Raw genomic sequence first — 72089 nt, forward strand, 5'->3', positions numbered from 1 at the left:
ATGAACAGTGAAACACAATCATTGAATGGTTACAGCACACACCATTCGACCAGTCGTATCTCTCCGAATGAGCATTTCACCAAGTTCCACTCCCCCTGCTTTCTCCTTGTGGCCTTGCACATTCTTATTTTTCAGATAATGATCCAATTCCCTCTTGAATGCTTCGATTGAACCTGCCTCCAGCACTCTCAGTGCATTTCAGGTCCTAACCGCTCATTGTGTGAACCTGCCTCCAGCATTCTCTCGGGCAGTGCAGGTCCTAACAACTCGCTGTGTGAAAAAGGTTTCCTCACTTTGCCTGAGACATAAGACGTCAAAGCCCTGAAGGCAGTAGAGAAGAAAGTTGTAAACATTGTGTTTATTAGCCTTGAAGTGGTGAGGCTGAATAGACGTTTGGTAAGTATATAACTGCAAATTGTATAAATAAGTCAGCAATACTATTTCAAATTCAACCATGCCAGAATAGGTTTAAACCTATTTATATTTAAAATGTATATCAGCAAGTGCTTCACAAGGAATGATCAATAAATGGAATTAACTTATAGGGAAGCTTTAGAAGCAAAACCCTTGAACTAACAGTTGGATAATGAGGTGGACAGACTGAAGGTGAGGATTGGTGTGCGATGGTAAACTAGTCTTTTTAGATGCGAGAGCTGTAATTAATCAAACGGCCATCCTCATTTGTATCTACCTTGCAATGGTGTGTGTAATAATTCCAGGAGATGTGAAGTGAAATGGCAAAGTGGTTTATTTTAAACTGAAATAAAGCCGCAGCCACGACACACAAAACAAACGCCCAGCCCAGGATTAATCGGGAATGCCGGGTCTGGGAGCTGAGTTTAAAGGTCCCGGCAATGAGCCCCAATTGGGCAGGTCTCCACCCATCACCAAGGGAAGTCTTATTCTACAAAGCCCATGGGGAAATAGATCAGCGATCCCCTGTGGTCCTCATGAGGGTTATTCTGAATTCTGAATAATCTTTATTGTCACAAGTAGGCTTACATTAACACTACAATGAAGTTACTGTGAAAAGCCCCTAGTCATCACAGTCCGGCGCCTGGTCGGGTAAACAGAGGGAGAATTCAGAATTCTCAGCTGGTACGGGAATTGAACCCGCGCTGCTGGCCTTGTTCTGCATCACAAACCAGCTGTCGAGCCCACTGAGTGAAACCAGTCCCTATCACATTGTGCAAATCTAAAGTGACATTTATGGAAGGAATTGGAAATCACATCTTATCGCATTGTCTGTTCCACGACTCAATACACATGCTGTACCTTCTTCAGTCTACCCTTCCTCTGTAGTTTCAGAAACCCAAGCTGAATCTAGTTATCACCTCTCTTCTTGATCCAAATTTCTGCCCCTATCCTCTTCCAACGTTCTGCTGTCTGCATCTATATTTTTGTAAACCTCCTACAGGACAACAGTTGTCTATTGACAAATCTGTTTTATGTTTTCCAGAAGAGTCTTATTTTTTTTTAATTCATGGGATGTAAGCGTCACAGTCAAGGCCAGCATTTGTTGCCTATCCCTAATTGCTCTTGAACTGACTTTAGTAGTTAGGTGTGTACAACAATCTGTCCTGGTCCACCCTCGGTGACGCGACAACCAAGAAAGCACAACAGCGCCTATACTTCCTCAGGAAACTAATGAAATTCAGCATGTTCACATTGACTCTTGCCAATGTTTATAGATGCACCATAGAAAGCGTCCTATCTGGCTGCATCGCAGCTTGGTATAGTAACTGCTCAGCCCAAGACTGTAAGAAACTACAGAGAGTCATGAACACAGCCCAGTCCATCAAACAAACCCGCCTCCCACCCATTGACTCCATCTACACCTCCCGCTGCCTTGGGAAAACAGGCAGCATAATCAAAGACTCGTTCCACCCAGGTTATTCTCTCTTCCAACCTCTTCCATCGGGAAGGAGATACAAAAGTCTGAGAACACACACAAACAGATTCAAAAACAGCTACTTCCCCGCTGTTACCAGACTCCTGAATGACCTTCTTATGAACTGAACTGGTCTCTTCATACATCTGCTCAACTGAGTGGTACTGCATTCCATATACTTCACCTGAAGCCTGTGTCTATGTATTTATATTGTGCATTTATGTGTGTTTTTTGTTTTTTCATGTATGGAACGATCTGCCTGAACTGTACGCAAAACAATACTTTTCACTGTACCTCGGTACATGTGACAATAAATTCAATCCAATATTGTTTGGCCATTTCAGAGGGCAGTTAAGAGTCAACCTCATTGCTGTGGGGCTGGAATCACATATGGGCCAGACCCGATTTAAAGGACATTAGTGGACCAGATGGGTTTTTACAACAATCAATGATAGTTTTGTGGTCACTTTATTGAGACTAGCTTTTCAATTCCAGATTTTATTAATTGAATTCAAATTCCACCAGCTGCTGTGGTGTTGGGATTTGAACCTACGTCCTCAGAGCATTAACCTCTGGATCACTAGTCCAGTGACATTATCACAACGCCACCATCTTTCCCCAACATTCAGGCATCAAGTCCTTTAAAGGGCAGATCCTCATTTTGAAGAACAAGATGTCAAGAAAATTCCCGCATACAGCAGCAATATTATATCAATTTACTAAACAGTTCCATTTAAACCAGTGAATCAGAGAGCCACAGGAAGCAGGCACCAAATATTAAAGCAGATGGCTAAATTTCTAATCTTTTGTAATAAGGGTTTTAAAAGTGCCCACAATATACAACTCCTTTAGTTTACAACTTGAATTACTCCTTGTAACAAAATATTGAGGAAAATGGATTTCAGCCAAAGGCCCATTTACTGAGACCTGTACACTTGTTCAGACTAGTTTGAAGGGGAAGAATGGGTTTTGAAATAGAAGTTTTGCAGGCACAAGCTAGGGTACACCAAGCCAATACTACAATGTGTCAATTCCCCACATGGGCTATCTTCTAAGTTCTGAAGCTGCAAACTCCAGTATTCATCAGTTCCAAAAAGATTTGAGCCTTTTTTTATTGTTTGAAGATATTCGGTGGCATTTAAATTGCCGAGGCACATTCAGGACATGCAGTAAAATGATTCTGGTGTGGGTAAAAGGTTTGGTGGTCAGGAACATTTAGTGGAGAAACAAGTGCATTTTCTTTACTGATGATGCACTCCAATCCACAGTGTAGTGCTATTGCACGGCAACTCTTGTCCTCGCTTTTAGGGTGAACTGATCAGTGGGTGACCGACTCCAGATTCTGCCAACATTACTCTGAAAAGAGGTGGGCAAGAGCAATTCAGGGACACCCCTGCCTCCCAGTTTTCCCGTTCTTCATTTAGGGAAATTCCTCAGGGGAAAAAAAAAACAAGCTTGTTGCTTGAACTCTGTGGTGTAGTTCTGTACTGTGGTTCTGATGTATTGGCCAACATTTTGTCTGAACATCTGCTGCTGGAGGTCAGCTGTCGTATGGTGACATAACAAGCTAATGGCTTGTGTCAAGTGCACAGCCAAGGGCTGTGACTGTACTTTATTGGCGTAAGCACCTCAGACACACATTTATCGCTGCATCTGCCTTTTGATCAATTAACCAGGCAAACGGCATCTCCTTACTCCCTCCTACAAGGTACTCTGAACAAGCAATTACAAAAGATCTTCTTTACAAGGCATTGGCAACAGGATATGCACCAATATATTTTCCCTCCCAAACAGCACTGGGCTCTACAACACAAAACACCTTATTTCTTTTGCTCCCGAGTTTCTTGTAATCCATTTTATTTTGCCAAATATACAATTCAGGACCCCATGGCTGTGATACTTCTTTGCCATTCACTGTTCGTTCTGTTGGCCCTCTGTGATGCTTGTCACTGACCCCTGGCCTTTGTTCACATCACTGATGCAAACCCACTGGCCTTCCACCGACTCCTTCCACAAGCTGACCTGTAAAAATAAATTAGATAAGAGGGTGATGGTGAAGTTATGTTAGAACGTACACAGGCTCTAGCAGATGTGAGCGTCATTTGTAAAATTAAAAATACACAGTTCAAAGTATCTTCATAGAATCATAGAATTTACAATGCAGAAGGAGGCCATTCGGCCCATTGAATCTGCACCGGCCCTTGGAAAGAGCACCCAACCCAAGCCCAATCCTCCACCCTAACCCCACACCTCCACCCTATCCCGTAACCCCAACTAATCTTTTTTGGACACTAAGGGCAATTTAGCATAGCCAATCCACCTAACCTGCACATCTTTGGACTGTGGGAGGAAACCAGAGCACCCGGAGGGAACCCACGCAGACACAGGGAGAATGTGCAGACTCCGCACAGACAGTGACCCAAGCCGGGAATTGAACCTCGGACCCTGGAGCTGTGAAGCAACTGTGCTAACCACCGTGCTACCGTGCTGCCCATTCTTTGTTAAAACAGTTGCAAGATTATCTTTCTCATAAGAACCATTTAGAACCACAATAAGCAGAATTACAGACGATCGAGGTGTGTGTGGGGGGGGGGGGGGAAAGAATGATAAGGGAGGAAACTCATTTTTAAAAATTAATTCTCAGGCAAGATCGACATTTACTCCCCATCTCTGATGCTCTCATTATGTTGCTTCTCAAGGGCAACCAATGTGGGACTGAAATCACGTATCTACCAACTGACAGGCTTCCTTCCCTAAATTACATTAATATGCCAATCCAACAGCTCGTGGTCATTCTGAACTGTACAAGCTTTCTACTTCCCTATTTAGTTGGGGTTTTGGGAATATAGGATGAAGAGTGGGTTAGTTAGCTCCTCAAGCCTGTTCGGTCATTCAATGAGATCATGGCTGATCTGTGATCTAACTCCACATGCACACCATCTCCTTAATACCTTAGGCTAACAAACATCTATTAATCTCAGATTTAAAATTAACAACAATCAATTGTTATTAATGAAATGAAAATTGCTTATTGTCACAAGTAGGCTTCAAATGAAGTGACTGTGAAAAGCCCCTAGTCGCCACATTCCGGCGCCTGTTCAGGAGGCTGTTACGGGAATCAAACCATGCTGCTGGCCTGCCTTGGTCTGCTTTCAAAGCCAGCGATTTAGCCCTGTGCTAAACAGCCCAGAAGACAATTCCATACTTCTACAACCCTTTGTTTTAAATTTTCCTAATTGCACTCCTGAAGCATCTGGCTCTAGTTTGTAGATTAAACTCCCCAACTAGCAGAAAGGGGTTTTCTCTATTTTTTCCAGTTCAATTCTAATTCTAAAGTGCCCCCCCCCCCCCCCCCCCCACCAATCTATTGTCCCTCCTTGAAGTGGTGCTCTCGCTTTAGTCTGCTTCAGACGTTGTAAGGCATGTTAGTCGCAAGTAACATGTAGGCCGTAGGCCAGAGCGGATGGGGGTTTCTTACGCTGAAAAACATATCAACGCAGTTGGTTTTTAGTGACAAGCCTACTTCTGTGGCCAGTCCACTAATTGCCAGATTTATTGGATTCAATTTCTCAATCTACCTTGGGATTTGAACTCTCAACCTCTGGGTTGCTTGCTTAGCACTATAATCATCGTATTACCAACGCCATGATTTGTGGGCATCATCTGAATGTCCAGATTAAATTGTGGATACATAACTCTGTACAACTTTTTTTATAAATTTAGAGTATCCCAATTGTTTTTTTTTCAAATTAAGGGCAATTTAGCGTGGCCAATCCACCTAGTCTGCACATCCTTTGGGTCGTGGGGGTGAGACCCACGCAGACACGGGGAGAATGTGCAAACTCCACACGGACTGTGACCCGGGAACGGGATCGAACTTGGGACCTCGGAGCTGTGAGTCAGCAGTGTTAACCACTGTGCCACCGTGCCGCCCAGATCTTTGGACAACTGATGTTAGTGACATAAAGAAGCAGTGACGCCCGGTGGCGGCCATGGAGTGACTGGTCGCACATTTGGAGGCTCCCGCTCAAGGTGGATTTTTTAAGTAATTTCCCACCCAAACGGTGTGGTGTTTGAGGGCAAAAGGTGTATGAATGCGCAGGGAAGGTAATACTTCTCTGGTGAGGTCGGTGTATGGATCAGTGGATGAGGCGTGCCACAAGGAAGAGGGAGCAGTTGGAGCAGGAAGGTTTTCATGGTGCGACACAGGTGAAGATGGCAGAGAGTAAGGGGGCAGCGCTGCCCGTCCAGTGGTTGACGGAGCTGCTGGTGAAGAGATGGCAAAGTCCAGCAACAGAGAAAAGAGGCATGAGAAGATTTGGCCACGGTGGTGGGGCGGCTTAGGACGGCGATCAAGTGGGTGGAACAGAAACAGGAGGCTCAGGGCCTGGCAATCCAGAAGATGGAGGAATTAGTGGTGGAGCATGAAGATCGTCTGACCTCGCTGGAGGCGGAGATGGGAATGGTGACGAGCAGCCAGAAGAGGCTGAGAGAGAAATTGGAGGGCCTCGAGAACCGCTCCGAGGCAGAATCTGAGGATTGTTGGGATGCCTGACGGCACTGAAGGTGCGGAGGCTGCCAAGTTTGTGGCGAGCATGTTGGAGTAGCTGATGCGGGAGGGAGCCTTTGACCGGCCCCTCGAGGTGGATTGGGCGAATAGGGCGCTGAGGAGGAGGCTGCAGGAGGAGCCGCCGAGGGCGAGGGTGGTCAGGCTGCATCGGTTCCTGGATAAAGAGAAGATCTTGAGGTGGGGGAGGCAGACCAAGAAATGCACTGGGAGGGGAGTGAGCTGTGGATTTACCTGGACCTGGATGCGGAGTTGGCCAAGCCGAGGACCAGGTATAATTGGATAAAGGCTGCCCTCTACAAGAAGTGGGTGAAGTTTGGGGTTTTTACACTGCCCGCTTGTGGGTGATGTATCAAAAGCAGGAATTTTATTTTGACTCACTGGAGGAGGCAATGGACTTTATGAGAGACCAGAGACTGGGAGGAGTGTGGGGATGTTGAACTTTGGAGAGGAGTTCTGTGTAAATTGTGGGACACATTGGGTGTATGGATTGGGGTAGGGTACGACAGGGGAGCAGTGATGATGAGTGTGCCCTTTGTTTCTCTTTGTTTGTTGGTGGATGGGAGGGTTGGGGTGGAGGGGTGGACTGTGAGGGTGAACGAAAGTTAGAGGCCTTGGGCGGAAGCCACTGTACTAGCTGGGCGGGCTAATTAACGGGAGTGAAGTGCATGGTTGTCAGGAGGAAGGTGTGGAGGAGGGGGGATTTGTTTTTTCTTTGTTTGTTTGGTTCTCTGTGAGTGGGGGGGGGAGGGAGGGTTGCTGACATGGGCATGGTGGGTATGGTGCAGTTGGGAAGGGAGAGATGGCAGCGGACATCTGGGGGCAGGTCTGAGGGGCGCATGACATGGGCCAGGGGCTGGCTTAGAAAGGGGCATGGCTGATTGGCATGGGAGGCCCGCCGACCAGACTGGTCATGTGGAACATGCAAGGGTTGAATGGGCCAGTTGACGGTGGACTTGTGCGTTTGGATGATGTGACGAGGCTGAGGAAAGGATGGGTGGGGCAGGTGTTCCACTCGGGGTTAGACATGAAGATGAGGGGAAGCTGGAGGGGTTGCCAATGGTCTTGGCTTTTATTTTTTTTTATTCGTTCATGGGATGTGGGCATCACTGGCTGGGTCAGCATTTGTTGCCCATCCTTGAGGGCATTTAAGAGTCAATCACGACTTCCGGTTGCGGCTATGCAGAGCTAAGTCGCACGTTCGGCAGCTCCCGCTTGGAACGGACTTTTGGGCTCTTTTCAGGGCCCCCAACAGCACTTTTTCAACATTTCCCAGTGTGGGAAGAGGACTGCAACATTCCCCCAACAGTGTATGGCTTGGACCAGGAGCGGGGCGACTAAAAAAGTGGTGGTGAAGGCAAAGAAAGTGCGAGGGAAGAAGAGCAAGATGGCGGCGGGCAGGGACCAAGCAGCATGGATGCAATGGGCGCAGGAGCAGCAGGAGGTTATCCAGCACTGCTTCAGGGAGCTCAAAGCGGACCTGCTGGAGCTGATGAAGGCTTCTATAGATAAGCTGATGGAGACCCAGACGGCGACGATCCGCGAGGTCCGACAAAAGATCTCAGATAACGAGGACGAGATCTTGGGCCTAGCGGTAAAGGTGGAGGCGCGCGAGGCTCTCCACAAGAAATGGCAGGAACGGTTCGAGATGGAGAATCGGTCGAGGCGGAAGAGTCTGCGGATCCTGGGCCTCCCGGATGGGCTGGAGGGGTCGGACGTGGGGGCCTATTTGGTCACCATGTTAAACTCGCTGATGGGAGCGGGGTCCTTCCAGGGGCCCCTGGAGCTGGAAGGGGCCATAGAGTGCTGGCGAGGAGGCCCAAAGCTAACGAGCCACCGCGGGCGGTGTGGTGCGGTTTCATCGGTTCACTGATCGGGGGTGCGTACTCAGGTGGGCCAAGAAAGAGAGGAGCAGCAGGTGGGAGAACGCGGAGGTTCGAATATATCAGGACTGGAACGCGGAAGTGGCGAAGAAGAGGCCAGAGTACAACCGGGCGAAGGCGGTGCTGCACAGGAAGGGGGTGAAGTTTGGCATGCTGCAGCCGGCACGTCTGTGGGTCACCTACAAGGACAGGCACCATTATTTTGAGTCTCCGGAGGAGGCATGGGCCTTTGTTCAGGCCGAGAAGCTGGACACAAACTGAGGGTCGGGATGGGGGGGTTGGGCGTGGGGATGGTCGGGGATTGTTGTTGTTGTGTTACATTTTGAGGGGGGGTTCTTTGTTCCTGTTTATTTTTGGTTCGGTGTGGGTGGTTAGGGTGGGTTGGGCACTGTTTTGGTTGGGTCTGTTGGGTGGGCTCTTGGAGTGGGGCAAGTAAACGGAGTAGAGGGTGGATGGCCTGTAGGGGGGATGGGGCCCCGCGGGGGAGGGGGGAGGCCCGAGTCGGGGGTGAGGGGACTGGGCCTGTAAAAGGAGCTGCACCAGAGGAGGTGGGGCCGGGCAGGTGGAAAGCACGGGCTTTTTCCCGCGCTGAAGGCTGGAGGGGGCGGGCCCGGGGCGGGGAAGCGCAGGTTTTTTCCCGTGCTTGGGATGGAAGGGTGAGGCGGAGAGCCTGCTGGTGGGTAATGGAGGGGGAGCGGAAGTCCAACAATGGGAGGAGTTGAAGGAGAGGCGGGAGCAGCTGGGGTCAGCAGGAGTCAGCTGACTTGCGTGAGTGCAATGGGGGGAGCAATGCAGCTAGGAGGGATCCTATTTGGGGCGCAGGCGCATGGCTGGCCGAGGAGGGGTTATGGCTAGTCGGCGGGGGAGGGTAGCCCCCCGATCCGGCTGATAACCTGGAATGTAAGGAGACTGAACGGGCCGGTCAAGCGGGCCCGGGTGTCCGTGCACCTGAAGGGGCTGAAGGCGGATGTGGTCATGCTCCAGGAGACACACCTGAAGGTGGCAGACGAGGTAAGATTGAGGAAGGGGTGGGTAGGTCAGGTGTTTCATTCGGGGCTGGATGCTAAAAATCAGGGCGTGGCGATCTTGGTGGGAAAGAGGGTGTCGTTCGAGGCTTTGAGCATTGTGACAGACAATGGCGGCAGGTACGTAATGGTAAGTGGTAAGCTGCAAGGGGAGAGGGTGGTGCTGGTCAACGTGTACGCCCCGAACTGGGACGATGTGGGTTTTATGCGGCGCATATTGGGTCGGATACCGGACTTGGACGTGGGGAGCCTGATAATGGTGGGGCGGACTTGAACACGGTGTTGGATCCGGCACTGGATCGCTCCAGGTCCAGGACGGGTAGGAAGCCGGCGGCGGCTTAAGTGCTGAGGGAGTTTATGGACCAGATGGGAGGGGTGGACCCTTGGAGATTTGCAAGGCCGGGGGCTGGGGAATTTTCATTCTTCTTGCATGTTCATAAGGCCTGTTCTCGGATCTACTTTATTGTTATGAGTAGGGCGCTGATAGCGAGAGTAGAGGAAACCGAGTACTTGGCGATAGCCATTTCGGATCACGCCCCGCATTGGGTAGACCTAGAGCTGGGGGAGGAGAGGGACCAACGCCCGTTGTGGCGCTTGGAGGTGGGGCTGTTGGCAGACGAGGAGGTGAGCAAGCGGGTCCGAGGAAGCATAGAGAGATACCTGGAGGCCAACGATAAGGGGGAGGTCCGAGTGGGGATGGTCTGGAAGGCGCTGAAGGCGGTGGTTAGGGGAGAGCTGATCTCCATTAGGGCCCACAAAGAGAGGAGAGAGCAGAGAGAGAGGATGAGGCTGGTGGGGGAGATGGTGAGGGTAGACAGGAGGTACGCAGAGGTGCCGGAGGAGGAACTGTTGAGGGAGAGGCATAGCCTCCAGGCCGAATTCGACCTGTTGACCACCAGGAAGGTGGAGGCGCAGTGGAGGAAGGCCCAGGGGCGATTTCTGAATATGGGGAAAAGGCAAGTTGGATGCTGCCGCATCAGCTTCGGAAGCGGGACGCAGCTAGGGAGATCGGGGGAGTCAAGGATAGGGGAGGGAGTGTGGTGCGGAGTGGGTTGGCATCAATGGGGTCTTCAGGGACTTTTATGAAGAACTGTATCGGTCCGAGCCCCGACTGGAGGAGGGAGGGATGGGCCACTTTCTGGACCAACTGAGGTTCCCCAAGGTGGAGGAGGGACTGGTGGTGGGATTAGGGGCCCCGATTGGGCTGGAGGAGCTGGCCAAAGGGATAGGGAGCATGCAGGCAGGGAAGGCACCGGGGCCGGACGGTTTCCCGGTCGAATTTTACAAAACATATGTGGACCTGTTGGGCCGGGTGCTGGTTAGGACCTTCAATGAGGCAAGGGAGGGGGGGCTTTGCACCCGACGATGTCCCCGGCACTGATCTCCTTGATCCTGAAGCGGGACAAGGATCCCCTGCAGTGTGGGTCTTACAGGGCGATTTTGTTGTTAAATGTAGATGCCAAGGTGCTGGCGAAGGTCTTAGCCACGAGAATTGAGGATCGGGTGCCGCAGGTCATCCACGAAGACCAGACGGGGTTTGTGAAGGGGAGGCAGTTGAACGCGAATGTGCGGAGGCTCCTGAACGTTATTATGATGCCGGCGAGGGAGGGGGAGGCGGGGATAGTGGCGGTGATGGCCGCTGAGAAGGCCTTCGATAGGGTAGAGTGGGGGTACTTGTGGGAGGTGCTGAAGAGGTTCGGGTTTGGGGAGGGGTTCGTCAGGTGGGTTAGGCTGTTGTACGAGGTCCCGATGGAGAGTGTGGCCACGAACAAGAGGAGGTCTGAGTACTTTTGGTTGCATCGAGGGACGAGGCAGGGGTGTCGCCTGTCCCCCCTGCTCTTCGCACTGGCGATTGAACCCCTGGCTATGGCACAGAGGGAGTCGAGGAACTGGAGGGGGCTGGTGCGGGGTGGGGAGGAGCATAGGGTGTCGCTCTATGCGGACGACTTGCTGCTGTATGTGGCTGACCCGGTGGGGGGAATGCCGGAGGTAATGAGGATCCTCAGGGAGTTTGGGGATTTCTCAGGATACAAGCTCAACATGGGCAGGAGCGAGATGTTCATGGTTCACCCAGGGGACCAGGAGAGGGGAATTGGTGAGCTCCCACTAAAAGGGCGGAGAGGAGCTTCAGGTATTTGGGGGGGGCCCTGCATATACTTAATTTCACGAGGCTGGTGGAGCAAATGGAGGAGGAGTTCAAGAGGTGGGACACGTTGCCGCTGTCCCTGGCGGGTAGGGTGCAGTCAGTCAAGATGACGGTGCTCCCAAGGTTTTTCTTCCTGTTCCAGTGCTTCCCCATTCTTATCCCGAAGGCCTTCTTTAGACAGGTCAACAGGAGCATAACGGGGTTTGTGGGGGCGCGAGGGACTCCGAGGGTGAGAAGGGTTTCCTGGAGCGGAGTAAGGATGGGGGCGTGGCTGGCGCTGCCCAACCTCTGTGGGTACTACTGGGCTGCCAATGCGGCGATGGTGCGCAAGTGAGTGATGGAGGGGGAGGCATTGAAGAGGCTGGAGACGGCGTCTTGTGAGGGTACGAGTCTGGAGACGCTGGCAACGGCGCCACTGCCACTCCCTCCAATGAGGTATGCCACGAGCCCGGTGGTGGCAGCTACCCTCAAAATTTGGGGGCAATGGAGGCAACACAGGGGGGAAGTGGGGGCCTCGGCGGGGACCCCACTATGGGGGAACCACCAGTTTGTCCCAGGGAGAATAGATGGAGGGTTTTCGGGGTGGCACAGGGCAGGGATAAGAAGGTTGGGGGACCTGTTTGTGGATGGGAAGTTCGCGAGCCTGGGTGAGCTGGAGAAGTACGGGCTCCCCCCGGGAAACACCTTTAGGTATCTACAGGTAAGGGCGTTTGCTAGGTGGCAAGTGTGGAATTCCCGCTGCTGCCGCCACGCGCGGTGCAGGACAGGGGGTGCTCTCGGGGGTGTGGGTTGGAGAGGGGAAGATTTCGGCAACATACCAGGTGATGCAGGAGGAGGAGGAGGCCTCGGTGGAGTAGCTGAAAGATAAGTGGGAGGAGGAGTTGGAAGAGGAGATCGAGGAGGGGATGTGGGCAGATGCCCTAGGGAGGGTGAACTCTTCCTCTTCGGGGCAGCACGGTAGCCTTGTGGATAGCACAATTGCTTCACAGCTCCAGGGTCCCAGGTTCGATTCCGGCTTGGGTCACTGTCTGTGCGGAGTCTGCACATCCTCCCCGTGTGTGCGTGGGTTTCCTCCGGGTGCTCCGGTTTCCTCCCACAGTCCAAAGATGTGCAGGTTAGGTGGATTGGCCATAATAAATTGCCCTTAGTGTCCAAAATTGCCCTTAGTGTTGGGTGGGGTTACTGGGTTATGGGGATAGGGTGGCGGTGTTGACCTTGGGTAGGGTGCTCTTTCCAAGAGCCGGTGCAGACTCGATGGGCCGAATGGCCTCCTTCTGCACTGTAAATTCTATGATCTATGATCTATGATCTTCGTGCGCGAGGCTCAGCCTCATACAGTTTAAGGTGCTGCACAGGGCACACATGACCGGGACAAGGATGAGCCGGTTTTTTGGGGGCGAGGACAGGTGTGTTAGGTGCTCAGGGAGCCCAGCAAACCACACCGATATGTTCTGGGCATACCCAGCGCTGGAGGAATTTTGAAAGGGCGTAGCGAGGACTGTGTCGAGGGTGGTAGATCCAGGGTCAAACTGCTGCGGGCTCGCAATATTTGGGGTTGCAGAGGAGCCGGGAGTGCAGGAGGCGAAAGAGGCCGCTATTCTGGCCTTTGCGTCCCTGGTAGCCTGGCGAAGGATTCTTCTTCAGTGAAAGGATGCGAGGCCCCCAAGCGTGGAATCCTGGACCAACGATATGGCGGGGTTTATTAAATTGGAGTGGGTGAAATTTGCCTTAAGGGGATCGGTGGAAGGGTTTATCAGGCGGTGGCAACTGTTCCTACACTTCCTGGCAGAACGGTAGATAATGGTCAGCAGCAGTATTTTATTTTTGTTTGTCTATACTAGGGGATCTGAGGGGGTGTATATATTTGCTCTGTTTGCTATGTGTTTCGGCGGGTGTTAATATGTTATTTATGTATAGGGGGGAGGGCGGCACTGGGTTGTTTTGTTTTGTATTTAATTCTATTGGGTTCCTTATACATTTTGTTGTTGATATTTTGCGAAAACTTTGATAAAAAATTTTTTAAATTTTTTTAAAAAGAGTCAATCACATTGCTGTGGGTCTGGAGTCACGTGTAGACAAGGAAGACAGATTTCTGCCCGTAAAGGACATTAGTGAACCAGATGGGTTTTTACAATAATCAACACGGTTAGACTTCTAATTCCAGATTTGTTTAAATTCAATTCAAATTCCACCACCTGCCCTGGTGGGACTTGAACCTATGTCCCCAGAGCATCACTCTGGGTCTCTGGGGGGGGGGGGGAGGTTGTACCAGTGGAGGGTTTGGAGGCCTGGGGGCGAAGGAGTTTTCGTGCTTCTCACATGTGTGATGGATAAGGCGCTGCTGGCAGGGGTGGCTGACTCAGAGTACTCAGCGATTGTGGTCTCTGACCACGCGCCGCACTGGGTGGATTTGTGGGTGGTTTAGGGGGAGGCCTAACGGCCAGAGAGTGGAGGTTGGATGTGGGGCTGTTGGCGGATGAGAAGGTGTGTGAGCGGGTGAGGGCTGCCATTCGGGATTTTGTGGAGTTGAATGGCACGGGGAGGTCACGGCCATCATGCACTTAAAGCAGTAGTTAGGGGTGAACTTACTTTGATCCGGGCGCGTAGGGGAAGGGTGGAACGAGAGGAGAGAGCGAGGCTGATAGATGAGATTCTGAGGGGGGATTGGAGGTACTTGGCACCAGAGGCGGGGTTGTTGAAGGAAAGGCAGAGGCTCCAGATGGATTTTGGGTTAGTGTCCACGGAGAAGGCGTTAGGGCAGTTGCGGAGGGGCAGTATACGAGTATGGGGAAAAGACGAGTTGGGTGCTGGCCCATTATCTGAGGAAGCAGGCAGCGGCGAGGGCGATTGATAGGGTGAGGGACAAGAGGGATAAGGTGGTGATGGACACAGAGGGGGCAAATAGGGTATTTGAGGCCTTCTACAGGAGGCTGTACGAGTCAGAGCCACCGCTGGGGGGGGCCACATTGTCGCAGGCTTCCATCTCCTTGATTTTGAAGAAAGATAAGGACCGGAGCAAGGTGGGTGGTACTGCCCGATATTGCTGCTTAATGTCGATGCAAAGTTGTTGGCCAAGGTCCTGGTGTCGCGAATAGAGGACTGTGTGCCGGAGATGATAGGGCAGGACCTGACGGGGTTTGTGAAGGGAAGGCAGTTGTCGACGAATGTGCGTAAGTTGTTTACTGTTATTATGATGCCCTTGGTGGGACAGGAGGTAGAGGTAGTAGTGGCAATGGATGCGGAAAAGGCCTTTGATCAGGTGGAGTAGGCATATTTGTTGGGGGTTTGGGTCGGTTCAGGTTTGGCCAGGGGTTTGTGGATTGATTCGGCTGCTGTACAAGGTGCAGATAACGAGCATTCGGATGAACAGGACAAGTTTGGGGTACTTCGGATTACATCGGGGGAAGAGGCAGGGGTGCCCGTACTCCCCGTTGCTTTTCGCCTTGGCAGGGGTGGTGCCAAGCATAGAGTTTCGCTATATGCGGACGATTTGTTGTTATACATTTCGGACCTGGTGGGCAGCATTAAAGGATCATGGAGACCCCAAGGGAAATTGGCCGGTTTTCAGGGTACAAATTGAACATGGGGAGCAGTGAAGTGTGGGGTTTGAACCCAAAACAGAGCTGAGCTCTTTCAGTGGTCAACTATGCAATGTAGAGCAAGCTGAGCCTCAAAGGCCTGAACGCCACCAACAACTTGTGCAGAGTAAATTAATCTTGAGTTTTACAACTCCCAATTCCCAGGGATCCACTGCCCAAAGCTGTGGAACTGGGCTGGAACATGGATAAACTTGGCTGTATGCCCTTAACAGATGAACGGCCCAACACTGTTGTTCGGATAAAAAGAAAAATATTGGAGACCTATAATCTTATAGAATATCCAAAAGGGAACTATCACTCGAAAGAGCAGGACATTATATCAAAATGAAATACTTCAAATCGACTGACAGTGTACATGATGTGAGGAGGAAGTGCAGTAAGTAGTCAGAAGTCTACCATCATCTATCAAAATGTGATTTTAATCACACCACCGCCTTTATTTTTAGTATATATCCATCTGATTTTGTATTTGTGGTCGGCAAAAGGAGTTTCTATCAATCACAAACTTCACAAAGGTTTTATTACTCTGTTGTGTGAAAGGACTTTTGTGCAATATCTAGGAAATTAAATAACGTATTAAATAAAACACAGAACCGTTTTACTGATGAAAATATTCCCGACACCACTGAGGGATTAAATGTGTGATGTTGGCACAGTAAGGTCATAGCAGCCTAATCATCAGTGGAGTACTCAAAGTAACCCAGCTCAGTGAATTGTAGACAGTGTTACAGACCCTCCGGAGTAAATTACAGGCTTGAGTTTCAATCGAGGCATTAAGATGGTTTATATGACATATAAAATAACAGACCCCTGGGAGAGTGCTATGGGATGGAATTTAAATCAAGGTGATTCGGATTAGATCATGAACCACAGCTTTAAGATTAGACTACCACAGCCAGATCCATCCAGAGTGCATTTAAATATATATGCATGTATTTCATTATTTCTGTGGGATTCAGCAGTGAGCCTGATGGAAAAAATATAGAAGGAAAGAAAGGGGCAAATGCAGGAAACACAGGAAGCAAAGATTCCTCAGAAAATACTTAGAAATTGAAGCAAAGATATGACAGTGATTAAAATGAGGGTTTCTCAGTGTACAGGGACAGCTATTTTATACACATTTTAAGTGCCACCCAGTTATTAAGATCAGGATGGTGCCTCTTCTGAAATTCAGATTTTGCACATGCTATTCATTAGGATAGCAGATACGCCCAGAGCAGGCAATTGTTACCTTGTTGTCACCTCCAGAGACGGCCAAGATGTTCCCAGTGATGGACCAGCTGACGTGCCACACTACATCATTGAACTTGTGCAACAGTTTGTGCGTCCATGCGTTCCCAGCGGGGTCATCACAAATCCAGATGAAAACTCTGCCATCCTGTAGGACCCAAAGGTTAATCATTGAATCATATAACAACCTGTATCGATAGAGCACCTTTAATGTTATAAAACAGCTCCGCAGCATTAGAAGTTAAAACCTGACGCCACACCAGAGAAGGAGCTATTAGGGTAGATGATCAAAAACGTGATCAAAGAGGCAGGTTTCAAGGCATTTCTGAAAGGAGCGGGGTGGACAAGTTAAGGGAGAGAATTCAAGAGCTAAAGGCACAGCCAACAAGGTGGAGCAATTAAAATCGGGGATGTTCGAGAGATTGGAAACAGAAGAGCATATTTAATAGGGTTGTACAACAAGAGGGGATGACAGAGATAAGGTAGGGCGAGGTCATTGAGAATTTTAGCCAGGAGCCAATGGAGGTCACTGAGCATCGTGGCGATGGAGAACAAGACTTGCTGCGATTTGGCTAGCAGCATTTTGGATGGCCTCAAATTTACAGAGGGTAGAATATAGGTGGTCAGTGAGGAATGCAGAGAATAATCAAGGCTAGAGGGAGGAAAGACATGGATTAAGATTGAAATAGCCAATTCAATCCATCATCTCTCGACCGGCTCTCTGAAAAAGCAATCAATTTCTTCCACTTCCCCACACATTCCCCATGGCCACACAAATTCCTCTTTTTCAAGTATTCATCCAATTCCCCTTTAAAAGCTGTACTGAATCTGCTTTCACCACCCTTTCAGGCAGTACATTCCAAACCATAACTCACGGAGTTAAAAAAAAATCAAGGGCTGGATTCTCTGCTGGCGGGATGCTCCGTTTTGCCGGCAGCCCGGGGGTTTCCCGACGGCATGGGGCTGCCCCACAATGGGAAACCCCATTGACCAGCTGCCGTAACGGAGCATCCCGCCGGCATCCTGAATTAGAAATGTGGCGCAGTGGAGAATCCAGCCCCACATTTTCCATCACTTTTTCCCAATTATCTCAAATCTATGGGATTGCTCCCTTCCCCCTGTGTTAAATCACACAGACAACAAAGGATTGCTTTTACAGTTAAAGATCAGAACATGCAATTCTAAATCAGCAAGGTGATCGGAGTTTTATACCCCTAGTGGAAAGTTAAAGTATCACCGGGTGCAAAACTGAAACCAATGTCTGAAAAAGTAACACCAACATTTCAATAACTACTCTCTTAGATTTCCAGTGCAGCCCCTTTGTTAGTATCTGAGGCTAAAGCCTGAACACACACAGCCTTCAATCCTGGTTCAGGACTTCCATTTTCAAATCATGGTTTCATCTACTCCTCTCTCTAACCCAACATTGCCCAGTGTGTTAGGGGCTAGCCATATGTGGCTAATTGGGACTCTAGACATTATGGATTCAGAAATGTAAGGTTAGCAATGGATACGTCAAAGTATAGAAAATAGGAGCAGGGGTAGCACGATGGCACAGTGATTAGCACAGCTGCCACACAGCGCCAGGAACCCAGGTTTATTTCCGACATTGGGTGACTGTGTGGAGTTTGTACGTTCTCCCCATGTCTATGTGGGTTTCCTCGGGTTGCTGTGGTTTCCTCCACAGTCCAGAACATGTGCAGATTAGGTGGATCGGCCATGCTAAATTGCCCCTTCATGCGCTAAGCTTAGGTGAGGTTACGGGAATAGGGCAAGGGTGTGTGGGCCAGGGTACACTGCTCTTTCAGAGGGTCGGTGCAAACCACATGGCCGAATGGCCTCCTTCCACATTGCAGGAATTCTATAATTCCATGATTTGGTCCTTTGAGCCTGCTCTGCCATTCATTATGATCATGGTTGATCATCCAACTCAGTAACCCCCCCCCCACATGTCATAGAACTTACAGTGCAGAAGGAGGCCATTCAGCCAATCGAGTCTGCACTGGCCCTTTGAAAGAGCGCCCTACTTAAGCCCACACCTCCACCCTATCCCGGTAACCCAGTAATGTAGTTTGCACATTCTCCCCGTGTCTGCGTGGGTTTCACCCCCACATCCCAAAGATGTGCAGGATAGGTGGATTGGCCATGCTAAATTGCCCCTTAATTGGAAACAAATAATTGGGTACTCTAAATTTATTTTTAAAAATATACAATGTTTTGGCCTCAACTAATTTCTGTGGTAGAGAATTCCACAAGCTTACCACTCTCTAGGTGAAGATATTTCTCCTCATCTCAGTCCTAAATGGTCTACCCTGTTATCCTCATAATGTGACCCCGGGTCACTGTCATGTGGAGTTTGCACATTCTCCCCGTGTTTGCGTGGGTCTTACCCCCACAACCCAAAGATGTGCAGGGTAGGTGATTGGCCACGCTAAATTGCCCCATAATTAGTGGGTTTCCATCAGGTGCTGCAGTTTCCTCCCACAAGTCCCGAAAGACGTGCTATTAGGGAATTTGCGCATTCTGAGTTCTCCTTCTCTGTACCCGAACAGGCGCCAGAGTGTGGCGACTAGGGGCTTTTCACAGTAACTTCACTGCAGTGTTATATAATCCCACTGTAACAATAAAGATTATTACTATAAAAAATAATTGGGTACTCTAATTTTTTTTTTTAAATGAACACAATATTCCAGGTGTGGTCTCACCAAGGCCCTGTACAATTGCAGCAAGACATCCCTTTCTCCTGTACTTGAACATTCTCACTGTGAAGGCCTGCTGTACCTACATGCTTACTTTCAGCGACTGGTGTACGAGGTCACCCAGGTCCCGTTGCTCATTCCCCTCTCTCAATCTATAGCCGTTCAGATAAGAATTTACCTCCTTTTTTTGCGACCAAAGCGGATAGCCTCACATTTATCCACATTATATTACATCTGTCATGTATTAGCCCACTCACTCAAGAACAAAGAACAAAGAAATGTACAGCACAGGAACAGGCCCTTCGGACCTCCAAGCCCGTGCCGACCATGCTGCCCGACTAAACTACAATCTTGTCCAAATCACATTAAAGCATCTCTGTATCCTCCTCGCAGCTCACTGGCGCACCCAACTTTGTGTTACCTGCAAATTTGGATATATTACATTTATTTCCCTCATCTAAATCATTAACATACATTGTGAATAGATGGGGTTTTAGTACTGATCCCTGTGGTACCCCACTAGCCACGGTCTGCTATTTGGAGAAAGATCCACTTATTTCTACTTTTTGTTTCCTGTCTGCCAACCAGTTTTCTATCATCTCAATACATGACCCACAATCCCATGCGCTTCAATTTTACATGCTAACCTCTTATGTGAACCTTGTCAAAAGCCTTCTGAAAGTCCAAATAAATTGCCATTGTGCATGTGATCTCCACACTCATCCACATGGTGTATGTATGTGAGCCCTTTTGGGCATTTGTTGATCAAATAATATGAAAAGCAAATGTGAGTTTTTTTGATCATTGATTGCATTACTGGTTGATGTTTGTTCAGTAAATATACACACATAATCTTTATTATTGTCACAAGTAGGCATACATTACACTGCAATGAAGTTACTGTGAAAGTCGCCACACTCCGGCGCCTGTTCTGGTACAGTAAGGGAGAATTCAGAATGTCCAATTCACCTAACAGCATGTCTTTTGGGACTTGTGGGAGGAAACCGGAGCACTCGGAGGAAACCCACGCAGACTCGGGGAGAACGTGCTGACTCCACACAGACAGTGACCCAAGCTGGGAATCGAACCCGGGTTCCTGGCGCTTGAAGCAAGTGCTAACCACTGTGCAACCGTGCTGCCCATGGAGTATATTTACCTGCATTGAGCAAATTTGCACATGGTGTTTTACACTAAGATTACCGAATGTGGCTAATCAGCATTTCTTATTGGATAACACGGCACCAACCTCCCCTGCCACTCCACAAACGTGGATAGCACATACATGGTTCCAGAACTTTGTTTTATTTCAGAGTTCCAGCATCCATCAAAACCGAAGAATTTGTTAACTAAAATAATTCTCAAAAGCATGGTTGCCTGGACGAATGAAGCACTTGCAAACCAAATTACCTTCCTCCACCTCATTGACGTGGACTGGAGAGTGGATCTTGAAACTTCCTCTGATAGCGTCAATAGAATGGCATGTTATAGCCGGACAGGATCTCCCAAAGCACCACATGCTCTGCTAGAGCTCCTTCACCTTTAATTTATTTCCAGGGTGTTGAAGCATCCAGCCTCTGCTGGGAAACATTCCAGGAGTATGACCCCCCGTAGCCCCAACACCACATGCTGGGGTTTTGGAGGGCTAGCACAAGGAACACTCAATGCTCTTTGCCCAGTTTCCGCTCAAACAAAAGATAACAGCTTAAACCCGCTGTTTTCATTGAACCTTGCTGCATGCTTTGTGATGTGGCTGGGATGTATACTGCCGGCAAAAAGTGCCACAGAACTGCAAGTATCTCCATATCTCCAGCATGTGTAAGATGATCAGTTTGGTTATTCCACGACCCACCCCAAACAGCAGCAGATCCCAAATCACTGCCATCATTATTAGTCTCCTATCAGACTGTCCAGATGGTACTGATTCACCATGCTTTGCTCGTAAATCCCTAATGCACAGTGCTTACCTGGGAGCAGCTGGCAATGGTGCTCGTGGGAAGTCCAATAGATGGAGCCCAGGCAACATCTCGAACCCAGTCGCTATGGGCTTCAAGCTTTTGATCCTCCTTCCACTGACCTTCCTCTTCCCTGCAGCAAACACAAAATCAAGTAGGATGAAACATTTTAAATTACTATGGGAATAAGTTCAAATCAAATGTACAAAATACACTGATTGGAACTTTCTGTCATATCGGTACCAGTTATGCTGGAGGGAAGACTGCACTCGCTTCAGGCCAGCTTGCTTTGATAAAGTACAATTTACTGTTGGTAGGGTGCTCTTCGTTCATCACCTCACATTACTCTCACCACTAACCTCACTCATAGGAGATTTGTGACCATCAGCATTGCATCCTAGTGTTATTAAGTTCAAAATGTTTTTTCCAGACACAATCCAGGTCTGGAAGAACAAAGTTGGCAGCTGTGCCGCTGGATTTGTAAACACATCACGTGCCCACCATGGTTGACGCCCGACTCGCAAATCTGTTCACTGAAATTTCTACAAGTGGTAGGCATTCAACAGTGATGTGAACCAAAGGAAATTAACCTTCCACTCCAAAGTGTAACAATGAAATTTATTAACCACTGGCAGCAATCAGGATAACAACAGTTTGAGAACCATCTAGTTCACTAAATCCTTTGGGGAAGGGAATCTACCATATTTTCCTGGCCTGGCCTACTCCAGAGCCACAGCAATGTAGTTGACTCTTAGCTGCCCCTCAGTTCAAGGCAATTAGGGATGGGCAACAAATGCTGGCCTTGGCTGCAACACTTTAAATATTTATTTTATAAAAGTAGGATGGGGCAAATTAGAGACAGGAAGAAATACTGCAACACCACATGAAAAGAATGGAAGCAAACCTCCTCCATCTCTCGTGTGAATCCCACATGGAATGATGTGAATCTGCTGATACTGGACCAACACTTGCCTTTGTATCCCCTGCACTTGTATGTTTTACGCTAATGCAACACCCCAGTTAGCAGCACAGAACCAAACTAGTAAATATCTTGCATACAGAGACTGGCCAAAACTTACTTCCAAATTTTGACTAGATTGTCACATCCTCCCGACACAAATCGCTTGACGTAGTTCGGCTTCTGCCCCGAAGGCTGATCTACAAGGCTCCCGGGTATAACTGCAGGAGCCCAACTAACGGCATTGCAACCGATCTGCAGGGAGAGACAAACAAAAGAGATCCTAGTGTGAACTTGAGCCTCCCCATAAAACTTAAGACAGGGTCCAATGGGGTGACATGTGGCGCATTGGTTAGCACTGGGACTGCGCCGCTGAGGACCCGGGTTCAAATTCCGGCCCTGAGTCACTGTCCGTGTGGAGTTTGCACATTCTCCCTGTGTCTGCGTGGGTTTCACCCACAACCCAAAGATGTGCTGATTAGGTGGATTGGCCATGCTAAATTGGAAAAGAAAAATAATTGGCTACTCTGAATTTATATTAAAAAAGACAGGGTTCAACACTGACAATCTGCACAAAACAAAGGCTTCACATGGTCACCCTATAAGTCCTGGCCAAAATGGAAATGAGTGGATAATTCCCTTGTCAGTCACACCTGGAGAGCATTGCTGTTAAGTCAGAATCTCTAGTGCAGAAGGAGGTCATTTGGCCCATCGAGTCTGCACCAACCCTCCAAAAGAGCATCTTTACATAGGCCCACTCCCCACCCTATCCCCACAACCTCGCCTAAACTTTGGACATTAAGGGGAAATTTAGTGTGGCCAATCCACCTAAGCTGCACATTTTTGGATTATGGGAGGAAACCGGAGCACCTGGAGGAAACCTACGCAGACATGGGGAGCATGCGCAAACTCCACACAGTCGCCCATGGTCGGAATTGAACCTGGGTCCCTGGTGCTGTGAGACAGCAGTGCTTACCACTATTCCACCATTGACTGATATTTACTTTTCCCACATATGTATTAAGTAACTATCTTTCACTCATCGCATTTTGCTGGATAATTAATTGTGTTTTCATTGGGAGATTTTGCTGTGGTTTCGGTCACAGATTCTGTTTTATATAGTTTGTAGAGACTGAGTAAATATACTGCTTGCTGTAAAATAGATTGTTTGCTTTAACTCCTGTCTCCACTCATTGACACACGTGTGTAAACAGTCATTCTAAATAAATAGTTTTCGTACCGTATGTGCATTGCTGATTTTCTTCATTTCCCACTGACCATCGCCTGGGTACGAAAGCACTGAGATTGCACCGTCCGAGCTACCACAAGCGAGGATCAAGCCAAACTCATGGGGCGCCCAACATAAAGAGTTGACTGTAACAAAAAAAAACATAATCTCTCAGTTCTAGATCATGCTCCTTTAATCTTATAACATTGGAGCGGCTGCATGGACAAAAGTATAAAATATTTAGACAATAGCCTGTTCAGGCAGTAACCTAGATGAAACAGCTACTTATGTCAGGGATTAATGAAAGAAAGCAGAAGGTATTAATATCAAGTTAGCTCCATGACCTGATTCCGATCCCAAGCCACATCATTTTCCGCCATGTTGCATCTCAGAGGCTTGTGCAATTTTGGAACTCTCTGCCTCAGAATGTGGTTGAAGTGGGGTCACTAAATACTTTCAAGGTGGAGGTGGATAGATTCTTGTTAGGTAAGGGAATCAAAGGTTATTGGGGGTTGATGGGAATGTAGAATTTGAAACAGATCAGCCAATGTCTTATCGAATGGCCTACTTCTGGTCCTATTCCATATGTTCGTATCAGGAATCAATCTAATTCAGAGCATCTTAGGAACAGATATTCAGTATCTCGAGCCTGCTGAGCTGCTCAATGAGATCATGGCTGATCGAATTGTAACCTCAAATCCACATTCCCACCACCTACCCAATAACCTTTCACCATCTTGCTTATTAAGAATCTATCTACCTCTGCTTCCACTGCCTTTTGAGGAAGAAAGTTCCAAAGACTCATCACCCTCTGAGAAAAATATTCTCCATATATCTCTGCCCTAAATGGACGACCCCTTATTTTTAAACAGCACTAGATTCTCCAGCAAGAGAAAACATCTTCTCAGCATTCATCCGGTCAAGGTCTCTCAGGATCTTATAGGTTTCAATCAATATTCTATATATTAACATAATCATTTTGCCTGCCTTTGAAACGGCTTTGGTCAAGGATGCACCCATAAATAATAGATAGAAAGGAACTAACAAAATGATCCAGATCGATTTCTCACCATGTTCAGTGATCAAATTCCAGGAGGCATAGGTTAAAAATTAGAGAGTCAGGAATAAGAAGGGGCATTGGAAGAAGTCGGTAATCAAGCTGATAGGTGATTTACGTGCACAGTAAAAATGGGTTAGAAACAACTTGCTGGCCTTTTGGATGGAGAAATGGTTCTGGAATGTTTGAAGAGTCATTCTCCAAAGAAACAGGTGTGTTAATTCCAATGGATTTCCTCTGTTCTTAAAAACTCTTATGTTGTGTTTCAATATGCTTTTCCTAAATCAAATTGTTCAATAATCAATGATCATCTTTAGTACAAAAAGCTGAACATTGCAGATGCTGGAAATCTGAAAAGAAACCCAGAAAGTAATGGAAATACTCAGCAGGCCTGACAGCATCTGTGGAGACAGAGAAATAGAGTTAATGTTTCGCGTCAATGGAATCAGAACCTTCCACAGCCACACCATGCTGTGTCACAACCTACATAAGCAGGCTCTTCGGAGCTCATTTCTACTCTCACAGTCTGGCTGGAAGTTATTTTAAGATGCACAGGTCACAGTAACTTCCCTCCTGGCACAGAATAAATGGTTGGAAAAGTCTCCTGTTTCAGCATATCTATGTTCGTGTTTGCTCATCTGTGCTTTAGTTTTAAGAACAAAATTTTTTTGGAATAGCCTCTTCACATTCATAGAATTCCTACAGTGCAGAAGGAAGCCATTTGGCCCATCGAGTCTGCACCGACCCTCTGAAAGAGCACCCCACCTAGGTCCACTTCCCCATCCTATCCCGTAACCCCATGTAACCCACATATCTTTATAACACTAAGCCAATCCACCTAACCTGCACATCTTTGAGCAGTGATAGCAGCAGGCATTCAGGTCAGCTCAATATTGTTAAAGAATAAAGCTTCTTGTGTTTAGATTATCTATTGCTAATTGCTTTTAGTTTCAAAGTTCCCTCTACTCAGCCCCTTACTTGGAAAAGCATCTATTACTATACAAGTGTGATCATTTTCCAATTCCCATGCAGGAAAACCTGTAATCGAACTTTCAGTTAACCGATAATATTGTGTCGCTGTGCTTCAATTCAACTGTTTCGTAAAACTATAGCAGACCTGGGACGTCATTCTCTGACCCCCCGCCGGGTTGGAGAATCGCCGGGGGCTGCCGTGAATCCCGCCCCCGCCGGTTGCCGAAGTCTCCGGTACCGGATATTCGGCGGGGGCGGGATTCGGGCCGCGCCGGTTGGCGGGCCCCCCCCCCCGCTGGATTCTCCGGCCCGGATGGGCCGAAGTCCCGCCGATAAATTGCCTGTCCCGCCGGCGTGGATTAAACCACCTTTTGAACGGCGGGACAAGGCGGCGTGGGCGGGCTCCGGGGTCCTGGGGGGGGGCGCGGGGCGATCTGGCCCCGGGGGGGTGCCCCTACGGTGGCCTGGCCCGCGATCGGGGCCCACCGATCCGCAGGCGAGCCTGTGCCGCGGGGGCACTCTTTCCCTTCCGCCTCCGCCACGGTCTCCACCATGGCGGAGGCGGAAGAGACTCTCTCCACTGCGCATGCGCGGGAAACTGTCAGCGGCCGCTGACGCTCCCGCGCATGCGTCGCCCCGATATGTCATTTCCGCGCCAGCTGGCGGGGCAACAAACGCCGTTTCCGCCAGCTGGCGGGGCGGAAATCCCTCCGGCGTCGGCCTAGCCCCTCAATGTTGGGGCTCGGCCCCCAAAGATGCGGAGCATTCTGCACCTTTGGGGCGGCGCGATGCCCGTCTGATTGGCGCCGTTTTGGGCGCCAGTCGGCGGACATCGCGCCGATTGGGGAGAATTTCGCCCCATATCTTTCAACCTTTCTACACACTACAGCATCATTATATTTATAATGGATTACTATATAAATATGATACTAAATATGATGCTATAATGCAGGACATTCTGCTTGGAAAGGGGAACAGCCAGAAATAATAAAAAAGGATGGCTGCAAAAGTGGGGCAGAGGGGAGGCATTCAGGTTACTTGTGCTCTGGGGCTGTTCCGGGGCGGGGAGATCTATGTGCAAGCCACCAGCCTGCATCTGATCAAAGCTAGGTCTAATGTCCTTACAGGGAAGTTAACGAGTGGTGTGGTGGCAGGGGGAGGAGCATCGGAACATAGCCACAGAAAGCAACAGGTGCATTGAAACGGAGGACAAACAAAGATCAGTGTAAGGGGTGGCACAGTGGTTAGCACTGCTGCATCACACCTCCATGGACCCCAGTTTAATTCTGGCCTTTAATAACTGTCTGTGTTCAGTTTGCACTTTCTTGCCGAGTCTGCATGGGTTTCCTCCGGGTGCTCCGCTTTTCTCTCACAGTCCAAAGATGTGCAGGTTAGGTGGATTGGACATGCTAGATTGCCCCTTAGTGTCCAAAAGGTTAGGTAGGGTTACTAGGTTATGGGGATAGGATGGAGGCATGGGCTTAATTAGGGTGCTCTTTCCCAGGGCCAGTGCAGACCTGATGGGCCGTATGGTCTTTTTCTGCACTATAAATTCTATGATTCTATGAAAAGGAGCAGGAATTACATGCAGGAAAGGGCAAAGCTGAATAGCAAGTATCAATGAGAGTTGTGTCACAAATAAGATGGACAAATACAGGCATAAATTGACACGTGTGGTCATGAAATAGTGGCAAAAAAGAGAGATCTGGCTTTAACTGGTAGGAGTGGGAACTAAACATTCCTGGTTATAATATATTCAAGAGGGACAGAGGAGGGAAAAAGATAGAGACGGGGGAGGTAGCAGGGTTGATGAAGGATAATATTAAATTGTACAGAGCAATGATATACTGGAGGGTTAGAGTTAAGGAACAGAAAAGGAGCTGGGTGTTGAATTTCCAGTCAAGATTGATGACTCGTGACGGGGACGAAGGTAGCAGACAGGTTAATTTTCTCCTCCCTGACCTAGAGGTGCTATAATTGGCCTCACTGGCCCTCGCAGCATCCAGCTGAGATCAGCTGGGATCTAACACGGGACAGACCTGGGGCGGGATTCTCCACTCCCGTGCCGAAGTGACCACGCCGTCGAGGTTCACGACGGCACGAAACGGCCCCGACCGATTCAGGCCCCGAAAATGGGCTTGGATCGGGGCCGCGTAATCTACACGCGCCAGGCCTTGTCTAAAGGCGGCGCCACATAGATGACGCGGCCGGTGCCGCATAACTGGCGTCACCCGCGCATGCGTGGTTGCCGTCCTCTCTAAGTCCGCCCCGCAAGAAGATGGCGGACGGATCTTGCAGGGCCGAGGAAGGAAGGAGGTCCTCCTTCAGAGAGGACGGCCCGACGATCGGTGGGCACCGATTGCGGGTCATCCCACATTTGAGGTACCCCCCCGGTGCAGGATCCCCCCTCGCCCCCCCCGCAGGCCGCCCCACCAGCGTTCGCGCGCTGTTCCCGACGGCAGCGACCAGGTGTGGACGGCGCCGGGGGGGAACCCGCCGTTTTGGCCTGGCCGCTCGGCCCAGCCGGGCCTCAGAATAGCGGGGGTGCCGGAGAATCGCCATTTTGGGTGTCTCCGGCGATTCTCCAGCCTGCGAAACTCGACCGGGCCGTTCCCGCCGTTTGGGAGAATTTTGGCGTCACGGGAAATTTTGGCGGCCCAGGCGATTCTCCCAACCGGCGCGGGAGTGGAGAATCCCGCCCCTGGTCTTTAGGCCTCAGATACCAGTGCAGTTAATGGACCATTAGGAGAGCTCTGGTGACATATCCCAAAATACAGTTATTGACTTCTTCTTTATCCCCCATCTTAAATGTTACCTCAATTTATCGGAAGACTTAAACCCCAGTGCAGGTAAACAACAGCTTATGGGCTGAAAGGAGCGATTTTTGTCAGTTTAAACATTAAACAACCACAACAAGCTAACTGACCAACTTAGCAAAAAACTGGCACCACCTCAGCAGTCTCACACAAAACAGAGCAGGGAATGCACCCGGCGGAATGATGCATTTGCCAAGACTATTTTTACTCTATATTCAGCAACAATTCAGCAAAGCTTACCGGAAGAGTCGTGGCCTGTGTATTCATACATCTTGTCCCAAGTTCCATTCTCCTCCTTCCAAATGATAATCTTCCGGTCGTAGGAACAAGAGGCCAAGATATTGCCGTACATTGGATGAGCCCATGCCACCTGCCACACGGGACCTTCATGGCTGAACAAGGATTTATTTATTTAAATATGCAATCGATCCAAGTTTTCAATTTACGCCGGTTTATAAATTAACTGCTTTATGTTGAATGGGTGCTTCAGCCCACTACAGCTCCCCAGGTACAGGTCTATAAGTAGCACTTCTACATTGGGGTGGGGTGGGGGGGGGGGGGGGTGGCTGCAGAATTTCCCCAAAGGAGCGAGGATCTGCATGCAACAGGCACCGTGGGTAGGTAGAAGCAAAATACTGCGGATGCTGGAAATCTGAAATAAAAACAAAAAATGCTGAATAAATTCAGCAGTTCTGGCAGCATCTGTGGAGAGAGAAACACTGTCAACGTTTCAGATCTAAATGATCCTTCTACAGAACTGTTAAGAGTTAACTCTGCTTCTCTCCACAGATGCTGCCAGACCTGCTGAGTATCACCAGCATTTTCTGTTTCTAAGTCAGTATGGGCAGGATTTTTCTCAATCAGGTCAAGCCATCGGCCTATGAAAAGAATTCAGCGCAGGTTTTTAGAGCTCTGTGATATAAATCAGGACTAAGCTGTTGTACCTAAAACGGGACCATTGGTTCTGTTAACTTGTGGAGTGCGGAGAGGAAAGGTCATGAGGAAGGGAAGATGCCAAGAAGTCTCCCACTTGCTTAAAACAAATGTACCTACTTTTAAATAAAGACTTTGTCTGTTCTGAGCCTCTGAGACAAAGGGGCATGACACAGACCTATGTCCAGGAAAAGCTAGGTGACAAAGGTTCTGACTTCAACCAAACAAATAATAATAATCTTTATTGTCACAAGTAGGCTTACATTAACACTGCAATGAAGTTACTGTGAAAATCCCCCAGTCGCCACACTCCGGCGCCTGTTCGGGTACACTGAGGGAGAATTCAGAATGTCCAAATTACCTAATAGCACGTCTTTCGGGACTTGTGGGAGGAAACCGGAGTGCCCGAAGGAAACCCACGCAAACACGGGAAGAACGTGCAGACTCTGCACAGACAGTGATCCAAGCCGGAAATCGAACCCGGGTCTCTGGCGCTGTAAAGCAACAGTGCTAACCACTGTGCTACCGTGCTGCCCATTAAAACCAAAACCGGACACTAGTCATTTGATCAGCCATTTCCACATAGCTTGGGCGAAACTTCTCCTGTGGCCGCCAAATGTGCAGTCACTTAACTGGAAACAGGTAATTTGGCCCAAGCAATGAGTGGTGGATGGAGATACTAAACAACAATTCATTCTCATAACCAGATTGCACATTGCAAAAGTGCCTGTCATGGTCTGAAGATTTGGGGATTCTCAAGTGGATGGCACCCACTCCACTCGCCTTATTGTTGGGCCCATCAGCAATGATGTTTATATCAGAACGATGAGAATCAAATAATACCAGCATCAGATAACAAATTGTTCACCTGATACTCAAGCAGAATCAAGCCAATACAGATACCGCTGCTAGTCTGCTCAATTTGACTCCTTTTGCAGGACTGTTTCTCGCTGCCCAAGGTTTCATTGTAGATTGCTAGGCAAAGCTGTAGCAGTTTATATTTTGAAAAAGAGGTGATTATGCCCCTCAGCAGAGGGCAAGCAGCTGGAAGAGGAACAAGGAGGGTTTACAGGAATGCACTACACTCAGAACCAAACTAGACAATGTGAACCAAACAATGCTCATCATTCATGCCTTACTAATGGTAAAGCCATAAATCAGACAGTTTCTTGTACACATTTCGCACTAACCAAATAGTTTGAAATGACAGATTCCATTCACCACAGTATCCCTAGAGGGATGGGAAGGATCTTAGGGTGTGGACAACACTGGCAAGACCACACTGATTGCCCACCCTTGTTGCCCTAGGAAGGCAATAGTGGGCTTTCTTGAAAGCAATTAATTTTACAATTGAGTGACTTTTTGAGACTCTTCAGAGGCCATTAAGGGTCAACCACAGGCTGCACACTGATGCTGTCTAGTTCCAACTCGGTAACATCACCTGGCTCAACTCACTGCTTTCTGGAGCCCTCGTCCATACCCTTGTTACCTCTATTCCAACGCACTTCTGGCCGTCTCCCAGATTCTGCCTGCTCTTAACTTGAGATCATCCAAGCCTCCGCTGCCTGTACCCTTTCCCAAACCAAGTCTTGCTTACTCATTACCCCTTTGCTCGCTGACCTACAAAGGTTCCCTGTTAAGCATTACCTCAATATTAAAATTCTCATCCTTGTTTTCAAATTTTACACGGTCTTGTCCTCACCTACCCCTGTAATCTCCTCCAGCTGCACAATCCTCAGATGTATCCTCTAAGTCTTGTCTCTCGTGCATCCCTAATTTATTTGCTCTACCACAGGGGGCCTTGCCCTTAAGTGCCAAAGCCCTAAGTTCAGAAACTTTCTTCCTAAACCTCTCAGCCTTTCTTTCCTCCTTTAAGATGCTCCTCAAAACCTAGCCCTTTGACCTGGTGTTTGGCCATCAGCCCTATTATATCCTTAGGTGGCTTGGTGTTACATTTTGCTTTTAATACTCCTGTTAAGTGTTTTAGGATGTTTTATCATGTTCAAACGCTACACAAACACAAGTTACTATTGTCGTATGAAGTAAGTTTGAGTTGTGGGATAGTTAAATCCATCCAGAATAAAGGGAAATGAATGGTAAGTGCGTTACTGAATGCTCTCAATAAAGTTGAACACATGTTAATACCTCGAGGTGATGAAGACCTCGTGATAATCAAAGCTTTCTACTTACCCCCTCAGGTCAGCAACAAGGATCTGGCCGCCATTTTTAACATCAAATATCTTCACGGATCGGTCTGAGGAGCAGGTTGCAAGACGGGTGCCGTAATAATCCATCTGTGCATCATGCTGCATGCAAATAGGTGGGGAAAGCGTTTAGTAAATTACTCTGCATGCTGCAACTGCTCGAATTCTACCAGTAACTATTGTCAAAGCAAACACTGCCATTAGGAATTTTAATAAATCAATAATCCCTTGCAGTGATATTTGCAGTTATTGAGATGGAGGCATAGCCAACAAAAATATGAAGCAATTATTTTCAAGCCCTTAGGTACAAAGGTTACAGCAGGTAGGTCAGCACATCTGCATTTCCTTTGCTACATTTTCAAAGCATATCAACGTTTAAGAGACTGGTTATTGACTGGAACTTTAAATAGATGATGAGCGAGCATTTGTTGTCCATTTCCTCACCAGCTCAGGTTGGGATACAGATCATCTTCTGACTAGTCTCCAGTTCCTCAGCAAAATGGCCACTATTAATGCAACGTCAGCAGACTATTCAACTGTATAAGGCGTCGCGGCCAAGCCATATCAGCCATTCAAACCACACAAACAGAATTTTCTAGCAATGGGTATTCAGTGAATACTGTTTCTCTTTCGCCATCCCTTTCTATATCCAAGAGTGGTTGAGGCCAACTGAGATGCCTCAAATGGTACCCCGGGGATTGCTTAGTCAGCATGGACCAAGATCCATGCTATCAGGGCCCTTGTGATACGTCTGACTTTAGCGCAAAACCAATGATGCTGTTACCAACCAGGCAATGGTGCAGAGAGGGAAGTATGAAAGTATATAAATGCAATATTCCACATAGCAAGTTACTTGCATAGATTAGAAGGTGCAACTTGAACAGGGAACCACTTAATGAAACCTTTGAAGCTTGATGATTGGAAGGAAAAGGAAGTGATTGGTGGAAAAAAAAGAGCAAGCTGTCAGTGCAACCTGATAAATGTAATCAGCTAATTCTGCACATCGACAGTCATGCTGCTGATGATTAGCTAATCCTGAACATTGCTGACGATTGATGGATCCGACTCCTCTTTGCATTTTAATCAACACACCCTTGATTCCATTTCACAATGCTCTTTGATTTGTAGATAACCTGAATGAATCAATTTTATTTGAAGTGTAAATAACGTTTCCTAATCAACAATGATAAAGCATAAGTTAATTTGTACTCTTATCCAATTTTGATACATGGTCAACAAATAGCAGAGAAACCTACAGTATATGATACAGATAGCACTCAGCCACCCTATCCTGATGCTCACTATCCTGAACAACACTGCCATCCTCTGGACTTGATAGCACACGACCAAAGGGGCTCCAAGTTACTCCTACATTTACATCAAGATTTCAACTATAATTGGTCTCCAGCTCAACAATGGGAAGAGCAAAACCATCATCTCTAGCCCCCGTTACAAACTTGCACCACCATGATGTACTCCCATTACCCTCCCCGATCACTGTCCCAAGCCAAACCAGATTGTTCACAACCTCAGCCTTGTTTAACCCAAATTGATTCCGATCTCATATCCTCTCCAGCACAAAGACCAGCTCTGTCTACCTCATAAAAATGATCTGTGTGCTGCTAACATGCCTTTGTTTCAATGCTCACCAATCTTCTATTTCATGTTCTGTAATTTTGGTTCAGCCAAACCTCTGCTGCCCTTGTCCTATTCTGTATCAAGTGCCACTCGACAATCACTGTCTTCACCTACTGCAATGGAGATTGGATCTTAGCATCTAAAATGTAAATTCTCATCCTTTGTATGAGGTCCTCTGTGGCCTTGCTCCTCCTTCGCCAATAATTCCTCCAGCCATACAGCTCCCCTCAAAATCTATTCCTTTGCCTGCATTTGCTTGGGTGTCCAATCATCGCCCTCTTCACTGCGTTGGAGCTATACCTTCAGTCTCATAGGTCTTATGGAACTGTAAGTTCCTTCCCCATCTCCCTTAAGATCCTCCTAAAGACATAGTGCTTTGACTTAACCTTAGGTCATCCCCCTAATATAACCATCACAGGCTCAGCATTTAGTTTTCCAGATTGCTCCCTGAACTCTGCTCTCTCAGATGGGTGTGAAAGGTCCCATGACACGTTTCAAGCAAGTGCAGGGAGTTCATCTCAGTGTCCTGGTCAATATTTATCCATCAGCCAATTTCTCTAAAACAGATTATCTGGCCACTTTTCTCATTGCTGTTTGTGGGAGCTTGCCATGATCACATTGACATTTCCTGCATTATAAAGGTGAATACACTTCAAATGTATTTCTCTCGCTGTGAAGAGCTTTAGTCATGAAAGTCACGATATCAAGGCAAGTTTTTTTAAAACAAGAAGTATCTTCCAGCGAAATGCAATCGGGAAGGGACAAAGGATTTCAAAGGGAATGGCAATTAATGGAAAAAAAAATATCCTGCTGTGTTGGCATTTTAAAAAAATTCAGGATTACATTCACTGCAGATGAAAACAGTTTTGAGTAGGAATGTGGTGCTCGCCCTGAGATGCCAGCTCTGCAATCTGTCGAATGCATTAAACTAACTTTTAAAAAAACTTTTCCCGCAAAAGGTTAGTACTTTTAAATATATATATTTTTATTGAAAATTTTCATTGATATCAAACATGACATTAACACCCCAGAAAACAAGTATCATATAGCAGTGTTTTTCCAAACTTTTCTTGCCCAAACCCATTTTTACCAACCAGGCATTCTTCAGGATTCACGCCGGCCGACCTTCGTAACCCACGCCAGCCAACCTTCGCACCTCACGCCGGCCGACCTTTGCGACCACGCCGGCTGACCTTTGCAACCCACGCCGCCTGACCCACCATTTTCATTTACCTTTAATGTGACAAGTGAGCCTGCTTGGTCCTCATGGTCTCACTTGCTTTGTCATTCAATGTTACATTTTTGCTAAGGATTTCAGCTAGGATTTAAGTTCTCCCTGCTTCCGTTGAGAAAAATAATCATGCTGTTTGTCCTCAAACTCGCCAATGTTTTTGAAGCTTTGAGGGTTTTAAACCTTCATTTGCCAGTATTTCCCTGCATATAACACACATGGGCGTGGCATGCTGATTTGCATTGGCACAATTAATAAAGCCATACCTTAAAAAAAAAATCATCTTCATACTGCTTTGTTCCTGATTTCAGCTTCTTCTAAATGGGCTGTTCACCAGAGGCCCTGGAGCTCACCCCAGCACTGCTTTGTCCTGTTGTAGATCCTCCTGAACAGCTCACACCAGCACTGCTTTGTCCTGTTGTGGACCCTCTTGAACAGCTCACACCAGCACTGCTTTGTCCTGTTGTGGACCCTCCTGAACAGCTCACACCAGCACTGCTTTGTCCTCTTGTGGACTCTTCCGAACAGCTCACACCACCACTGCTTTGTCCTGTTATGGACCCTCCTGAACAGCTCACACCCCCACTGCTTTGTCCTGTTGTGGATTCTCCTGACCAGCTCACACCCCCACTGATTTGTCCTGCTGCTGATTCGCCTGAACCACTGTCTCCAGCAGGTTTAGTTGTGATATCCTGGCCTGTTTGTTTCTGGCCCTCTCTTCCTTATTACGAAATTATCCATTTTAAATTATTAAATCCTGTTGCTTGCTTTCTGCTAACAAAACGGAGGAGTCTCTCTTCAGCCCAAGGCATGTGAAGTCAGTGTATGGGACACTTGTATGGGACACTTGATCGGCTCTCTGCTGCCGCTCCAGACAGGAAGTCTCCATCAATTTTTTTTTTTTATAATCTGCTCCTGGGTCAGCGTGCTGATGTCAGGAGGAGGCAGTCTGCCCCGCTGGGCTCTGGGCACTGCTGAGGGGGCACGCATGGACGGGACGGCTGTCATCCGGAAAGCCATTCACAGCCGGCATTTTTAAAAGCCGGTTGGGGCTATTGGGCACTATTTCCCACAATCAGAATTGCTGCGACGCATGGCCCCGCAACCCTCCCGACACCCGCCCGTGACCCACCTGTAGGTCGTAACCCTGGGTTTGAAATTGACTGTCATATAGGTACAACATCGTACAAACAAAAACCACACATAACTGAACATATGATAACCCATCCAAAGAAATACAAGACATAAATAACCAACCCCAATAATAATAACCACCCCCTCCATCACCCCCATTAATAATTGATGGTGACTAATTCTTTAAAGTAAGAAATGAATAGCCGCCACCTCAGGTAGAATCGCTCTACCAATCCTAACAGTGTACTAGACCTTTTCCATATATAAAAATTCCATGAGGACTCCCAACCAGACCGAGGTGCTGGGCGGAGTAGAGGACCTCATCTCAGCAGAACTCGCCTCCGAGCTATCAATGAGCCAAAGGCAAGAACATCCCCTTTCACCCGGGTCTGCTGCCCTGGCGAGACCGACAGTCCGAAATGGCCACCAACGAACATGATTCCAGATCAATGTTAGGAATCACTGACGTGGTGTGGTGTTAAAGAAGGAAACCCAAATGCTTACCATCCTTGGACACGACTAGAAAGTGTGGGTGTGGTTAGCGGGCCCACCCTATACCTGTCCTCCGTGAAGAACCCAATCATCCTAGCCTTATTTAAGTGAGCCCTATGCACCACTTGAAGGTGAATCAGGCTGAGCTGCGCACAGGAGGAAGTAGTGCTCACCCTACGAAGGGCCTCACAGCATATGCCAGCATATGCCAGGGCAGCACGGTAGCACACGTGGATAGCACTGTGGCTTCACAGCTCCAGGGTCCCAGGTTCAATTCCCCGCTGGGTCACTGTCTGTGCGGAGTCTGCACGTTCTCCCCGTGTCTGCGTGGGTTTCCTCCGGGTGCTCCGGTTTCCTCCCACAGTCAAAAGACGTGCAGATTAGGTGGATTGGCCATGATAAATTGCCCTTAGTGACCAAAAGGGGTTAGGAGGGGTTATTGGGATGGGGTGGAAGTGAGGGTTTAGGTGGGTCGGTGCAGACTCGATGGGCCGAATGGCGTCCTTCTGCACTGTATGTTCTATGTTCTAAAAAAGGTCCCAGCTTCCTCTCCCTCTTCGCCATCACCTGTTCCAGCGAGACAGCTTTCATTGACATAATCTACCCGTAAATATTTTAAATGCTCCCCACTCCTCCCAGACCCCGCCAGCAATAGGATTCTCCCAGCAGGGAGGATTACGGTGCGAAGGGAAATGTAGGACAGGCCTTCTGGAAAAAAATCAAGTAACCGGAAGTAGCCGAACAGATACCTCTGATAATTGAAATTTTGCCGAAAACTCCTCCAAACTAGCAAACTGTCCCTCCGTGAACAGATCCCCAAAATACTCAAGGCCCTTTCCTTCCCATGACTTCAACGTCACATCCAGACCTGACGGCTCAAACAAATGATTTCTGCAGATAAGGGCCAACAAAGACATCCGCTCAGCTTGTAATGCTGCCTAAACTGCTTCCATATCCTTTTTTTTTTTTAAATCAAATTTTTAAAAATTATATTTTTTATTCTCCTCCTTTTTCACATTTTCTTCAAAATTTACAACCACCAACAATCAACGGTAACAAATACATTGTCAATCCCCTTAGCACTAACAACAATCCCATACCGTGGGGCAGCACGGTAGCATTGTGGATAGCACAATTGCTTCACAGCTCCAGGGTCCCAGGTTCAATTCCGGCTTGGGTCACTGTCGGTGCGGAGTCTGCACATCCTCCCTGTGTGCGCGTGGGTTTCCTCCGGGTGCTCCGGTTTCCTCCCACAGTCCAAAGATTTGCAGGTTAGGTGGATTGGCCATGATAAATTGCCCTTAGTGTCCAAAATTGCCCTTAGTGTTGGGTGGGGTTACTGGGTTATGGGGATAGGGTGGAGGTGTGGATCTTGTGTACGGTGCTCCTTCCAAGAGCCGGTGCAGACCCGATGGGCCGAATAGCCTCCTTCTGCACTGTAAATTCTATGATAATCTATGATCCTCCCACCAACCCCCAAACACAAACATCGAATAAAAAAGGAATCAGGAATCACCCATAGTCACCATCAACATGCACAGTCCCCTCCAACCCCATCCCTCCCCCGCTAATGTTCGATGTCACCCAATTCTTGAAAGTGCATAATGAATAACGCCCATGAATTCTAAAACCCCTCCATCCTTCCCGTCAGTTCAAACTTCACCTTCTCAAGAGTTAAGAATTCCAGCAGGTCCCCCCGCCACGCCAGGGCACAGGGTGGAGAGGTTGACCTCCATGCCAACAAGATCCGCCTTCGGCCGATCAATGAGATGAAAGCTACATCTGCCTCCGCACCCGTTTCCAACCCCGGCTGGTCCGACACCTCGAATATGGCATCCAGGGGGCCCGGGTCCAGTTTCACGTGCTTCAGTTTAGAGATTACCCTAAAAACCTCCCTCCAGTAATCCTCCAGCTTTGGACAGGACCAAAACATATGAACGTGGTTTGCGGGGCCGCCCCCGCAATGTTCATAGACATCTTCTACCCCCTCAAAGAGCTGACTCATCCTTGCCTTTGTGAGATGTGCTCTATATGCCACCTTCAGCTGTATCAGTCCCAACCTCGCGCACGAGGTGGAGGCGTTCACATTCCGGAGCACCTCCCACCAGAACCCCTCCTCCATACCCTTTCCCAACTCTTCCTCCCACTTTGCTTTGATCTCCTTTTCCAAAATAACCCCGTAAACCGCCGACACTACCCCCTTCTCCAGTCCCCCTGTCGTCAGCACCTCCTCCAGCAGGAATGTGGAGGCCGGCTCCACCGGGAAGCTCTGTATCTCCTTTCTGGCAAAGTCTCGAACCTGCATGTATCTAAACATTTCCCCCTGCTCCAGCCCATACTTCACTCCCAGCTCCTTCAATCCTGCAAACCGACCCCCTAGAAACAATTCCTTTAGTGCCCTAATTCCCTTCTCCTCCCATCTCCGAAGATTCCCATGCCACTTCCCTGGCTCAAATCTGTGATTCTCCCTGAATCGGCATGTCCCATGACCCTGCCGCCAACCTGAAGTGCTGGCGAAACTGCCTCCAAATTCTCAACGATGCTATTACTACCGGACTCCCTGAGTATTCCCCGGGGTCATCGGGAACGGCGCTGTTGCTAGCGCCTTCCATCCCGACCCCCTACACAAACTCTCCTCCATCCTGACCCACTGGGAATCCACCCCTCTGACCCAGCTCCGCACCTTCTCCATGTTACTGCTTCCATATCCTTAAAGTAGATATCACCACCAGGTTCGAGGAATACCTCGCTAGGGAGAAAGGGAGCAAAGCCGTTACCAAAGCTCGTAAACTCAAGCCCCTGCACAAATCCGTCTCCAAACATCCCCACAAAAAATTTGGCACTTTGTAAATATCATTTGAATATATCATTGCATTGTGGTGAGGCATAGGGGAACCTAACCAGAACTACGTATTCAACAAATGGTGAGGTGATAGAATTCCACCTTTGTCTACATTATTAATATAGATTGTAAATGGTGAGCCTTCAGCATTGATCCCTGCAGCACCCCATTCATAACGAACTTACCTGCCAACCTGAAAATGACCTGCATATTCCTACTCTTTGATTTCTGTCATAAATCAATCCTCTATCCGTTCTAATATATGAGCCCTAAACCAATGAACCCTTATCTTGTGGAACAACGTTTTGCGTAGCCTCTTATCGAATGCCACTGAAATTCCACATTAAATTTCTTTAACCATCCTGCTAGTAACATCCTCGTAAAACTCCAATAGATTTGTCAATAGAATTTCCCTTTCATGGACCCATTCTGCTTCATCAGGTGATGATTTTTGAAGAGCAGAAACATGATTTCAGTAGTTTTATCTTTCTAAAAAAATTTGCATATCTTTAGTTCGAAGAGCTTTGCTTCTAAAACAGTCTGTCTAGTTCGTGCTGCTATCCTATATCCATAGAATCCCTACAGTGCAGAAAGAGGCCATTCGGCCCACCATGTCTGCACCGACCCTCTGAAATAGCACCCTGCATAGGTCCACTCCCTCACCCCATCCTTGCAATCCTATCTAACTTGCACATCATTGAACTGTGGGAGGAATCTGGAGTCCCTGGAGAAAACCCACGCAGACATGGGGAGAATGTGCAACTTTATCAAAAAAAGTGGTGGAGGGCTGAGGAGTTAAACAGTCAGGGTACCAGCATCCGGTAGTCATCCAGTGACATTTCCTCAAAGTGCTTTGGTGTGGATGCTGGGTGAGATTGTGATCTGTTGGGTTTGCAGCTGGAAAATGAGCATTCAGGTAAGGTACCAAATGGAGGCCAGTGTCTCTGGAACCATATCCCAGGGCACACTGCAATTCTGTAGGAAAGGAGTTGTGGGGCACAAAATTGGTTTTAAAAATGCCTAATTTTCTACAGCACAGATCATTTAAATATATCAGGGCAACAAAAGATGGGTGAAAATGTGATTTTGCCAGCATTGCCCAGCACCAGACTTGCGGCGGCAGCCAAGGAGTGAGTGGTCGCACAAAGGGCAGCTCCGGCTCAAAGGTGTTGGTTTGAGTTATTTCTAACCGAAAGTTGGGTAATTTCGATAGGAAGTTGTAGCTGAAGGTCTGGAGGAGAGGTTCCCCCCATGAGTGGCATGTCTGTTGGTTACCAGACCCAGCAGAAGGAGGTGAAAGACCTGGCCGAGGAACTGGAGGAGACCTGTGGCGCAGTAGCATTTGGGAAGATGGTGATGGGGAAGGGGTTGTCGCAAGTTGGGAAACCCCCAGATGGAGCAGTTGATGGCATTTATTAGAGATTATTTCGGCCAGCAGCAAAAGTAGATGCATGAGGGGCGAACATGTCCCCAAGGCAGAAGCTGAGAGCAGGGGAGCCACCGCAGACTGTGATTGTGAGGTTCCATAGGTTTGTGGAGAGGGATAAGATCCTGCGATGGGCGAGGGGAAAATGGAACTGTGACTGGGAGAGGAACAGGGTCCGGATCTATCAAGATATCGAAGCAGAGCTGGCGAAGAGGTGCGCCGGGTTTAACAATCCCACCCCCCATTTGTGGTGTGGTTTTTCTTTTTGAAAGGGGTAACCTGTGGTTTTCGAACTGTCTTTCTTTGTGTGCGGGAGGGTGGGATCCACGTGGAGCCTCTTGCACAGACTAAGAAGAGAAGGGTGGGGGAGGGGTAAGTAGGCGGGCTTCTGCAGGAGCTGCCATGCTGGCCGGTAAACGGAAGTGGGGTGGGGGAGGTGGCAGCGGGCATGGCCAAGTGGGGGTGGGGGAGGCGTCGGGGGGATGCGATGTGGCAGTGTTGGAGGATGAGCATGGTTATGGGCAGAGAAGGGAGCCAGATGGGCCCGGTTCAGGGCGAAATCAAAGGAGGTAGAATTGGAAGGGAATGATGGCGGACAATAGAGTGGAATGGAGGCATAATCCTCCAGTAAGGTTCGTAACATGGAATATATGGGGACAGAATGGGCCGGTGAAGATGTCTCGGGTCTTCATGCACTTGAGAAGCTTGAAGGCGGGGGTGGTCTTTCTGCAAGAGAAGCATCTCCAGGTGAAGGATCAGGTTAGGGATGGGTGGGGCAGGTATTTCACTATTGGTTTGATTCAAAGATGGGTGTCCACCTTGCTGAGCAAAAGGACGGGGTTTGTAGGCGCCATGGAAGTGCGGGACCTGGGTGGGAGGTATGTGATAGTGAGCGGGGTGTTGGAGAGGACGCCAGTGGTGCTAGTGAGCGTTTATGTGCCAGATTGGACAACGTGGGGTTTGTGAAAGGGTTGCTGGGAACGATTCCAGGCCTAAACATGCATCAGTTGATTATGGGCCGTGATTTTAACTGTGCTCTGGAACCGAGGGTGGCTAGGTCGAGCCCTAAGTCAATGGGAAGGTTGAGGATGGTGATGGAGCTGGGAGGGTTTATGGAAAGGATGGGAATGGTGAATCCGAGGAGGTTTTGGAACATGGGGGAGTGGGAGTGCTCCTTCTTCTCGCACGTGTACAAGGTATACTCTAGAATTTACTTTTTCGTAGTGAGCCGAGCGATGTTGGTGGGGGTGGGAATTGTGATCCCCGACCATGTGCCGCAGTGGCTGGAGGTTAGACTCAGCTCGAGGCAGGAGCAGAGGCTAGGATGGAGGTTGGATTCGGGGCTTTTGGCAGACAAGGGGTTCTGTGAGAAGGTGCGGTTGGTGATCAAAGACTATGTGGTGTTATGGGCCAGGGTTTAGAAAACTCCAAAGTATATCATGGAGTTCACCTGACCTACAACTGTTTATTAATTTTGGTTATGAGGAGCACAAGGGCCTACCTTTCAGGTGATATTCAACAGAGGCCTTAAGCACTTTTAATCAAAAACAAAGGGTTGCTGGGAACGATTCCAGGCCTAGACATCATGCATCAGTTGATTATGGGCCGCGATTTTAACTGTGCTCTACGAATTTAATTAACATTTTTATAAACACACAGTAAACATTTTTATCACCTACAAACATACAGATATTTATATGCACGCCCATTTATAAACACCCATTTCTTAAAGGTACTCTCACATGACACCCTTAATAAATTTCCCCCTTTAAGCTGTTCCAATTTAGTAACAAGATCCCATAAAACAGAAACCCCTTTTCAAAGGTGTGGTCCAGTACACAGCACTCAAGACTTGGTATCTTTAAGAGTGTGGTGTGGATATTTCTTAGAGAAAATGCTGGAAAATCTTAGTAGGTCTGACAGCATCTGTAGGGAGAGAAAAGAGCTAATGTTTCGAGTCCAGGTGACCCTTTGTCAAAGCTATAATACAGAGAAATGGAAAACAGTGAAGGTGGATAGTGGGGGAGGGACATACGGAAATCCTGTCGGACAGAAGAGCAATACTTCTTCAGGGTAGGCATTCCTGGAAGAGAAATGGCAGTGAGTTACACACTGGATAAAAGCAAATTACAGCGGATGCTGGAATCTCTTTGGTTTTAGATTCCAGCATCCGCAGTAATTTGCTTTTATATGGATACTTCATGTTCATTGCGGGTTCGGGCAGGGAAGGGGGAGGCAGTGTCGGAGCCAGGGAAGATTAACGAGGCGTTTAGGGAGTATTATGAGAAGTTATATAGGGCTGAGCCAGGTGATGAGGAAGGGGAGATGGGGCGTTTTTGGATGAGCTGGAATTCCCACGGCTGGATGAGGAGAGAGGCAGATGCTGGAGGAACCGCTAGGGCCGAGAGAGATGATGGATAGTATAAAAGGGATGAAGTTGGGGAAGGCACCGGAGCCAGATGGCTACCCAGCGGAGTTCTATAAAGAGTTTGCAACGGAGTTGGCACCACATTTGCTGGGGATGTTTAGCGAGATATTGGAGAAGGGGGAGCTACAGGAGACACTGACCCAGGCGTTGATCACACTAATCCCGAAGATGGGCAATTACCTGTTGGTGTTTGGGTCATATAGGCCAATTTCTTTTCTTTAAATTTAGAGTACCCATTTATTATTTTTCCAATTAAGGGGCAATTATAGCGTGGCCAATCTATCTACCCTGCACATCGTTTTGGGTTGTGGGGATGAGACCCACGCAAACACGGGGAGAATGTGCAAACTCCACACAGACAGTGACAAGAAATCGGGATCGAACCCGTGTCCTCAGCACCGTGAGGCAGTCCAAGTGGTTAAAATGAATGTTCTGCCAAGATTCCTGTTTGTATTTCAGACCATCCCGATCTTCATCCCAAAGGCCTTTTTCTGGAAACTGGATGCAGCAATTTCAGAGTTTATATGGGTGAGGAAGGGGGTAAAGAGGGCCCTGTTGCAGCGGCAGAAAGAGGAGCTGGCACTGCCAAACCTGCTGCATTACTACTGGGCGGCAAATGCAGAGACAATGAGGTAGTGGTGGGAGGGAAAGGGTTAGAGTGGGTTAGGATGGAAGAGGAGTCCTGTAGAGGGTCCAGCCTCAGGGCCATGGTGAGGGCGTCACTTCTGCTGGCACTGAGGAGATTCACGGTGATTCCGGTCGTACAGTCCATGATTAGGGTGTGAAACCAGTTGAGGAAACACTTTAGGATGGAGGGGATGTCGGTGTTGTCACCGTTGTGTGGGAACCATGGGTTTAAGCCGGGGGAGATGGATAGCATCTATAGGAAGTGAAGGGAGGTGGGACTGGTGAGGACGAGGGATCTATATCTAGAGGAGCGGTTTGTAGGTCTGGAAGAGCTGCGGGAGAAGGTGGGGCTGCTGAAGGGAAGCGAGTTCAGGTATATGCAAGTGAGGGACTTTACGCAGGAGGAATGCAGAGGGTTTCCCAAGCTACCGGAGTATACCCTGTTGGAGCGTTTGCTGCTCTCAGGTGTGGAAGGGGAGGGTAGGATTGGAAATATACATATGAGTGGCTGGGGGAGGAGGGGTTGGGGGGGGGGGGGGGGGGGGGGGAGAGATAGGATGGAGAGTGCGGAGTGAGGCACTGCACAGCGTGAATTCGACCTCCTCATGTGCGAGGATGAGCTTGATTCAATTTCAGTGGTGCTCGGGCAAGGATGAGTGGGTTCTTCCAGGGGATGGCAGATGAGTGTGAGAAGTGTGGGTGAGGACCAGCAAATCACACGGATATGTTCTGGGGCTGCGAGAAGTTGGAGAGATACTGGGAGGGGGTGTTCGGGATGCTGATTGTGGGGGTAAAGGCCCACCAAGTGAACTTGCGTGAGTGCTGTGAGATTTTTGTTATAAGCCTTGCGAAATTATCGAGTACTATCATATTTGTTTGTTTGTTTATCTCTCTCCCCTTTCAAAAATTACTGAATTTATCTGTGCCCACTTTCCCTCAATGGACCACAGTTCCACCTGCCTGATGCCCCCTTTAATATGCTGGTGAAACTGAAAATAATTACTCAGAAGTTCCTCTCGCAAAGTGAGAGCCTGTACTGTGATGCACAGAAATGAGACAAACAGCACTGCAGTTTGTGGGATGTACAATGGACAGCCAGCTATTAGAAATAATTGCAGTGTGGGCTTAAGTGTAGTTGGGTTTAAGTGACAAGAACAAGTGTCAGCCCCAAATGCTCCGTTTTCCCTGAGATCCAGGTACCAGTCACAATCTGCAAAGAGAATCCAGGCCGCCCCCAGGAATGCTATTAATTGGTCGATGCAGGGAGTGACAAGCACTACCTGTGAAGTAGATGGGTTATATACACTTTAATTTTTAAAAAAATCTTTTTATTCTCCTCATTTTCATCGATTGACAACAAGAGAAAAAACAAACAAAAACAAATACAATAACAATCTCCCTCACACAAACCGCACCCCGTTCAATATACAGACCAAAGCATCCACCCGTACATTTAGGTAAAAAAACAAACATTAGCAATCAAACAGTGTAATCAAAGACAACAATACCGCCAACACCCACCCCCCCCTTCCCTCCTCTAATGTTCAGTGGCAACCAATTCTCAGAAGTGCATCATAAACAGCCCCCATGAACTGTGAAAGCCTTCCTTCATCCCCTTCAGCTGAGACTTCACCTTCCAAGAGTCAAAGAAATTCAAGTAGGACAGCACCGCCGAGCTGTGTCACAGGATGGAGAAGCTGACCTCCAGCCCACAGGACCCACCTCTGGGCAATTAGTGAAGCAAAGGTTAACATCTGGCCCCGCACCCGCCTGCCGCCCGAGCCGGTCCGACCCCCCCGAAAATGGTTTCATGGGGCCCTGGTTCCAAGTTCACGAGCATTACCCCTGAGATGACCCTGAAAAACCTCCCTCCAACAAACCTCTCACATAACTATCCTAACCAGGGGTCTCTCATCACCACCTCCCCCCCCCCCCCTCCTCCTGTCCACCATCATCATAACTCTGGACCCTGCCCACTGGGCTTGGCCCACCCTGCCTCATTGTTACCATCGAGCCCCTCCCAGAATCCTTCCATCCACTTCCTCTCGAAAACACCTCACCATCAGTCCCCTCCCTCTTTTTAACAGCTCCTAGGCCCATCGAAACCTGTTGTACCAGTCTCCGATGGCCACAGTCCCTCTCCCCACCACACTCCTGTTCACTGGCCAGCTTGAGCTAGCCAATGTGGAGGCCTCTGCCCAGGCCCCACTCCCCTCCAATCCCCTCCCTGCCCGCACTGTCCGAGGAAAACAAAGAAATCCCCTTCAACACACAACCGCAGTGTAAACACACAAACCCCAAAGAGCCATCATTACGAAAGAAAATCCCAACTCCTACCTTGTCCAAATAGACAACTTCAACTCATTTAGCACATATAACGACATGAGATTAAAAAAATAGAGCCACACACAACCTTCCAACCCTCCCCCCGCCCCTCAGTCCAAGACAAATCCTCAGACCCATTTCTCCTTTCTGCCTTCACAAATGCCTCCACCGTTCCCATCGTCTCAAAATAAAAGTCTTTGGATTTGTAGGTCAACCTCAACTTAGCTGGGTACACAATGCCAAACCGCAGCCTGCTGTTAATACAGTGCCGTCTTCACTCGGCCAAAGCCGCCCACCTCCTCCATGGTTAAGACCTGGTATATACGTACACCAACTCCAGCCCATTGCACCTCCCGCTTCTGCTTTGCCCAACTCAGCACCTTTCCCTTCACGCGGTACCTACATAAACAAATAATCACTGCTCTTGGCGGCCCTTTGGTTTAGGCCTCCAGGCCCTATGAGCCCGATCCAGTTCGTACCGGGAGTTATCTTCCCCCTCCCCCAACAGCTCCGCCAACATCTTGGCAAAATACTCCGTCGGCCTTGGGCCCTACATCCCTTCGGGCAGGCCCATGATCCTCAGATTTTGCCATCTAGCTGTTTTCAAGGTCCTCCACTTTGGTTTGCAGACCCTTGTTGGCCTCCCCACCCTCTGCAGCTCCTCACCCATCGAGGTGAGTCGATCACTGTGTTGCGACAAGGCCCCCTCCACTCCCTTCAGCTTCTCACCCTGCTCCCGCACCTCGGCCGGTGTCCTCGACACCACCGCCTTCACTGGGGCAATCGCCTCCACCACCAGCACCTTCAATGCTGCCATCATCTCCTTCCTCATCACGTCCATGTGCTTTGCAAACTGTTTGTCAAGTTCCAAAACCATCACCTCGGTTATCTTCTCTGCAGTGAACAGTGCGGCCCCACCCAGCGACCCAGCCTCCGACATCCTTCCAGTTGCCGAGCATACTCATCCATTCGACGGCGAACCTTCACTCTCCCCTTTCTTCGCGGCGGCTTTCCTTTCGGTTTTGGACATCCTCCTTCCTTAGGTCTTGTATTTAACAAAAAATTGCCCCTGGGACCAGGCATTAAATTCTAAAAAAAAAAATTAAGCCTCGAGCAGGAGCCATCCAACATGCAATTTCTTCCTACATGCAGCCACCGGAAGTCCCACTTATATACACTTAAAGAAGAAATGTATCTGCACTGAAGCTTCCATGATGGGGCATAAACACGGCAAGTTCAAATTGCACAATGATCTTTTCATTAAGCTACAATAATATAGTTCATGTAAAATTCATCAAGACAATCCTCTCCAGAGATCCAGTTATCATCTTTCCTTTCCACTTCCCATTTAATTCCTCCAGGCTAGCAAACCACCCCTCCAAGAATAGATCACATAATTTCTCCAGCCCCTTCCCCCTCAATCTCTGGCAATCAATCTCACCAGTTCAAACAGGTGGTTAACAAAATGAGGACTAACCTTGATACTGACCCCAGTTTAAAATGTTGATGGAGTTGCCTCCATATTTTTAAATGGTTCGACGAGTACTTGCGGTGCGAATGGAAGAGAAGCCGTCATCAATGCATCCAAACGGGACCCTGCACGACCCAGACACCATCTGCACCCAGGTAGACCCCAGGTCCCCACACCATCCAACACCTCCACTGCATTAACAGCCCAGTAATAGAATATCAGGTTCGGCAGTGCGGGACCCCCGACTGTCTATCCCTCTGCAGAACGCTCCGAATCCTTGGAGATTTGCCCGTGCATATGGAGGCCGATATTAACCGTTCCACCTACCCAAAGAAGTATTTGGGACGAAAGACCGGAAGACACTGAAGTAGAGACAAAAATCTTGGCAACATGTATAACTTAATTAACTGGACCCTACACAACACGGACAAAGGATGGTTGTCCCGTCTTTGTCGGTCAGATTTGACCTTATTCACCAGGCTGGCATAATTCAGCTTATGGAGTCATAGATCATAGAATTTACAGTGTAGAAGGAGGCCATTCAGCCCATCAAATCTGCACTGGCCCTTGGAAAGAGCGCCCTACCTATGCCCATACCTCCACTTTATCCCCATAACCCAATAGCCCCACCGAACCTTTTGACATCGAGGGGAATTTAGCATAGCCAGTCCACCTAACGTGCACATCTTTGGACTGTGGGAGGAAACCGGAGCACCCGGAGGAAACCCACGCAGACACAGGGAGAATGTGCAGACTCCGCACAGACAGTGACCCAAGCCAGGAATCGAACCTGGGACCTTGGAGCTGTGAAGCAACTGTGCTAACCACTGTGCTACCATGCTGCCCGTCGGGCCCAATCTCGAGCCACCTGAAGCTCCAGATACCGGATGCTCGACCTGACAAAAGTGAAAAGGAAGAATCCCCAGACTGGCTCCATTCCCCGGGGTGCTGACCAGAAAATATTTATTCTTTTCCAGATTTAACTTATAGAATCATTGAATTTACGCAAAGGAGGCCATTCGGCCCATTGAGTCTGCACCGGCCCTTGGAAAGAGCATGCTGCTTAAGCCTCCATCCTATCCCCGTAACCACATCTTTTGGACACTAAGGGACAATTTAGCATGGCCAATCCACCTAACCTGCACATCTTTGTGCAGCATGGTAGCACAGTGGTTAGCACGTTGCTTCACAGCGCCAGTGTCCCCAGTTCGATTCCCGGCTTAGGACACTGTCTGTGCGGAGTCTGCATGTTCTCCCCATGTCTGCGTAGGTTTCCTCTGGGTGCTCCGGTTTCCTCCCACAAGTCCTGAAAGACATGTTGTTAGGTCATTTGGACATTCTGAATTCTCCCTCTGTGTATCCTAACAGGTGTGCCGGAATGTGGAGACTAGGGGCTTTTCACAGTAACTTCATTGCAGTGTTAATGTAAGCCTACTTGTGACAATAAAGATTATCTTTGGACTGGGAGGAAACCAGAGGACCCGGAGGAAACCCACGCAGGCACGGGGACAAAGTGCAAACTCCACACAGACAGTCACCCGAGGCCGGTATTGAACCCGGGCCCCTGGAGCTGTAAGGCAGCAGTGATAACCACTGTGCCGCCCCAGAAAAGGAACCGAAGTATCCTCACTATGTCCCCTATGGTGGGCACCAGGTCCTTCACATATAACAAAAGGTCATCTACAGACAGGGACACCCTATGTTGCACTCCACCCCTAACTATCCGTCTCCACTTGTCCGAAGTCCTCAGGGCAATGACCAGTGGCTCAATCGCTAATGCAAACAGGAGAGGAGACATAGGACACCCCTGACCATCTTCCTGTACAACTGGAAAAATCCCAAACTCAAAGTCTTTGTACGAATGCTGGCCAAAGGAGCCTTGTGTAGCAGACATACCCACGACACAAACCTGGGATCCAACCCAAACTTGTCCAAAACCATAAAGAGGTATCTCCATTCCAGCCTATCTGGAAAATGCCTTTTCTGCATCTAATGACACAATAATCTCCAGTTCCGGCCAGTCCACTGGGGTAAGAACCACATTCAGCAGTCACCGCACAATCGTCTTCGGCCCTTTACAAATTCCGTTTGGTCCTCCCCAACTACCTCCTGGAGACAGGGTCCCAACTTCAATGCTAGAACCTTAGCTCATAGTTTAGTGTCTACGTTAAGCAGTGAAATAGGATGATACGACCAGCATTCCGCAGGATCCTTGTCCTTTTTCAGGAGAAGAGAGATGGATGCCTGCCCAAACAGCACAGGAAGGGAACTCGGGCCGAAGAGTCATTGCTTCACAGTACCAGGGAACCGGGTTCAAATCTCGACTTGGTCACTGTCTGTGCGGAGTCTGCACGTTCTCTCCGTGTCTGCGTGGGTTTCCTCCGGGTGCTCCAGTTTCCTCCCACAAGTCCCAAAAGATGTACTTGTTAGGTGATTTGGACATTCTGAATTCTCCCTCAGTGTACCCGAGCAGGTGCCAGAATGTAGCGACCAGGGGATCTTCGCAGTAACTTCATTACAGTGTTAATGTAAGCCTACTTGTGACACTAATAAAGATTATTATTATTAAAAGCTGGTCCGCAGACGTCTTAAACAATTCCACCGGGAACCCGTCAGGCAACTTCAATTTCCCAGGCGAATGACAGTACATTTCAACGGTTAGTCAATTTCGTTCTTACTCATTTTCAAGTTACAAATCATCAAACAAAAAAATAAACTGCAAAATAAAATCACCCCATCCTTATGTTTGAATTGCAAACAGAGCCCACGTTGAAGACCAACAACTAGACAAGCAGCAAAGGTGGCTGACAATTATGAGCCATTCGATACATCTAAACTCCTCAGATAGGGGAAGAAGATGCTGAGGGTGGAAATGATATTCGAAAGCCAAAGTATTTCCATGGTAATAAGGTGGGACAAGTTTGTGCAGATTGCTGGAAGTTGCACTAGAAATGCATGGGGCTTATTGGAGTAAGTAAAGGCAATTCAAGGAAACGAGCCCTGACTGAAAATACAACCAATCAAATTCTAGTATTATGTGAAACTGGGATGGACTCCTCCAACTGCACCTGCAGGCACTGGATTATACTCCCTCCTTGTAGTCCCCGGCTCTGTGCCTGCATATCCAGCGGCACTGTGGCACAGTGATTAGCACTGCTGCTTCACAGCTCCGGGGTCCCAGGATCAATTCCAGCCTTGGGTGACTGTCTGTGTGGAGTTTGCGCTTTCTCCCCGTGTCTGCGTAGGTTTCCTCTGGGTGCTCCGGTTTCCTCCCGCAGTCCAAAGATATGCAGGTTAGGTGGATTGCCCATGCTAAATTGCCCCTAAGTGTCTAAAAGGTTAGGTCGGGTTACTGGGTTATGGGGATAGGGTGGAGGCCTGGTCTTGGGTGGGGTGGTCTTTCCAAGTCTCTGATTCTATGATTGTCACTTTGAGGTATGCTATACTGGTCACTCAAATATCTGACGTGGTGAGTGGGTACAAGGTGCAGTGTAGAACATTGAACCACACCTTCATGAGTCATTTGGTAGTGAAGAACATGAGGACAGCTGAAAAAAGACAGGCTACTGAAGCTTTGCGTCATGCACTCATCAGGACAGGAGGTCAAGAATACCAAACCACAAAGGGAACAACAATTTACACTGCATGAGAAGTACCAATCGGCCCCTGTTCAACTTAATAAGTAGCGATGAGATGAGCAGTTACAAGCAAACAAAGCTCAAGGATTTTACAGCAATCTGAAACCTTATAAAAAATATAGTTTTAGTAAAGATTTTCCATTTACAATAAAATTTTATAACAAAGCCAACATCTCAAACAGAGGATGTAACACAAAACAACGTAACAAAAACACAACTAACCATATGCACCTCACCCACAAAAGAAAGGAAAAATAAAACCCAACCCCCTCCCCAGCAACTTAAAGTAGGCAATGAATGGCTGCCATCTCAGGTAGAATCCCTCAACTGACCCCCTAACAGTGTACTTGACTTTCTCGAGGCACAAGAATTCCATTAGGTCACCCAACCATACTGAGGGACTAGATGGAGTAGGAGACCTCCACCCCAGCAAAACTCGCCTCTGGATAAACAAGGTGAAGGCGAGGACGTCCGCCTTCACCCGTTTGCAGCCCCGGCGAGTCCGACACCCCGAAAATGGCCACCAAAGGCCAAGGGTCAAGATCAATATTCAGAATCGCCAACTTAGTGTTAAAGGAGATCCAAAATCTTAGCAGTTTTGGACATGATGAAAACATGTGTGTGTGTGGTTGGTTGGCCCCCCAGCGCATCCATCCTCTACCCCCGGAAAGAAGCCGCTCACCTTAGCCTTGGTTAGGTGAGCACTACCTTCAGCTAGATTAGGTTGAGCCAGGCACATGAAGACATAAGTTCACCCTACGAAGGGCATCACTCCACATTTCATCCACTATGCATCCCAACTCCCGCTCCCACTTCATTTTCACCTCATCCACTTGAACCGATTCCTTCATCAGGATCCGCCCATTGATGCCAGACATGCTACACTCCACCGACCCCGCGAGAGAAAGGATCCTCTCCAACAGAGAAGGAGACGGAGCCACGGGAAAAGTCGGGAAGGCTCTTTGCACAAAATTGCAAATCTGGAGATACCTGGATGTCCAAACTTCACCATAAGTTCCTCCAAGCTGGCAAACTGTCCCTCCACAAACAAATCCCTAAATCGCTCCAGTCCCTTCCCTTCCATGCAGCCCAGTCTCGATGGCTCAAATAAATGATTAGCACAAATAGGGGCCAACCTCGATATAGATCCAAGCTTAAAGTTATGCCTGAATTGTCTCCAATTTCTACGAATGGACACAACCACTGGGTTTGAAAAGTACTGTGCCTGAGAAAACGGAAGCGAGGCCATCACCAACGCCCCTAAACTAGATCCCTGGCATGACCTCGTCATCCGTCCCCATGTGGAACCCGGATCAATGCACCACCCCAGCACCTTTTCAACATTGACCGCCCAATAATAGAAAGCAATGGGCAATGCTAGGCCCACCGACTGTCTTGTCCCTTTGAACAACTGTCCTGCATATCCTCGGGGCCCTGTCCACCTGTATAAACGATGATATTAACCTTAACAAAAAAGATTTAGGGAGAAAAACAGGAAGACATTGAAAAGAGCTTTACAAGTCTGCATCCGCCCAATACCTATCAAAATCTCCTCAGAGCCTAACGGGACCTCCAACTCTTTCCGTCTCTCGCCCCCCCATCACTGGAAAAGCCAATCCATCTAAAAATGTCGACATGTCCAACCCCTCCCACCAGGGGCTCGGACCCATAGAGATTCTTGTAGAAAGCCTCAAACACACTATTGACTTTATTTAGGGTGGAAACCAAGCTGCATCCTGAATCCTTAACCTGAATAATCACTTGGGAAGCCGCCTGTCACCTCAGCTGATGGGTTGAAACCGGCTAGCCTTCTACCCATATTCGTTAAAAGAAAACCTCAAACGCCGCAGCTGGCTGACCGCCTTGCCTGTGGACAACAGTCTGAACTGCACCTGCAGCTTTGACCTGCAGTGCCCCATCCAGTGCCGCCTGGGTACCTTGCCAGGCTCCAGAAATACCTGGGTGCCAGAGGGCAAGCACCTGGGGGCCTCCGATTCCCTGGGAGACCCCACGAGTGCCGTTTCGTCTGGTCTCCGTTTGTGGAGGCCAGCACTGAACAGCGTTTTCCCGAGATCTTCAAGGCGAAGGGGATAGATCCCAATGCCTTGGTTACCTCAGGGAACTGCATGTTAGAGTGAGACTAGCTGTCTCGCTCGAATATGCATATTTGGTTAGCACTGCTGCCTCACGGCACCGAGGTCCCAGGTTTGATCCCGGCTCTGGGTCACTGTCCGTGTGGAGTTTGCACATTCTCCCCGTGTTTGTGTGGGTTTCGCCCCCACAACCCAAAGATGGTCGGCTAGGTGGAATGGCCACGCTAAATTGCCCCTTAATTGGAAAAAAATGAATTGGGTCCTCTAAATTTAAAAAATATTAAAATTACGCAGATTTGCCAAAAAGTGACCCCACCCACAATGGATGGACTTCACATGACGACATCTCGCAAGATCATGTTAGATCCCGCGAGGCGTAGCAAGCTGGTTAGATCCCGGGAACAGGGTCTCCCGCCATTTACCAGTCACATTGCGACGCGGCGTGCAGATTTTCAGGCGCAGCATGGCTGCGAGATTGTGTCCATTACCTCTCCTGTAATAACCGTCTTTGAGGCTTCCCAGAGCATGGAGGGTGAAACACTTGCTCTGGCGGGAGCTACCTATTGCACAACCTCTCCCTGCTGAAATTGGAATATGTTCCACTTTCCCCCCCCCCATATTAGCATCAAGAATTCTTTAGATGAGGCAGATGAACATGCGAACAAGGAGCAGGAGTAGGCCATTCGGCCCCTCAAGCCTGCTCTGCCATTTAATAAGACCATGGTGGATCTGATAGCAACCTCAAATCTGCATCCCACCTACCGCGATAACCTATCACTCCCTTGCTTACCAAGAATCTATTCACCCCACCTTAAAAATATTCAAAGACTCTGCTTCCACCACCTTTTGAGGTAGAGTGTTCCAAAGTCTCACAACCCTCAAGAGTAAAAATCATTTCTCCTCATCTCAGTTTTAAATGGGCGGGCGACCCCTTATTTTTCAACAGCAACCCCTAGTTCTAGATTTTCTCACAGGAGAAAACATCCTCTCCACATCCATGTCAATATTCCTCAGGATCTCATATGTTCCAATTAAGTCACCTCTTGCTCTTCTAAATGCTGTTCAGTATAACTGAAGCATATCCCCTCCCCTACTTTCGCAATCATTTTCTCTCGTAATAAATGATAACATTCTATGAGCTTTCCCAATTACGTTCTGTACCTGTATATTGGCCTTTGCGATTCATGCAGTAAGACACCCAGATTTCTCTGCATCTCAGAGTTATGCAATCTCTGATCATTTAGATAATATACTTTTCATTCATTCTTTCTGTCAAAACGGATAATTTCACATTTTCCCACATTATTCTCATTTGTCAGATCTTTGACCACTCGCTTATTCCGTCTATCGCATTTTGTAGCCTCCTTGTGTCCTCTTCACAGCTTATTTTCCAAACTATCTGTGTGTCATCAGCAAATTTAACAACATACCTTCAATCCTTTCATCCAAGTTATTTATATAAATTGTGAACAGTTGAGGTCCCAGCACTGATTCCAGTGACACACCACTCTTGAAATCTAGGCAACCTGAAAAATACCCATTTAAGCCTACTCTCTGCTTCCTGTTAGCCAGCCAATTTTCTACCCATGCAATATGTAACACCTACATCATGAGCTTTTACCATGTGAACTCGATACAGAGTAAAGCTTTCTCCACACTGTTCTTTTAAATACTCCTGTGTCAGATACAGAATAAAGCTTCCTATGCTTCCTAAATATTCCCAGATAAGATGTTAGACTATATTCAAACACAGGACACAATTAAAAACACATACGTTTGAACAGTTTTACTGCTGAAGGACTTTGCTCTGCAGTGTAGGAACAAAACCATTCGGAAATGTCCTAATCTCCATTCCAGAAGTTTACACATATCTAGATTCAAGCATTCAGAGACATACAAGCATATCTTAAAAGAAACCTCTGTATCCCAACTATTCCCTATAAAGTGAATCATTCTCTGAATATTTTGGATGTAGCGATTTAAGCAAATTGCAGTCTTTTGAGAGTTCACACTGTAATAAGAATGGCAAATCCACTTACGATCATATCCTCGTGGGACGTATCCACAGTATTAATTACAGAAACCTATGAAAAAATATTAAAAAGACAGATTAAGTGAAATGACCAGAACATTTAAAAATAAATTTAGAGTACCCAATTATTTTTTTCCAAATGAAGGGCAATTTAGCGTGGCCAATTCACCTACCCTGCACATCTTTGGGTTGTGGAGGTGAGACCCATGCAGACACGGACAGTGACCCGGGGCCGGGATCGAACCGGGGCCAGATTCCTTCAAGATACTTGCCTCTCCATCCCCACAGCCCCATAGACCTGCAAATGTTTCCTTTTCATGGATATATCTAATACTCTTGTGAAAGTAACAGACACAGGCACGATAGGCCGAATAACCTCCTTCTACGGTCTCATTCTAGAATTCTATGAAACTGCTTGCACCACTCTTCTGTGCCCATGTGAATATGTTGCATAGTGCTAATTTGCTAGATCTTCTAACAGTGCAGTGGTACTGAAGTGCCAGCCAAGTTTTGTCCTCAAGTCATGGACTGGGTTTGAACCCACAACCTTTCAAAACCACTATCATTCAGGACTTCCATAGCAAGTAAGACACTGGAATGTCCCAAGAATATGGGACACAATTTCTTTCCCTTTTCTTCCTCAAAGCATGAACATGATGGGGGTTAGACACCTGCCTTTCATCTCTGGGTGCAGGTGTCACTAGATAGTTGTTAGGAGTTTTTACCACTGCCCTTCCTGAGTCCAAGATTGTCCCAAGACCACATAAAGCAACACTGTACTGCCTTAGAAAGTGAACCTGAAGTTACCCTGGCTTGTAATGATTTAAGGATAGCCATTGGGATGTTGACGATTTTTTCCTGTGATTGTGAAATCTGTCAGGAATGGGAGATTGTTTGATGGGGAGTAGGATGAGAGGGGCAGAAGTTAGGGGACGGCAGAAAGCAGTTGAGGAGTTACAGTGAATGAGAGGGGCCAGTTGGTACTGGGAGAGATTGTGTGTCAGGGGCTTAAGGGAGTAAAAAGACTCCTAACCATGGATTGTAAACAACAGGGACTGAATCCCATTCCCTCAGCCGGAAACTCTGCTCCCTGGCACATCAACACAAAGCATTCCTGCCCAGCCTGTGGGCAGTCACCCGCACTGGGGGGCAAAACTAGGATCGGGGGGGGGGCAGAGTCAGGATCACCGTGGGGGGGGGGGCGGAGTCAGGATCACCGAGGGGGGGCGGAGTCAGGATCACCGAGGGGGGGGGCAGAGTCAGGATCCCCGAGGGGGGGGGGCAGAGTCAGGATCCCCGGGGGGGGGGGGCAGAGTCAGGATCCCCGAGGGGGGGCAGAGTCTGGATCCCCGGGGGGGGGGCAGAGTCAGGATCCTCGAGGGGGGGGCAGAGTCAGGATCCCCGAGGGGGAGGGGGGGGCAGAGTCAGGATCCCCGAGGGGGAGGGGGGGCAGAGTCAGGATCCCCGAGGGGGGGCAGAGTCTGGATCCCCGAGGGGGGGGGGCAGAGTCAGGATCCCCGAGGGGGGGGCAGAGTCAGGATCCCCGAGGGGGGGGGGGGGGGCAGAGTCAGGATCCCCGAGGGGGGGGGCAGAGTCAGGATCCCCGGGGGGGGGGGAGTGGGGCAGAGTCAGGATCCCCGGGAGGGGGGGGGGGCAGAGTCAGGATCCCCGGGGGGGGGGGGGCAGAGTCAGGATCCCCGGGGGGGGGGGGGGGCAGAGTCAGGATCCCCGGGAGGGGGGGGGGGCAGAGTCAGGATCCCCGGGGGGGGGGGGGGGCAGAGTCAGGATCCCCGGGAGGGGGGGGGGGCAGAGTCAGGATCCCCGGGAGGGGGGGGGGGGCAGAGTCAGGATCCCCGGGGGGGGGGGGCAGAGTCAGGATCCCGGGGGGGGGGGGCAGAGTCAGGATCCCCGGGGGAGGGGGGGGGCAGAGTCAGGATCCCCGGGGGGGGGGGGCAGAGTCAGGATCCCCGGGGGGGGGGGGGCAGAGTCAGGATCCCCGGGGGGGGGGGGGGGGGCAGAGTCAGGATCCCCGGGGGGGGGGCAGAGTCAGGATCCCCGAGGGGGGGGGGGCAGAGTCAGGATCCCCGAGGGGGGGGGGGCAGAGTCAGGATCCCCGGGGGGGGGGGGCAGAGTCAGGATCCCCGGGGGGGGGGCAGAGTCAGGATCCCCGAGGGGGGGGGGGGCAAAGTCAGGATCCCCGAGGGGGGGGGGCAGAGATAGGATCCCCGGGGGGGGGGGGCAGAGTCAGGATCCCCGGGGGGGGGGGGCAGAGTCAGGATTCAGGATCCCCGGGGGGCGCAGAGTCAGGATCCCGGGGGGGGGGGGGGGGGGTGGGGGGCAGAGTCAGGATCCCGGGGGGGGGGGGGGCAGAGTCAGGATCCCCGGGGGGGGGGCAGAGTCAGGATCCCCGGGGGGGGGGGCAGAGTCAGGATCCCGGGGGGGGGGGGGCAGAGTCAGGATCCCCGGGGGGGGGGGGCAGAGTCAGGATCCCCGGGGGGGGGGGCAGAGTCAGGATCCCCGGGGGGGGGGGCAGAGTCAGGATCCCCGGGGGGGGGGGGGGCAGAGTCAGGATCCCGGGGGGGGGGGGGGGGGGGGGCAGAGTCAGGATCCCCGGGGGGGGCAGAGTCAGGATCCCCGGGGGGTGGGGGGGGTGGGGGGCAGAGTCAGGATCCCGGGGGGGGGGGCAGAGTCAGGATCCCCGGGGGGGGGGGCAGAGTCAGGATCCCGGGGGGGGGGGGGCAGAGTCAGGATCCCCGGGGGGGGGGGGGGCAGAGTCAGGATCCCGGGGGGGGGGGGGCAGAGTCAGGATCCCCGGGGGGGGGGGGGGGGGGCAGAGTCAGGATCCCCGGGGGGGGGGGCAGAGTCAGGATCCCCGGGGGGGGGGGGGGCGCAGAGTCAGGATCCCCGGGTTCACCCTCTACTCCACGGTTACAACTTTTTCATCGGGGGCCCCGACATGGTCCGATCTCCCATCGAGTCCCCCGCCGGGCCCACTCTGACCTCCCGATCCCCGTGTAGATCGGGACCATCCAACAACTACTCACCATGGCTCCGCCGGGCTACCGCTCCACTCCCGGTCCGGGTCCCACATCCGCTTCCGCCCAGACGTGGCAGGCGGAAAGCTGTCCCACACCACAACCGGCCGCCTTCTAACAACAGACACAAACAAACGTTCCGCATACAGCAACTGCAACTTCTGCACCAAAGCACAGACAGCACCTTAATCATCACCCACTGCGCCCTGAACATCACCCACAAAACCCTCATCATCACACACAACATCCCTGAACATCACCCACTGCACCCTGAACAGTACCCACTGTGCTCGGAACATCACCCACTGCACCCTGAACAGTACCCACTGTGCTCGGAACATCACCCACTGCACCCTGAACAGCACCCACTGCACCCTGAACATCGACCACTGCCCTCATCAGCATCCTGAACAGCAGACAGTGAGCACTGAGTATCACCCACAAAACCCTCATCAGCACCCTGAACATCACTCACTGTGCCATGAACAGCGCCCAGTGCAACCTGAACAGTACCCTTAACACCTCCCACTGCACCCTGAAACAAGCACTCACAACACGCTGAACAACTCCCGCTGTACCCGAAACAGCACCCATGCACCCTGAACATCACCCACTACACCCTAATCATCACCCACTGCACCCTGAACTGCACCCACTGCACCTTGAACTGCATCAACAGCACCCTGAACATCACTCACTGTACCCTGATCAGCACACACTGTGCCCTCAACATCAGTCTTTGCACCCTGAACAGCACCCACTGCACCCTGAACATCACCCACTGCACCCGATCAGCACCAACAGCACCTTGAAGAGCACCCACTGCAACCTGAACATCACCCATTGCACCTTGAGGAGCATGTGCATCACCCTGAATAGCACCCACTGCACCCTGAACAGCACCCACAGCACCCTGAACAACACCCACTGCACCCTGAACAACACCCACATCACCCTGAACATCTCCCACAGCACCCTGAACTGCACCCCAAACATCACACACTGCACCCTGATCATCTCCCACTGCACCCTGAACAGCACCCACTGTGCCCTCAACATCAGTCACTGCGCCTTGAACAGCACCCACTACACCCTGAACAACAGCCACTGCACCCTGAACATCAACCACTGCACTCTGATCAGCACCCTGAACAGCAGACAGTGCGCACTGAGTATCACCCACAAAACCCTTATCATCACCCACTGCACCCCAAACACCTCCCACAGCACCCTGAACAGCACCCTCTGCGCCCCAAACATCACCCACTGCACCTGAACATCACCCTATGCACCCTGAACAGCACCCAGTGCAACCTGAGCATCACCCATTGCACCCTGAACAGCACCCACAGCACCCTGAACAGCACTCAATGCACCCTGAGCATCACCTACTGCACCCTGAGCAGCTCCCAAAGAGCCCTGAACAGCACCCACTGCACCCTGAATAGCACCCACAACACCCTGAACATCACCCACTGCACCCTGAGCTTCACCCACAGCACCCTGAACAGCACTCAATGCACCCTGAGCATCACCTACTGCACCCTGAGCAGCTCCCATAGCGCCCTGAACGGCACCCACAACACCCTGAACGGCACCCACAACACCCTGAACAGCACCCACAACACCCTGAACAGCACCCACAGCATCCTGAACAGCACCGACAGCACCCTGAACATCACCCACTGCACCTGAACATCACCCTATGCACCCTGAACATCACTCACAGTGCCTTAACCAGCACCCACTGTTCCCTTAACATCACCCACTGCACGTTGAACGGCACCCACAGCACACCTAACATCTCCCACTGCACCCTGAACAGAACCCACAACATGCTGAACAGCACCCACTGCACCCTAAACATCACCCATGCACCCTGAACATCACCCACTGCACCCTAATCATCACCAACAGCACCTTGAACATCTCCCAATGCACCCTGAACAACACCCACTGCACCCTGAACAGCACCCACAGCAACCTGAACAGCTCTGATAGAAATCAGATTTTTGTGATTGGCTATAGATGAGATAGATAAAAGGTTTAATTGAGAAATCATTAAGAGTAATTGACTAAATCATATTAGCCATGAGAGTGAGGAAAGCTGACTAGCTGGGAATTAATCAGATAAGGCTCAAAATTCTCACATTTTGCAAGTTGCTCGAGACTGGCCAGAGACCAAGGCCAGTGACAAAACACTCCACTCCATTGTATGCAGCTGTCTTTCCAGGCCTGGACAGTTGCGTTTCCATGGTAAGTCAGTCAGGGTCATAATGACTTTTTGAAAACTGTGTTAATCTAATTAATGTTAGAGGCATAATTGACAAGCCAGGGTATGGAAAATTACACCAAGACATTTATCTCTTGAATTGGCAGACAGACAGTTTGGTCGAATTGAGTGAATTATAAATTAGTTGAAGCTAATCACAGCTGTAAAGAATGCAAAACTTTAAGATAATGATCTTCTTAAAAATCACTTGGCGGGATGGAAAAATCCATTCCGGAATCAATCTATCACTTTCTGAAACCTATGTCTTGCTGCTGCCTTTGCTATCGCCATTTTTCTTTTGTTTAAATCAATTGTAATTTTGTACTGTGTATCATGATTTGAAGAATTACCACGATTTGTATTTTAAACTCAACCACTGTATTTGCTAAAGACAATCAATCTGACCTAAGTTTGTATTGTAACCAAGAGTTTACCAGTAGACACTAAAAGCTGACAATAAAGTTCAACGTAACTTTGCCAAAAAAGCACAGCCTGAATCTCTGTTATTTGGGAACTAAGACGGGAAAACGCATTTCCAGGGTTCCGAATAGACACAGAGATCCATCAACTGGTGCTGCGAGAAGCCGAACACGCCAACTAACAACTGGCGCTGCAAGACGAAAGGAGGGAGAAGTGGACCGAAGACCGTGCCGTTGACGAGAACCGAATCGTTAACGATGAGGCCTAAAGGCAGAATCACTGACCGAAAGACCAAACTTTGACTTCGGTCCAAAGATTGGAGGAACTGAGGTAAGAAATAATCTTTACCTCATTAAAAGTCTTAAGCCGCAATGGCTCACGAAACTTCCCCCTACCAACAAAAGAACCTTAAAAGAAAAGATTGTGCAATTGGGTGAGAGTGCAAATCTATTATCTGACGTCTTATATCGGTGTAATTTGGTATATAGCACGGCGCTACAGGTATACGAATTACGACCTACGACTCACAGAGTCCAAAATTTGCGGCCCAGGTCAGAAACCTTTTTGGAAGAGCTATGGGGGACGAAAGTGCGATTGGAGTACTTCTCCTACAAATGTCCCCACTGCTTCTAAGGGTGGAGCAGAGCTCCCCACTGTTGCTAACTTTACCTTAGTTTAATTGCTCTGTTTTATCACCTTTGCTCTTGAGTCGCCAGGTATCTTTATGATACCGCCACGTGGTTCAAGTCCGAGTAATGATCAATAATCCAATACACCGATTAGTAAGATTTAAATCAAAGCACATTTATTATACACAGTAATCGCTACTCATGCACAAATTCTACGTCTAAGCTACTTCTACAACTAACAGGCTTATACTTAACTTGGAACTGGCCCACCAGGTCAGGGAAACAAATAGCCTTTCGTTCAGGTTCTGAGCCTGCGGGATTCGAAGTTGGTACAGATTGATAGCTAGGAGCGCCTTTCTCGTAGCGAACGTTGAAGTAAGACTTACAGGTTCGATCGGCTGCTGAAGAGTGACGAGAGCTGGAAGAGAGCACCTTGTACTTGGGGCTCAATTCTTATAGTCCCCAGGGGCTTCCCACCTTTCGGGGCAGACCCTGTACCTGGTCCCAAGTGATTGGACTTTGTCCCAATCACTTGGTTCGATTTTCTCCAATGCTGGAGCGGTTCCCTGAGCGATGGGCGGTCTTGAGGTGGTCGTTCACCTCCTTTTGTGTAGGCTTCTGCTGGCGCCGGAGAGTCTGGTTTTGCTTTGTGTGTCTAAATGGTGCTTATTGTTTCCGGGGATTGCTCATTAGTATGCAGATGGCTGGTGTTTTGTTATGCTGATGGTTGCTGGTATCGATCTTGTCTGGCCTTTCCAGAGGTAAATACACAGCCAACCTGCAGCTGCTGTTTTTTGTCTTGTTGGCTGACTTTCCCATCAGCCTTTGCCGTTCGCCATTTTGAATCGGGAGTTGGCCATTTTAAGTGGCTACATTACCTCCTTGTGATCCTAACGTGAAGCGTGAAGGATCACATAACTATGTTGCTTTCCATTCCCTGACCTGGGGGGGGGGGGGGCATTTCCTTCATGGCCTCTGCACTGACCATAGCTATGCAAAAAGATTTTAACTGACAATTCTAAGGACGCTATGTCAAACAGGGACATGCATTACAAAACAATAAACTGGGAACCTCTAACTAGCCTTAACACACTACACTCACTTAAACATTTCATCATTCTACCTTCCTCAACCATACAAACAAAATCATAGCAGTTTATACACATTTTTCCTGTCTTGGCTGTCAAGCTCAGGATCGTACAATTTGCTCATGAACATTTCTTTACATTTCCTTATTTACAATGAAACCTCAAATGAATGCACTTTATTATAGATCGCGGGGGTCGGGGGTCTGGTCATATCCGAAAACAGGGGATCTGCGCGGGGTTCGAGCGCGGTAGGCTCTCCTTCTCCATTTCCTCAGACGCCTAGTCTGCACGAGTATCGCCAATACCAGTAAGGTTTCTATTACATATGACAGAGAGTACCAGGTTATAAACTTGGCACACCAAGATGATGTGATGTCGCTGGTGACTGGACTCTGCGTACTGTGGGGAAGTGAAACATTAACGGCTGGGGGGCTTGAAGTCATGGGGTTCGCATTCACTCGCAACCAAATGTCCATTAGTATGATGCTGATCCATGTGGAGGAAGTCCTCATGGCTCTTCTCTTTCCTTTTCTTTTCTTTTCTTCTCCGGTCCTGGAGCTTCTGGAGTTCTGTGGAAACAAGCATAGTGTCTGTAACTATCTTTGTTTAATATCTCGTATGATAGTGTGTCTGTCCTGTAGTGCTAATTACTTCCTTTATAATTCGTCACTATGTGTGACTCCCTCATTTTTGTTTTCAAAAACCGAATTTTAGGACAAGACACACTTCCAAATAATGAACCAGTGCGAGCCGTCTCGCAGACTGCACGATTTACATCCAAATGTTTCAGGATGTAAATAGCATATGGTCGGCAACCTAAGGGTTACCGGAAACAAAACAAAACTTTTTGAACTGAAAGTGCCAAAATGAGGTGCGTATGGGCCGCGACGGGTAAGAGTTGGATGGAGTCCCCGGGTAGGACGGCTACCAATGCCGTATCTCTCCTACCCGAGCGTAGTTGAGCAGAGGGGGGTTCCCAGGCAGGGCGGGTCCCAAGCCGCTTCTCCACTGCCTGAGCAACCGACAAGAACGGGCAAGAAATGTAGTCATCATGGTGGGGCTGCCGTAGTGGTTCTTTCCTTCGAACCAGAAAAGCAGTTACGAACGGGCGTCTGGTACCTTGACAAGTCTCTGTAGACAAGCTAGTTCTGCTGAACTAGTGTCTGGCAATAGTGAGTCTCTGTGGGCAAGTCCTCAGAGGTTTCGGCCGAAAAGGCGTGGGGCCGTGAAAAAGAAAATTCCTGTCGGACATACAACATTTAACAAACTTACAAACAACATAAACCATTCTGCAGGTTCCATCAGAAAGGACACCACTTCTCCCAAGCAGTTCCTTTAAAACATCATCTGGACACCTCAGTTCTCGGTTGCGAACAGGGTCGCAAAGGGGTTCTCAGTTTGGGAGTCAGACCCAAGGTCGTCATCTTCTCCCGGGTGCCAAACTCTTGAGTGTATCAGGGCTGAAAGGGCTGCGTGGTGTGAGGTGGGGTCGCTCTCGTCGTTGCGGATGAGTCGGAACGAGTTATCTCGGTGCCAATAGTTGGTGTCTAGTTGTGTGGGGACAAAATCGGGGCCGTCAGTGTAGTTCAGTGGTCGGTGGTGGGGTTTGTTCAGGAAAGTGATCATGAAGAGATCACTTGGATCGTAGTCGGAATCGCTGGGTGTGGGTCCTGTTGCATGGGGATAGTAGGGAAGCGTGCTGTGGCTATCGTCCGATGCACAGTCGCTGTCTCTGCTGCTGCAGTCTGTGGGCGTTCCGGGGCGGAGTGTATATTTAGGGGGTGGAGTCGAAGTCGAGTCTGTGGCTGGGCTGGACGTGTTGGGGGATGGTAGGGTTACGTTGGCTGTGGGCGGGGCGTGGTGTGCTGCGTCGAGCATGATGTGGTGTGCGTGGTTCGACTGTGTTCCATATGCCTTCCGCTGGTTTATATGGAACCACACAGTTTTACCGTTGGGGTACTTTATTTTATATACGGAGGGGCTTACTTTGTCCGCAATGGAGTACGGACCCGAGTATTTTGGTGACAGGAATGTGCTGGGGTTATATACAGAGAGCATAACTTGCTGTCCTATACTGTACTCAGTCGCATGCACTGTCTTGTCGAAACAAGCCTTGCTCTGTTTCTTTCTGGTGCCCAATTTTACTGTGGCTGCTAGCTGAGCTGTTTTACCATTTTCAACAAATTGCTCCACTGCTTTCTCGTGTGTGAGGGCCGTCACTTCAGGGCTGGTCAAGTCTAAACCTAATAAAATTTCTGTGCCTTTCATGGGGCGTCCGGTCATGAGGGTGTGGGGGGTGTAACCTGTGGAAGTAGAAATTGTGTTACGCAAAAACATCAGCACAAAAGGGAGGACTGAGTCCCAAGTGGTGTTGTTTTGCTGGACCATTTTTCTGAGGGTGGATTTTAGTGTCCGATTCATGCGCTCCACAATAAACCACTCGACTGTGGGTGGTATGCTATGTGGAATTTTTGGGTGATGCCAAATATCGTGAGGACGTTCTGCATGACACGTCCGGTAAATGGGAGCCTTGGTCAGATTCAATGCTGCGGGGGAGTCCCCATCTTGTAAAAATGTGGTGGGTCAAAATCTTGGCTGTGGTTTTTGCAGTGTTTGTGCGGGCTGGGAATGCTTCCACCCATTTCGTAAATGTGTCAATTACCACAAGTACATATTTATAGCCATTCCTGCAAGGGGGCAATGGTCCTATAAAATCAATCTGGAGATTAGTCCAGGGGCCATTAACGGGTCGGGTGTGGCTGAGTTGAGCCTTTTTGGCATATCTGTCCGGATTATCCTGGGCACAGATAAGACAATTCACGATGTAGTGGTTTACATCTTCCTTTAAATTCGGCTACCAATAAAGCTGCTTGAGATGGGCTGTAGTGGGATCGATTCCCTGATGTCCATGACTGTCATGGAACAAACAAATCAGTTGATTCCTGTCCTGTTCAGGAACCACATAAAGGGTGTCTTTTAACACCACACCGTCATGTGTGGTCAGTGCATTTTTGAACCTCTCATAGGGTGCTGGATATTGTCCTTTTACAATCACCCTGAGATTGCTGTCCTGCTTCTGGCCCTCCACTAAATCCTCGGTCTTACGCGAGACCTGAACTGCACTCACTGGTGCGCCTTCGGGGGGTGTCCAACAATATCCATGTCTGGAACCTGCTTTAGCCAGTGCGTCAGCTTTTACATTTCCAGGGGGGGAGGAACGATGGTGACTGCGGACTTTGATTATCCCATAAGTCCTGTTCTGGGCTCGCTCTAAAATGTGACGGAGACAGAGTGGAGTGGGACTACTTATGGGAAGTGTTGAGGAGATTTGGTTTTGGAGAGGGGTTTATTGGATGGGTACAGCTGCTATATAGGGCCCCGGTGGCAAATGTGATCACGAACCGGCAGAGGTCCGACTACTTCCGACTTTATAGAGGGACAAGACAGGGGTGTTCCCTGTCCCCGTTACTGTTTGCATTGGCAATTGAGCCGCTGGCCATAGCACTGAGGGGCTCTAGGAAGTGGAGGGGAGTACTCAGGGGAGGAGAAGAACACCGGGTATCATTATATGCAGATGATCTATTGCTGTATGTTGCGGACCCAGAGGAGGGGATGCCTGAGATAATGCGGACACTCAGGGAGTTTGGGGAATTTTCGGGGTACAAATTGAATATGGGGAAGAGTGAGTTGTTTGTGGTGCATCCGGGGGAGCAGAGCAGGGGAATAGATGATTTACCGCTGAGGAGGGTAATAAGAGATTTCCGGTACTTAGGGATCCAGATAGCCAGGAGCTGGGGAACCCTACATAGGCTAAATTTAACACGATTGGTGGAACAGATGGAGAAGGATTTTAAGAGATGGGACATGGTGTCCCTGCCACTGATGGGTAGGGTGCAGGCGGTCAAAATGGTAGTCCTCCCGAGATTTCTTTTTGTGTTCCAGTGCCTCCCGGTGATGGTTACGAGGGCTTTTTTCAAAAAAATTGAGAAGAGTGTTATGAGCTTTGTGTGGGCTGGGAAGACCCCGAGAGTGAGGAGGGCTTTTTTGCAGCGTAGCAGGGATAGGGGGGGACTGGCACTGCCGAGCTTAAGTGATTATTATTGGGCCGCCAATATCTCAATAGTGTGTAAGTGGATGGGAGAAGGGGAGGGAGCGGCGTGGAAGAGACTGGAAATGGCGTCGTGTAAAGGAACCAGCCTACAAGCATTGGCGATGGCCCCGTTGCCGTTCTCCCCGAAGAAATACACCACAAGTCGAGTGGTGGTGGCAACGCTGAAAATTTGGGGGCAGTGGAGACGGCATAGGGGAATGACGGGAGCCTCGGTGCGGTCCCCGATAAGGAATAATCATAGGTTTGTCCCGGGGAGAATAGATGGGGGATTTAGAACATGGCAGAGAGCAGGGATTGTGCAACTGAGGGATCTGTTCCTAGACGGGACGTTTGCGAGTCTGGGAGCGCTGACGGAAAAATACGGGTTGACTCAGGGGAATGCATTTCGGTATATGCAATTGAGGGCTTTTGCGAGGCAACAGGTGAGGGAATTTCCGCAGCTCCCGACGCAGGAGATTCAAGATAGAGTGATTTTGGGGACATGAGTGGGGGATGGTAGGGTGTCAGATATATACAGGGAAATGAGAGACGAGGGGGAGATCGTGGTGGATGAGCTGAAGGGAAAATGGGAAGAAGAGCTGGGGGAAGAGATCGAAGAGGGGCTGTGGGCAGATGCCCTACGCAGGGTAAACTCTTCGTCCTCGTGTGCCAGGCTTAGCCTGATACAATTCAAGGTCTTGCACAGGGCGCACATGACTGGAGCAAGGCTCAGTAAATTTTTCGGGGTAGAGGATAGGTGCGGGAGATGCGTGAGAAGCCCAGCAAACCACACCCACATGTTTTGGTCATGCTCGGCACTGCATGGGTTCTGGGTGGGGGTGGCAAATGTGCTTTCGAAGGTGGTGGGGGTCCGGGTCAAGCCAAGCTGGGGGTTGGCTATATTCGGGGTTGCAGAAGAGCCGGGAGTGCAGGAGGCGAGAGAGGCTGATGTTTTGGCCTTTGCGTCCCTAGTAGCCCGGCGAAGGATATTGTTAATGTGGAAGGAAGCTAAACCCCCAGGCGTGGAGGCCTGGATAAACGACATGGCAGGGTTTATAAAACTGGAACGGATAAAGTTCGCACTAAGAGGTTCGGCTCAAGGGTTCACCAGGCGGTGGCAACCGTTCATTGACTATCTCGCAGAACGATAAAGGAACTGGGAAAGTAGCAGCAGCAACCCAGGGGGGGAGGGGGGGAGGGCTCGGGTGGGTCCTCGGGTGTTTTTGTATGGATATTTTTACTTGGATATGTATATTGGCTTGTTTGACTTTATTATTTGGGAAAGTTAATATTTTGTTATGGCAGTTGCCATTTAGTTTATATATTATTTATTTATTTGTTAAAAAACGGTCACTATTATTTATATTGTTTTATTGTTGTAAAAAGGGAAACATTTTTGTACTGTTTTGTTTGGCTGAAAAAAATTTGAATAAAATATATATATATTTTTTTAAATGTGACGGAGCAATGGGGCTGAGGGGAGGGGTTTTCCGTCTGCGGAAACAAATCCTCTTGCTTTCCGCAGGGGTAGGAATTCCGTGAGGCTGTTGCAGACATAGAGGCTGTCTGAGTATATGTCTGCTGGGCTGGGGAAGGAATCTGGGTGTTCCACTATATATGCGATGGCCGCAAGTTCTGCTGGCCTAAGTGACCTGGAAGTTTTAACGATATTTCCTCAAGGGCGCGTCCCTGCGTGTCCTCGACATAGATACCGCAACCTGTTATGCACTTCCCATCCAAGACTGTGAAAGATCCATCCACATAGATCTTTATGGGCTCACACGTGTCCGTGTGCTGGGGGCTCTGGGTTGAACTACCTATCCTTCTGGGTGGTGTTTTAGCAATAAAGGGGCCTGTGTTGTGGTGTGGAGATATAATTTCGCATTCATGGGGGGTTCTGGGGTACTGTAAGTTGTCGGCTAAATAGGTGTGCGTCTTTGTCCTTTTAACAGTGATGTCCCGTCCCTGCAAGAGAAGGGTCCATCTAGCTGCTCTAATCTGACTTACTGTACCGTCCTTAAGTCGTCCGTCCAGTAAAAGCTGGGTGGGGGTTTGTTCGGTGAGAATTGTAATGGGGTTCAGTCCGGTAATATATGAAAAATACTGCACTGCCCAAAATACTGCGAGCAGGTGCCTCTCACAGGCTGAAAATCCCTACTCCACAGCATCTAAAATTCTGGAGGCGTAAGCTACGGGCCTTAACTGGTCGTGCCGTTCCTGGAGGAGCACGGCCGAAAGGGTGCGGTCTGTGGTCGCTACCTCTATGGCGTAAGGGGAAAGCGGGTCTGGAACTTGTAGTGCGGGGGCTGCTATGAGTGCCTGTTTCAACGCATCCACAGCATCCGTATGCTGCGGAAGCCATTCCCAGGGGGTTCCTTTCTTTAGGAGGTCTGAGAGGGGTGCTGCCTTGCTGGCAAAACCGTCAATGTGGTTTCGGCAGTAGCCAACCAGTCCTAAAACGACCGGAGGGCTGAAACGTTCTGGGGAAGGGGCAATTTAGCAATCGAGTCAATCCTTTTCTGCTCAATCTCGCGTTTACCATGTGTGATAATTGTTCCCAAATATATCACCTTTTCTTCCAAAATCTGGGCCTTTTTGGGGTTGACTTTACAACCAATTGAGTGTAAGAGTTCCAGGAGTTCAGACAGAAGCTCAATGTGCTCTTCCTTGGTGTCTGTCTGCAGTAGTAGGTCGTCTACGTACTGTACCAGACATTCGGGGCGAGGGAATTTGGCTAAACCATTTGCCAGCTGTCGGTGGAAAATGGAGGGGGAGTTGTGGAAGCCTTGTGGCAGGCATGGCCACGTGTACTGCTGTGCTTTAAAGGTGAAGGCAAATTTGTACTGGCACGCCTTTGCCAATGGAATGGACCAGAATCCATTACTGACATCCAAAACCGTAAAGAATCGGGAATTGAGTCCCTGCTTGAGCATGGTCTCGGGACTTGTTGCTACTGTGGGGGCTGCTGCGGGGGTGATTTTGTTGAGTTCCCGGTAATCGATTGCCAGTCGCCATGATCCATCGGGCTTTCTCACAGGCCAAATCGGGGCATTATTAGTGGAGGCTACTGATCGAAGTACGCCCTGCTCTAAGAAACTTTCTATTACCTTGGAGATTTCTCCCTCTGCCTCTTGGGGAAATCCATACTGTTTTTGAGGTCTAGGGTCAGGTCCTGTTATTTGTACGGAGCCAGTCATCCGTCCACAGTCGTGCTTGTGGGTCACGAATGCTGCCCTGTTCTTTAGCAGAACTGCCCTAACCTGCTTGTCCGTACTAAGCGTGGTCGGGTTGAACCATAATTCGCCTACTGCGCTAATTTTGTTCGTGTACTCTCCTATGTTGAGCGTTGCGGGGGCTCTTGCAGATTTTGCCATCTTCCAAACACACTGGTTGACTGGATCGAGTGAAAGATTATGGGAATTCATGAAATCGATTCCCAGAATATGTTCTGCTCTGCGAGGCAGGTCAACTAAAACTACGGGGTGCTTGGTGGTGATGTTGCCGATTTGAATGGGTACAGGGGCTGTGATGTGTCCCTGCTGTGAGTGGCCTGTAAGGCCGCTGAGGGTGATAGTGGCTGTAGTGGGCCACGTGTCTTTTTGAAACAGAGTGGAGGAATTTATTGTGGTGCGGGACCCTCCTGTGTCCCAGAGAAATTCGATGGGCTGTCCCCGAATTTTCGCTGTAACTACCGGTCATCCGGACCTATCCCAAAGGGTGTCGCAGACTCAACTGGGGGAGCCCGAACACCGTCAGTCCGTTCCGGTCAGGTCCGTCTGATCTGAACGGGCGCGAAAGCTATGAATGGGCTCTGTCTTCTTCTTACTCAGAGTGCCCGTCTGTTGGGCTCTCTGTGGCTTTTTAGGGGCATTGCACTCTCTTGCGAAGTGTCCCAACTGTCCGCAGTTGTAACACTCTTGTGACTTGGGTGGGGGGCTGTTCTTTCCCTCATTCACCCATGCGAGGTTCTGGTGTGTTGTAACTGCCTGTATATCTGCGGCGGCCTGCTTTTCCTCGGGATTCTTAACTGCGGGTTTACTTTGAACAGATTGCTCCCAAGTGCGGGACAATCTTTTCACTACCCACCTCTCGTTATGGGCCTCCTCTGAGGGATCATAACTCACGCAGGCTTTCTGTCCTGTTTCTGTGGCATGGGAGATAAGGGTGCGGGTCCATTTGGCCATGTTGTCTGGGGACAAATGGGCACGGTCTAAGTCTCCAAAGACTGCTGCAAAGTGGATCCACAGGCGTCCAGCAAACGCTGTGGGGTGCTCGGATCCGAATGCTGCTCTTCAAATTTGGGACAGGGGTATTAATCCGAATGCTGCTCTTCAAATTTGGGACAGGGGTATTAATCCGAATGCTGCTCTTCAAATTTGGGACAGGGGTATTAAGGCGGTGCTGTAAATATGGTACGACTTTCGCTACTTTCCGATATACAAACTCCCGACAGTTTTGACGCAACAAAAATCTATCAGTTTTACCTTATAGCCCTGTTAGTTACGCATGCATACACACTTCCGAATTATGAGTATTGATCAGAACTGCTTGAACACTTGTGGTTTTCTGTTTCTAATTGGATCTCTAATTAAAATTCTGGGTTCTCCCGAAGTGGTTTTCCACTTCTAGATCGGGTCCCGTCAGGATGTCGCCAAATAACGTTGCTAACTTTGCCTTTGTTTAATTGCTCTTTTTTATCACCTTTGCTCTTGAGTCGCCAGGTATCGTTATGATACCGCCACGTGGTTCAAGTCCGAGTAATGATCAATAATCCAATACACCGATTAGTAAGATTTAAATCAAAGCACATTTATTATACACAGTAATCACTGCTCATGCACAAATTCTACGTCTAAGCTACTTCTACAACTAACAGGCCAATACTTAACTTGGAACTGGCCCACCAGGTCAGGGAAACAAATAGCCTTTTGTTCGGGTTCTGAGCCTGCGAGATTCGAAGTTGGTACAGATTGATAGCTAGGAGCGCCTATCTCGTAGCAAGTGTTGAAGTAAGACTTACAGGTTCGATCGGTTGCTGAAGAGTGCCGAGAGCTGGAAGAACTGGAAGCGAGCCGAAGAAGAAGAGAGCGCCTTGAACTTGGGGCTCAATTCTTATAGTCCCCAGGGGCTTCCCGCCTTTCAGGGCGGACCCTGTACCTGGTCCCAAGTGATTGGACTTTGTCCCAATCACTTGGTTCGATTTTCTCCAATGCTGGAGCGGTTCCCTGATCAATGGGCGGTCTTGAAGTGGTCGTTCACCTCCTTTTGTGTAGGCTTCAGCTGGCGCCGAAGAGTCTGGTTTTGCTTTGTGTGTCTAAATGTTGCTTATTGTTCCCAGGGATTGCTCATTAGTATGCAGATGGCTGGTGTTTTGTTATGCTGATGATTGCTGGTATCGATCTTGTCTAGCCTTTCCTGAGGTAAATACACAGCCAACCTGCAGCTGCTGTTTTTTGTCTTGTTGGCTGACTTTCCCATCAGCCTTTGCCGTTCGCCATTTTGAATCGGGAGTTGGCCATTTTATGTGGCTACACCACTGTCATAATATACACCAGTATATCATGGTGCAGACACACACTGATGGACACACAGTGGGACCAATCAACATACACAACACCGCAGCCAATCACCAGTGAGAGCACACGCACTATAAAGACAGGGGACATCAGAGTTCCCGCTCATTCGAGTAGCAGCTAGCTAGGAGCACAGACATCCACCATGTGCTGAGTGCATCAATTGGTTAGGACAAGGCAAAGGTTTTTAGTTCATAGAATCATAGAATTTACAGTGCAGAAGGAGGCCATTCGGCCCATCGAGTCTGCACCGGCTCTTGGAAAGAGCACCCTACCCAAGGTACACACCTCCACCCTATCCCCATAACCCAGTAACCCCACCCAACACTAAGGGAAATTTTGGACACTAAGGGCAATTTATCATGGCCAATCCACCTAACCTGCACATCTTTGGACTGTGAAAGGAAACCGGAGCACCCGGAGGAAACCCACGCACACACGGGGA

The 72089-nt window shown here is 49.1% G+C and overlaps 1 protein-coding gene across 3 annotated transcripts; it reads right to left on the bottom strand.

Moving 5' to 3' along the window:
* Positions 1-3731: 3731 nt before the first annotated feature.
* On the bottom strand, positions 3732-57691 carry sec13 (SEC13 homolog, nuclear pore and COPII coat complex component). Of its 3 annotated transcripts, none has more exons than XM_072472109.1 (9): positions 57582-57691; positions 54545-54589; positions 31147-31262; positions 28264-28415; positions 23191-23324; positions 22072-22205; positions 21005-21125; positions 16343-16489; positions 3732-3913 (listed from the first exon to the last, which is right to left on the bottom strand). In XM_072472109.1, exons 1-9 carry the CDS (start codon positions 57582-57584, stop codon positions 3803-3805), a joined length of 963 nt encoding a protein of 320 aa, XP_072328210.1. In that variant the 5' UTR covers positions 57585-57691; the 3' UTR covers positions 3732-3802. The 3 variants fall into 3 exon arrangements, with proteins under 3 accessions (XP_072328210.1, XP_072328208.1, XP_072328209.1); XM_072472107.1 differs by lacking the exon at positions 57582-57691 and adding an exon at positions 55571-55618; XM_072472108.1 differs by lacking the exon at positions 57582-57691 and adding an exon at positions 55345-55389.
* Positions 57692-72089: the final 14398 nt, after the last annotated feature.

The sequence above is a fragment of the Scyliorhinus torazame genome, chromosome 13 (genome assembly GCF_047496885.1).
Source record: "Scyliorhinus torazame isolate Kashiwa2021f chromosome 13, sScyTor2.1, whole genome shotgun sequence".
Lineage (NCBI taxonomy): Eukaryota > Metazoa > Chordata > Chondrichthyes > Carcharhiniformes > Scyliorhinidae > Scyliorhinus > Scyliorhinus torazame.

What these genes read in the sequence shown, in the direction of transcription:
- sec13 (XM_072472107.1), bottom strand. Translation starts at nt 55,603, where the DNA reads ATGGGATTCAGTCCCTGTTGTTTACAATCCATG. An exon ending in CTTGTTGCTGACCTGAGGGG is followed by an intron (nt 28,416 to 31,146) that starts GTAAGTAGAAAG and finishes ATCCTTGTTCAG; the next exon opens with CCATGAAGGTCCCGTGTGGC. An exon ending in AAATCAGCAATGCACATACG is followed by an intron (nt 22,206 to 23,190) that starts GTACGAAAACTA and finishes CTCTCCCTGCAG; the next exon opens with ATCGGTTGCAATGCCGTTAG.